General features: G+C 42.3%; 2 protein-coding genes across 5 annotated transcripts; both read right to left on the reverse strand.

Moving 5' to 3' along the window:
* Nucleotides 1–1,693: 1,693 nt before the first annotated feature.
* Nucleotides 1,694–34,457, reverse strand: nab1b (NGFI-A binding protein 1b (EGR1 binding protein 1)). Of its 3 annotated transcripts, XM_039792981.1 has the most exons (9): nt 34,340–34,457; nt 27,145–27,298; nt 17,173–17,981; nt 16,080–16,213; nt 15,496–15,547; nt 12,129–12,248; nt 9,540–9,702; nt 4,809–4,961; nt 1,694–3,979 (listed from the first exon to the last, which is right to left on the reverse strand). In XM_039792981.1, the coding sequence occupies exons 3-9, from the start codon at nt 17,977–17,979 to the stop codon at nt 3,903–3,905; spliced, it is 1,506 nt and encodes a 501-aa protein (XP_039648915.1). In that variant the 5' UTR covers nt 17,980–17,981; nt 27,145–27,298; nt 34,340–34,457; the 3' UTR covers nt 1,694–3,902. The 3 variants fall into 3 exon arrangements, with proteins under 3 accessions (XP_039648915.1, XP_039648914.1, XP_039648917.1); XM_039792980.1 differs by lacking the exon at nt 34,340–34,457 and having other exon boundaries at nt 27,145–27,704; XM_039792983.1 differs by lacking the exons at nt 12,129–12,248; nt 34,340–34,457 and having other exon boundaries at nt 27,145–27,700.
* An 18,007-nt stretch (nt 34,458–52,464) lies between these two features.
* Nucleotides 52,465–68,559, reverse strand: LOC120554203 (major facilitator superfamily domain-containing protein 6-like). 2 transcript variants are annotated; one of them, XM_039792938.1, is made up of 8 exons: nt 68,284–68,559; nt 64,010–65,555; nt 61,399–61,496; nt 57,522–57,683; nt 56,502–56,600; nt 55,324–55,616; nt 54,868–54,871; nt 54,085–54,220 (listed from the first exon to the last, which is right to left on the reverse strand). In XM_039792938.1, exons 2-8 carry the CDS (start codon nt 65,551–65,553, stop codon nt 54,213–54,215), a joined length of 2,208 nt encoding a protein of 735 aa, XP_039648872.1. In that variant the 5' UTR covers nt 65,554–65,555; nt 68,284–68,559; the 3' UTR covers nt 54,085–54,212. The 2 variants fall into 2 exon arrangements, with proteins under 2 accessions (XP_039648871.1, XP_039648872.1); XM_039792937.1 differs by lacking the exon at nt 54,868–54,871 and having other exon boundaries at nt 52,465–54,220; nt 68,284–68,558.
* Between the last annotated feature and the right edge of the window lie 3,530 nt (nt 68,560–72,089).

Raw genomic sequence — 72,089 nt, forward strand, 5'->3', positions numbered from 1 at the left:
GAAGGAAGGTCTGGCTTGTCCACACAGCATTCTGGGATAGGAGAAAAAAAATGGAAAAAAAACGCTCTGGGTTGTTTGGATTTTTTTAAACCAATCACAATTGTCTTTGGGCAGCGACGGCGGCTCTGGAAAAATAGTCTTGGGAAGGAACTTGTTTCGGGGGAACATTTGCACTTCACAAAAGAAAACGCCACCTCCAATATTAAATGAAGTTGTTGACACAATACAGTAATGTGAGCTATTTAAATTAACTGGAGACACGGTTGAACCTCATTGGTTCTTACCAGTATATCGCTGTGTGCAATCCCACCAATCGGTCCCAAAATGTCCCAGTTAGAGAGGTAATGCCCTAAACATATTTTTCGTAAATCTTAACAATCATTCCCCTGAACGAACCAAGCAGGCCCGCCTTGACGCACGATCCAAATTCTCCTTAAAACTTGCCATTTTCAGCGTGCACCGTTGCTCAGGGGTTCCGGTTAATGTTTCCTCGATGCGACCGGAGTTCAAAGTTAAGACTTGGAAAATAACGGGGCTTCCCTGCCTTGCTCAAAGGCCCCTGCAGAGTCTTCGCTGGAGGATGAGTGTGTGTGCCTAAACACAGCCAGGATTCCATTTTTTTTTTTCAAGCAAGCCATTGATCACAGAATGCACCACACAATAGAGTTCAAAAAAATAAAGTTTAATGTTTATGTGCTGTATAACAAATAAAATATATTAGTGTTTAAAAAACAGGTGCATAACTAGGTGAAGCCTAATCTATCACATTTTACAATAAACAGTGAGGAGATCGGTGATCAGTGAGACGGCAGGTCAGACGTGCGCTATTCTCTGAAACATCGTACAATTGTCACGCTTACGCTAACAATGCCAGTGTTTGAGCCAACCCGGCTGAGGGCGTTTTGTCCCCGGACCACATTGGACTTTAGCTCCCGGAATTCACCAGCTAGTTGAGCTTTAGCAAAACTAGATCAACGACAAATCCGTCGCTAGTACAATGTCTTGAAATACAAACACAGTGCCCTGGGGCACTAAAAATGAGACGACACAAATATTTCCCCAAGTTGCAGGTGAATTCCCACCCTGAAGTTCATGACGGACGTACAGTTACTGAGCACATGACAAAATAATGGATCCATATAGTATGCAGGACTTATTACTTACATAAATATTGCATTTGTCTGCCGTTACACTGAGTGAGACTAAACTATCTGCAGGGAGTGCGAGTGAAAGGAGAGTTAGACCAACTTGTCTGGAGGTTATTATCATCGTGGACCAAACCAGACGTATTTACAGTACACAGTGTGGCGAACACATAAAAACACAGTGGACACTTATTTTGCTATGTATCTACCTCTAAACAGCAACAACACATCTTTGAAATATGCACTGATGGCCATCACAGGTGGATTAAACACTGTTAAGAGCTAAGGCTAGTCAACACTATCATCATGTAAAGCGTGTTTTTATTTTTTATATACCAGACACATTCACGCGGTTGTGTTTTTTCCTCAACGACACTTAAGTTTTCTTTTTTTTCCTTTTTGCTCTACGCACATAAACACTGTATTGACACCGAAAAATCTACAGCAAAGTTACACAAAACCCTGGTTGAGAGATTAGGCTCGCACAATTTGTTATCACGGTACTATTTACAGGAATTTTTGCTTTTTGCTGCTGCTGTTGAAAAACCACACACCTGCAATACTTAATATTTGATTCTGTCTCCAGTTGAAGTTTTACGTGTTGGGTGGAATTTGACGACCCGCGGGGCCTGCTGAAAGCTTGTTGGATCGTTGCTTAAAAAACAACAAAAAAAAACCACGTCTCTATTCCTGAAATACTCCCTTGTATTTGCGTGGTGTCGCTTCAACAGCAGTGTTTTGCTAAATTACAAAGTGAAATGAAGCAATTAGCTCGGCCTCCGGCATGCCAGCCACCCAGCCATCCTACCGAGACGAATGACAGAGGTCCCCCGCTGTTACTCCACAACAGCTCCTATACATCCTCTTCTTAAATTACCTTCCATAAATATACACAAGACAAGAGCGAGGAAGGAAGGATTCATCCCACCTCTCCTGTTTTTTTCCTCATTTGAAGTGTATGGCAGAAAAACGAACCTGCTAAAGGGGCTGAATCCTAACTCAATCTCCCTACAGTACCTTTACACCTTTTGAGTTACAGTACAAACGCAGACGTCTATGTTAGATTCGGGAGAATGACGGAGGCCCAGAAGATGCGGGGCGACAGCCAGGGAAATGACAATAAGCCACCAGCTAAATGCTAAATCTTTGGCTATTGCTGGTAGTTTTTTTTAAGATCTTCTTATTGTATTCTTTTTACTTTCTTTGCCCATATCTGGAATCCTGCATCCAGCTTGCCTGGTTTAAATGAAACATTGCCCCACACTGGGCTGAATTGTGACAGAGAGTCCAATATGTTCATATATTCTTTTATCTCATTCCATACATTAACCATATTTTCATTTCTGGAAGCAATCGCAAACTACAGACAACCACCGTACATCTCAAAATTAGATAACGCTTTGTATATCTCCCGTTGTTATGACGTGCTGATGATCTTTGATATTTTTCCCCAATAAGTATTCATATGGGTTTGTGTATATAGTATTATGTATTACGATTAGACTAAAGGTCAAGCATCTCTGTGAGGCTGTACTTGCATTGCTTTCAAGCTAAATGTCAATGTTTAGCTAGTTATGTTTGCCATGGTCACCATCTTAGTTAGCACGCCAGCATTGGTAATTAGCACCACTGAGACTGATGGGAATGGCATTAGTCTCACAGGTATTTGGTCATTGACCAAAGTATTGGACAAATGCACATTGCCTTCATGACTGCACCGAATTTGTACAATTCACGTTGTGAATGACATGAATGGCTGTACCAAATTCTGTGCCGATTCCATAGTTGTGGAGATATTTCACTCTAAACCAAATATGTCAACCACATGGTGGCGCTATAGATGAAAAGGCAGAGGATCACCAAAGTTATAAGGTTACATCATCTGGATACTTTGTATGGCTGTACTAAACTTTGTGACAATCCATGGAGCGGATGTCGAGATATTTCACTAGTTATTTTATAAAAATGTTTACCTGCAGGTGGCGCTACATTAAAAGTCAGAGGATCACCACAGTCTTTAGGATTTATCCTCTGTGGGGCATGAATGCCTGCACCAAACTTCATGGCAATCTATCCAATGTTTTTTTAAAGATATTTCAGTCTCGATCAAAGTGGGTGATATTGCCTTCAAAGGGACAAACACTGGACACTGGAAATATTTTGAAATTGAAACTTTTAGATTGAATATTGGTCGCATCTGTAGCTTCAGTTTTAAGGTCCAAGTGAGTGAAGAAAAATATTGGCTAGTAGTGATAGTCACATAAAGTGTTACCAAGATGCTGAAGACGTGCAGTGAAAAAAGCCAACATTTCTGCTTTTTGTTCGTGAAAAGCGCTATATAAATTAAATTTATTATTATTATTATTATTTTATCTCATCTCTGAATCTACGTTTGAGTTAAGACTCAGCCCCCGGCATCACAGCCTGTAACCTGGCTGTGCAAAGAAAGCAACAAATATAACACCCATGGACACATAAAAAGTACACAAACAGATCACTCTTAAATTACATGTACATCTAACGTGTACGGCTTCTTGACATGCTCTCTAGATGCTTTGGCGAATACCGTCAAAACAGAAAGACAAAATCAAACAAAAAAAATGCTATTCATGAGGCAACATTGGTTGTTAAGGCTCTACTGTGGCTGTGCTTGCTTAGTATCTATTGATGGGTAATAACTGCATACTGTCAAGTGTGAGTAGAATGAATTGGGGGGGGGGGCAAGTGGGGGTTGGTGGTAGGGCGAGGCGGGAGGCACTATGTGGAGTCTTCCGGCTCTGACTTGATGGTTTTCTTCTCTGGGTTGCTGGACGTTCGCTGCGACGTTCCGTTTTCTGAAGACAAAGATAAAGGACGGTATCGTCAGCAAAGAGCCTAATAACGCAGCACAAAGCCTTGCAGAAACTCACAACACAATTCAATTCAATTGTATTGTCACTGACACAATGTGCAGGCACATATGTAACAAAATGTAGCTCATTGCTTTTACATACACAGTAGATAAAAAAAATATATATATATTTAAGGCTTTGACACACACCAACCCGCCAAATGTCGGTAAAAATAACTTTGGCGGGTATAACATTGTAAAGTTACGAGCCAATTTTGCAGGTGATGAATGAAGCGAAGAGTCTGTTTAAATCGTCCGGCAAGTCAGATTGATCTGTTTTCTGGCAAGAAATTTGGACGGTTTGGTGTGTGTTTGGCTTGGAAACGAATGCAACAGCGCAAAACAAACCAGAGGAAATGAAGTAGTAAAGTTAGGTTAAAAAAAAAGGAGATTTTTTTCTAGAGTAAAGTAAATGTAAATGTTTATATTTTATCTACCAACCATCAACCCAAACACATATTTTTAAAGAAAAATTTATGCTTAAATGTACTCAGTGGCAACTATAAGCTGTTAAAAAATTGGCTAGTGGAAAATCTGATTGGCTGGTAACTTTAAAAATGTACTAGCCATGTTGGCTGGTGATTACAATAGTTAATTTAAATCCCTGTGTGCAAATGTTGTAAATGTACTTGTGTAAATGGAAATATAAACATATAAAAATGTAGTACAAAGTAGTGTACTGTGGTGTAGTGTAATGAATGCCTTCAACCATCTACCAACCACTGTAAAACCCTGAATAATAACTCCAGCTATTTACGTTTAACGTCACTAACCTGTTGCTGATGTTTTGGTCTCTTCTGTGTTGCTGTTGTTGTTGTGGTTGTGGTTGTGATGGCGCTTCAGTTCATTGGCTAGCTGCTTGCCCAATGGGAGGTCGCCTTCCTGCATGTTCTGACTGACCACACGCAAGTTGATTGGTCGTTCATCTGAGAGGACAGACGTGGACAACACACACAAAAAACAGTTAGGCCTGTAACAATTATCACGATTGTTAATTTCTTTTACATAATCACCGTTTTATTTGTTTAACCACAGTTAATTGCTAACATTAAAGGTAAAGGTACTTTATTGTCACATACACATAGCAAAATTCATTCTCTGCATTTAACCCATTGGGCAGCCATTTACAGCCAGTGCCTTGATCAAGGGTACTGACTGGAGAACCTAGTACATGTTTTTGATGGTGGGGGAAACCGGTGCAAACCCACCATGCTGCCCTATTAGCTATTAGCTAAGGTCCTAAGGCGTATGACTGGTAATTTTAATTGTAGGTTGTTGGCACCTGACCCTAAACATGTTCATAGCAAAAGAAATGACAAGGGGGCTACAGTTAGAAAAAATAGAGAACAAAAGAGGTGTTGTTTACTTCATAGGCTGTGTATTTGTGTTATTACATTATCTGGGTCCATGACAGTGATATATAACTAAAAGACGTATCCTGGGATTCATTTATAACTTAGATTTTTTTTAAAGTAATAAATAAATAACTATTATTAAATTTGTCCGAAAGAGACAATTATATTGTTAATCGCAATTATTTGTGAGACAATTAGTTGTACAGCAAAATTTGGAATTGCTACAGCTCTTATTATTCTAATTATTAGTTATTCTCGTTGTGCTCAGCTCACGTTCCAGCTCTTCCTACAGTGTAGTTTTTTTTTATTTCTTTTCTTCTTTTTTTTTACCAAGTCACCATCATTAGACTGAAGGGAATCAGCCCAGCTGTTGATCTAACACTGGCTTTGTTTTACAGCACATGTTCAATATTCCCAGTGGTAACAAAGTAAGTCAAGCTGCTGATCCCTTGTGTTTGTCTTTTATTCCTTTTGAGAGCAAGAAAGCAAGAAAGAAATACAGAAAAAAAAGAAGAGAGAGAGAGAGAGAGAGAGAGAGAGAGAGAGAGAAAGAGAGAAAAAAAAGAAGAAAGGTTTTACTGTATTTCCTGTGTGCTTGGTAACGAAATACCGATATTCTTCATTTCACCTATTGTTATTAAAGTGACTATATGCAACGTTTTAATGTTTCTGAAAGTGTGTAATTTGTATGTGATGATCATAAATGACCAGTAACAGAAAATGAGACTAACAGTGAAAAGAACGCTATTATTATATAGTTTTTATTAATGCCTTTGCCCGGGTCCGATTTTTCACGCAAAGTCACAACATGATTTATGGCAGGTAGACAGAGTAACAGAGCACACATTCTGAAGGGTCACAGAATTCTCTGTAACACCGGAAAAAGCCTATACAGTCAGGTAAAAGGTAGCAGGAGATTTCTTTATGTTGGCCCGATTGTATTTTAATGTTATTTTAGAAGTTATCTGCTGTAGTTATGGCTGATACTGGGGCAGGGCCATCACAGAAAGAAAGGAAATTAATCAAAGAAGCTAAAATGGAAAGTGAAAGACAATGGGCGAAACCCGAGTCAATTTCGGTCGGGCTTACAACAAATGGAGACAATTACAGGATTCTAAATGATTTAAAACCAACACCGAATTGCCCTTGGGTATGTAATATGTCTATTTCATTCATAAAATAACTTTAGATTGCACGATGTGGTTGTATGTCAGTAGCCGACATTAAAGTACGTCTCACTTCGATTTAGTGAGGACGTTTTATTCCTTTTAGTCCGTGTTTGTGTTGGCCTACTATTTTCTTTTCCCTTGTCCTCCTGTACTTATGTAAAGTGTCCTTTGGTTTCATGAAATGCGCTATATTAATCTAAGTTATTATTAGGTTGGTTGCTACAATAAACTCCTATTGCTTTGGCTCGTGACACAGTGACAGTGATACCCGGTTTAGCTCATGATATATCCACAGTAGGCTAAGTTACCATATGCTACACTTGAAATGCAACGATGCATCTGTAACTTATTCTCTTATTGTAAATGAATGATTTTCTGTCAGAGCAAAATATTCATCGCAACTATATGACCTGCCCGTAACGCTAACTCAGTAATCTACAGTGGGTAATACAGCACCGTAAAGAAAAGACATTTACGACAGCAGGTGTGGTAAGAAAACTACCACTTTTGTCCAAAGTGGCCGCTAGAATCAACACAAACTGAAAGTTACAAATATCCACTTTAAGTTTACTATCCATGGTTTTAAATCATATTCATTCATACACATGGAACATGCATTTGCGTTCAGGTAAGTCTTTGACTCCTCCAAATCACAACCACTTTCGGCTTTTTCTGTATCACCCGAGTTACCTCAGCGGTGGAGGATGAACCAACTTTGGTTTTATGGCTTTTTACCAATAATGTCAGATTTGCTTTCCCTTTCATTTCAGTTTTAAGACTTCATTGTCTATCATTGTATTTTTTGTATCCCAAACTAGCTAATATGCAGCAGTTGAGGAAGTATTCAGATCCTTTACTCAAGTAAAAGTCCTAATACTTACTAATAGTTACTTTTAGTAAAAGTCTGTAAGTATCATCGGGAAAATGTACTTAAAGGGCAACTATTGTACAGCATTTTCAGGTTCATACTTGAATTTTGTGTTTCTACTACAACATCTTCACATGCTTGAATGTTCAAAAAACACTTTATGTTTCTCATACTGCCCATGGCTGCTGCTCCTGTATTCACCCTCCGTATGAGACGCTCTGTAGGAGCGCCTGTCTCTTTAAGCCCCCCTCTCGACAAAGCCCAGTCTGCTCTGATTGGCCAGAGTGTTTCCTGGAATCTGCGTTCCGCTCTGCAGCCTCCGCTGTTCTTTAATCTTTGGTGACTGTGAGTACTAGGGCTGCACAATTAATCGCAATCTTATCGAAATCGCAATATGGACTAGTGCAATATTTGTTAAAGGCAAAATATGTGTCAACCCATTCTGAATGAAGTATTGTGGTGCTGCCGAGACATCCTGGCCTACAAATTGTATTACAGACTAAAGAAAACAGATCCTTGTCAAAATCACACTATAACCATTTGAAGTTTTTTTTTATTTTAATATTTTTCAGTGAAAATGAGAATTATTATACAAAAATGATCATTCCGTCCAATATCGTGAATCATATCGCAATATCAGTCAAAAAATTTGCAATTAAGATAATTTCCCCATATTGTACTTGAGTGCATTTTATTTCATAAGTTAAGCTGCTCTGTTGAGACAATGTGCATGAAAAGCAAAGAATATGAAAAAAAAAAAAAAAAAAGAAAAAAAAAAGAGAGAGAAAAAAAAAAAAAAAACGAGAAAAAAAAAAAAAAAAAAAAAAAAAAAAAAAAAAAAAAAAAAGAAGAAAAAAAAAAAAAAAAAAGAGAGAAGGAAGAAAGGAAAAAAAGAGAGAGGCCCTCCAGGAAAAAAAAAAAAAAAAAAAAAAAAAAAAAAAAAAAAAAAGAAAAGAGAGAAAAAAAAAAAAAAAAAAAAAAAAAAAACAACTGGCTGGAGGTAAACAGGCGTGGGCGTGATAATTACAGGTGCATCGTGGGATTTGTGGGAACAGCTATATAATGAGCTGTCGGGAGTGGGTGAGGGAGGAAAAGGGATGAAAATAAGATGGGGCCCGGAGGAGAAGTAAGATCCTGAATAATGATGCATGCCTCTCTTCTTCTTTTGTGTTCTGAGATAAGACGTGACAGCTGCCACGGCTGGGTGTGACAAATCAGCACCTATAGGTGTTCTTTCCATCCACGCAGCCACGTACATGCACATCCTGCTGTGGCTTCCATCCTTTTTTTTGTTTCCTGCAGCCACAGCTGGCATCATATTTATTTGTAGATGCGCTTGGTCGGGACTCTTGGCATCTTTTTAACGCTCTGGGTCGGGACGTATGTTTAATTAATATGCGGCACAAGAACGGGACAGCTAGGCTTAGGAAAAGATGGTAAGGTGGGGTTACAAAATGTACATTTCAGTGACACGCGGGACAAGACCAGGGACATGAACCTCGCCCTCTTGGGTGAAAGTCCTGTGTTGTCAGTCTTTCATACTACTCTCTTCCGTTGTCTCTCTTAATACTACGTCATCTTACAGCGCTGCGGTCGAGCTGCTGCTCTGCCAGATGTGTTCCATACAGACGCTAAAGTAGATACAGACGTGAGGAATCAGTTAAGTTAAAAAAGTTAAGCTAAAGCATTTTGTTACCAAGTTAAATATCCAAATGTGAGTTTTAGGCTAACTATATGTCTGTAAGTTAAGCTAACACACGTAACGTCAGACATAACGTTAGCTTAATGCCTCCCCATTCTCTCTGCTGATTCCTCACATATGTATCCACTTTTTAACACGTTTTTTTTTTTTCGAGTTGGCAGCTTATGAAAACTTAAGTTCTGGGTTCTTTACATTGTTGGTAGTGAATATCACCACACAGCAGCTTTTAGGCATGTTTCTGTTGTTTGCTAGCAGACGGAATTGACGAGGAGGAAACCTTGAAGCAATACAAGTCAATGGAGAGCTGTTTTCCCCTCCGGTGGGGCAGGACTTAAATGGGCTCTATGTCTCTATGTTGGAAGTACATTTCAATCAATCCATCTCCTGTCCACCGTCCACTCGCGCCCTACCTTGGCTGTCTCTGCTGGCGTCGGCTCCGTTGGTGTTCTGGGCGTCGCTGAGGTACTTTAAGGCGGCGGGGGGAATCCTCCAGTCCAGAGCCTGGAGGCGCTCCTGGACGGCGGCGTCCTGCAGGATCTCCATCTGCCTGGCCAGCAGACGCTCCAGCTGCATCTGATGGACACAAACAATCTATGATAAGAATCACAGCAGTTACATGAGGGGTGGCATTCCCCGGGGAAAATCACAAGCAGACAGTGCTGGAAGAACTATTCAGATCCTTTAATTAAAAGGTGCAGCAGGTAAATCTTATAAAACTAACTTTCTGTCATATTTGCTGAAAGTGACCCTATGTTCCAGTAGAACTACATGAAGCAGGTCATTTACAAAAAATCCGGCTCCTCTGGCACCACCTACAGCCTGTAGTGCGATTTGCAAAAAGCCACCGCTCCCTGTTCAGATGCACCGATCAGGGCCGGGGGGTCTAACTGCGTGTCAACCACTGCTCATTCACATACATTCATTCTCCCCTGTGGGGGGAGGGTCTTAGGAGACCGTTTTGGGCATTAAAGGGGGGAAAGGGGAGAGGGACTGAGAAGTTGTTGATGTTCAATTTCATTTTTTGGCAGTCCTGGATCTTCACAATCCTACCTACAGCACCTTTAAGTAAAAAAGTACTAATACCACACCAGGGCTGCACGATATGAGCAAAATATCTAATTGCGATTGTTGACTGATACTGCGATTGCGATAAGATTCACGATATTGGACGGAATGATACATTTTTTATAATTATTCTCATTTTCAATGAAAAATATATAAAATTCAAAGTTTGGATATTGCACTAGTCCATATTGCGATCTCGATAAAATTGCGATTAATTGTGGAGCCCTATTCCACACTCCATACTCTGTTACAAGTAAAAGTCCTGCACTGAAAATGTTGCTTAGGTAAAAGTAATGGAAGCATCATCGGGAACATGTTCTTAAAAGTATTACCAACGCAAGAACACCCTTCAGCGTCTGTATGGAACGCACCGGGCAGAGCAGCAGCTCCACTGTAAGATGACGTAGTATTAAGAGAGACAACGGTAGAGAGTAGTATGAAAGACCAAAAATCTGCATAAGAAGGTTAGTTCGGGGGGGTGGATGGGTCAAACAACACCCAGGAGACCAGGGTTCATGTCCCGTTCTTGTCCTGCGTGTCACTGAAATGTACATTTTTTAACCCCACCAACGATCTTTTCCTAAACCTAACTCTCTTGTTCTTGTGACGCATGTCAGTTATACGTACGTCCTGACCCAGAGCGTCTAAATATGACGCTAAAGGAGACTTTTTGCATCAATAACAAAAGCTAAAGGCTCCTGAGCGCCGCTTTTTCAGCCATGACATCTCTTCTTCTTCTGCTGAGAAATCACATGTGTAGAGACGTATGTTCACACACTGGCGAAGTGAAGGAGCATGTGTTTTTCTCAGTAATGAGTTATCATAAAGTCTCTCCTCCTCCTACACTCCGGCTCTAATTAGGAACAAGCCGCAGCGGCGGAGGCACTGGAAACCAATAAAGAACATCACTGGGTTCAAACTGGATCCTGCTGCGGCCACAAACATCTGCTGATATGGAAATGTGTAGCTGTGTCTGTCGCAGGGAGAAAAGCCGGCAGATGGCGTATAATTGTGTCAGCATTAAGGGGGATTTATGGTTCCGCGTAGACGAGATGAGCTGCGCCTCACCTGTAAAGTGGACGAGAGCAGGCGGTGGCAGCAGCAGTGGGCGGAGACAAAAAGCTGCGGTCGAGTCGGACAGCTTCCAGCCGTTACGAGCCGCCTTCAGTTTGAACAGGAAGTCCCAGAAACACTCACATAGGTCCTATCCCGATTTAATGAAAGATTATCAGACCCATATATCAGCTGGTACACAGTCTCCAGTTGTTTTTATTAAGACAGAGTAGCTGTCAAAATGCTCTGCACCGTTCTGTTGCTGATGTTAACAAACAACAGACTGTAGATGATCGGTAATCACAACACATTTAGTCTTTCTGATTTCTACACTTTAACTATCAGCCACACAACATGTGTTCTGTACACATGAAGCCATTAAATCAGACAAATAGCAATTCAAATCCCCACCCAATTCAAAAACAGTAAGAAGTTGATTTAAACGTGATCACGTTGAGTCGCTTCTGAACCAATCGGGGATTCCCATCATGCCCCTGGGTCTTGCCGTTCGGTGGTGAGCACCTGCGCTGCCTGCGTCTCAAACCTGCGGCCGCCTTGATCTCGTGAGGTTATATTCCCCACGTGTCAGAGCGAGTCGGGATCAAGTCGGGCACAAATCGGACCGGCATGCGTTGGAGAAGAGAAGCATTGGGGTTTAACTGTAGGAGTGCCTGGAGTGGAAGGTGGATCCTAGCTTAATAAACAGGCCATTGTTCGGTAAAGTACTTGTAGAGACGATAGAATCTGTTGGTCGGGCAGCAAGACGCTCCGCTTCTGAGACTCCGGTGTGGTACGGCGCGTTGCGAACGGCCGGAACAAACCCGGAACGCAGACGGAAATGCAGCACAGACGCGCCCAGCGGAGAATCGGAGTCTGCCTACCTGCAGATTTCGTCCGACGGTTTCTTCCCCCTTGGACTTGGCGCAGGCCAGCTGCTCCCGCAGCATCTCCTGCCTCATGTGGATGGCCTGCAGCGCCTCCTGGATGTCGAAGAAATTCTCCTGAAGGTGTCGGAAAAGACGTTCCGATTAGTTTTTTCCCCCCGTGTTAAACACTTAATAAGAGAAACAGACAGAGGGCTTACACCCGGCGCAGCGCAAAGCCCAACGCAAGTGTCTTTGCTAGTTTAAGACCGACGCAGTTGTCAGTTTCCCGTCCAGCGCCTGCGTCGTTTAAATACCAAATGCACCTGCGCCCATCCGTGCACCCTTGGGCGTGCTGGTCTTACAGGGAGGTGTGTTCAGGTGCATTCTGGGCGTGTTGCTAGCTTGAGGCAGCGGGAAGTGATCGCGCCATTGACCAACAAAAACCTGGTCTAAAGTCAATACCGCAGCATTTCATTATTATTTTAAGAGAGCATTAGTGAAATGCTCCTAGGCTCGTGCACAGCGCGCGCACACTATGCAGCACACAAACATGCAAAAGATTACAAATAAAAATATTACGGTGCAAATCCTCCATCATAATAGCAATGCGCCAAGGTCCAAACGCGCCTGGCTGTTAAAGGGAACGGGAGATGACCCTCTGATTGGTTTATTGCATGTTACGTTCTCTTCATCATTTTAATCTTGATGTGCCTAGTTTTAACTCTATTATTATTAGTTGAATGTATTCATTTATGCATATATGTATGTACCAATATCACAATATACATCATTTTTGTCATTCTCTTTTTTCGCATCGGTTTGAAAAGCTTGTACAATTACTATTTTGAAAAAGGTATTGCGGAATGAATCAACTATGACCACTAGTATTACAAATACTACTACTATGAACGAGGATAATGTGAGGTTAGGAATAGATTTGCATTTCTTTTTGATAATAAAGCTGACAAAATAAACTGGAATTTCCGGGACTTTTTCCTGATTCTACAGACCGGCCTGAAAGTGAATTTTGGAAGGAATTCGACCCCCCCCCCCTTTGTGAGCTTTTTTTGTGAGCAGGTGTCGGCTCATCTGCGGCTCTTCGTCTTGTTTGAAAAAACAAATCCCTGCAGCCACCACATGTTTTCAATCATGGCTTTTTACAAACTGAGAGGAGCCATTCAGAGCTCAAAGAGAAACTCTCAGAGCCAAGTGTGTCAGCAGATGAGCACTGAGAGATCGCTTTGTACTCGGCTCAAGGCAGTTGCTGCTCTGTTACTTTTCGCATTGCCAGACCCTCCTCCACGGCGCTGCGGAGGAGGAAGGGTCTGGCTAGTCCACACAGCATTCCGGGATGGGAAAAAAATGTGCTCTGGTTTAATGGCTTATTTCTTTAAACCAATCACAATTTAGCGTAGCGCCTGACAGAAGGACGGTGCCTCTGCAAAACAGCTTCAGGAAGGAACTTGTTTTGGTGGAGCACATTTCTGTTCAAAAGTTGTTTTAGTCGCGCAATAGTCTATAATATCGACGACGTTACGTTTTCTGGGATTGCTCCGTTGCTGCCGGAAATTCTGCCGAATACTGGACAGATAGTCTAGCTAGCTGTCTGGATTTACCCAATCCACCGGAGTTTAGAAAGAGGAAAGTGACGGATATCCAGGCGAAAAGAGGGACATCCGGCGGATCTTCCGGCGGCACCGGAGCAATCCCGGAAAAGAGTCATTGTTGATATAGACCACTGCTGTGTCCGTTCTGTTCCTGTGCACAGACGAGCTCCGTCTGTCAACACTGTGTCTTTCACATTTTAACCAATGAGTGAGCCTCGACCCTTTGTTCGACATTATTTACTACAAGCGACCAAAAGTAAAGAGGTCAATTGTCTGTTGTTGGTATTTAAGAGATCCTCCATCAGTCACCCAGCACATGGATGAAGGAATGAATGGATGAAATCTTTATTTTGAACGATTCATTTTATATTTTTATATTAAATATCTAAAACTTCTCCTTTGCCGAGAAAGTCCATCCACCTCACAGGTGTGGCTTATCAAGATGCTGATTAGACAGCATGATCATTGCACAGGTGTGCCTTAGGCTGGCCACAATAAAAGGCCACTCTAAAATGTGCAGTTTTACTGTATTGGGGGGTGTCCGAAAACAATGTACTGTATAAACGAAAAAACTTCAACATAACCCACGATCTGTTGGAAAAGAGATCGGTAGAAGCCCCTGGGCTTATCAGTCAAACAAGATAAATCAAACTTAAAGAAAAAATACAGAAATACTACTCCCATTTACGTCTGACTTTATCTAGCTATTAAGATAAGGTTAGAACAAACAAAATCCAAAATCCAGCAGCAGTAACATCAGTGTTACTCTCTTTCCTCACTTCTGTACTCTGTTTGATCGATTCGTTCGGACTATTCCACAAAAGCAACCCCGCAATTCGAAATACACACACTTTTGAGCTTTGTCCGAGCCTACCATTGCTTCAAATTTAAAATCCCTCTCAAGTTATAAGCCCCCCCACCTCTCTCTATCTGTGAACAGTTATATGTTTCCAGGCAGCTGTCTTTTTTGAATGGAACTAGAAAACTCACAAAAATAACACTACACGTTATCTACAACGTTGAATTTTTGTTAGGTCTGCAACTGACAGTTATTTTCATTGCCGATTAATCGGTCGATTCTCGATTAATCGTTTAGTTGTTGGTTCTTTAAAATGTCAGGAAATCGTCCCCAAAAGATATACAGTTTACTGTCACAGAGGAGAGAAGAAACTACAACATATTCACATTTAAGAAGCTGCAAACAGAGCATTTTTACTTGTTTTTTCGTCACCAAATTTACCATAAGGAACTTGGATGGTTCCCTACAACGCTAAAATAAAAAACGATGATCACTACTTTCATGGTCAAAATGTGTGATAATCCATAAACATGTTCCTCTGATCTTTGCTATTAGTAAAAAAAATATTCATAATTCCTGCTTATATTACTCACAAATTAGGTATAATTTCATGTAAATTAAATTCCAAAAAGAAGTAAATTCCAAAAAGAGGTGTAAAACTAGTAATAAGCTGCAATGTAGTTGGCTAAGACGACATAACGCAGAACTGGGGGATCATTTATAAGCTACTGTGAACCAAACAACGAGATCAACAATCCATGGTATGGAAGACCATACGAGGGTTAATAGTAGACAACTAAACGATTAATCGATTAATCGTTAGCTTTCCCATCTGACAGAGATGTTATTCTCTGTTTCCTGCCCAGGGTCTACGGATGAAAATGAGCTTATAGCTAACTCTGGTACTTCTAAGGAGCTGTGCATTGTCCCAGTCAAATAAATAAATCAAATTGCAGTGAGCCACTGCTGACCTTACCTCTGTTTTAATCCTTTTAGGGGACGGCTCGTCTCGGTCTCCGCAGCGAGACCTGCACAGAAACATCAGGAAATGCACTTTAACACTTTATACGTACCAGCTAATGGATGGTTAATCTCAAATCAGCCCTCCTGTTCCGACACCACAGCTGGAAACATTTCTTGTGAAGTAAAAGTAAAAAGTAAAAAATCCTCCCATTTCAGAAAGGGCAAAGGATCCAACCAGTTGTGTGTTTAATGGTCTAATCATCTCAGGTGGACCTGTAGGCCGTTATATTGCTGGCTAGTTTACTTTAGAATTAAACATCAGATTTTATAAACTACATGTGTTCTGTGTGCAGGAACCCTAATGTGTAAAGTCGTACTGAACATAGTCATACTGAGAAATACAGAGAGAGAGTTGTGTGCAGCTGATAGTCTTAATTAGCTTTTGTAGCAACTCCTTTGGCAATGACTCGAATGTAACAGCCAAAAAAATATCAAAAAGGTTACACACTAAAGCTTTAGGTACAGTACTGGAGTAAATGTACTTGGTTCCATTCAACCAGCAGATATGAGCGATAAGGTGGAAGCAGTGTTACTCACTTGCTGGTGCGGTAGGTGTACTTGTAAGTGACCTCTCTGGAAATCTGGCGGGCGAGTCCGAACAGCTCGTCCCGGCGCGTCAGCAGAGCCATGTCCCTCATGCAGAGCTGTGCCGCCGCCTCGTTCACCGTCAGCTACACATCACACACACACACACAGGTAGACATAAATGCGTAAACCTCAAGCAAATCCATTGGGAGAAAATTCACTCATCAAGTACGTGACTAGGCCTGTAACAATTATCACATAATTGTCAATTCTTTTTTACATAATCGCAGTTTCTTTGTTAACTGTTACCCTCTGGTAGGCGTTATAGGTCCATGCAATCCATCTGATCATTGCTCTTTTACTGTTTTTTATTCTGTTGTTTAGATATGCCAAATTGTTAGAAAAGTTAGAAAAAATGTTTCAGATAATAAAGAGGCGCTGAATAAAGAGGGTTTCCTCCAGTGTATTGTAAGCCTGGTGGCCCACCGGGCCTAAGTTGCCCCCCCTCCCCACACCTCCACAAGGCCAAAGGAAATAATTTTGTATGTATTTTTAAGACGTTTTTTAAACTACAGTTAGAGTGGGGCGGCTCAGTTGTAAACTTAGATGTATTCATATTTTCAAATCTCAAGTTAGCTTTTAGCACTGACTTAAAGTGCGGCCCTACGGAATCTGTTTTATAGCTTTTTAAATTCTCAATTTCGGGATTCCGGCCATTTATTTTGTCATCCAGAAACTATTTGGCGCTACATTAATGCTGCCATCTTCGGAAAAAAAGACACTGGCCAAACGGGCTAAACCACTTTTCTGGGGGAATCCCTGGGCGTTGGTTACTACGTGTATTTGGGTTATAACATTATCTGGGTCACATAACAGTGATATATAACCAAAAGATGTATCCTGGGATTCATTTACAACTTTAATTTGTTTAAAAAAGTAATAAATGAATAGATGTTTGTTTTATTTATTTGACTGAAAGAGAAAATTGTATTGTTAATCGCAATTATTTCTGAGACAATTAATTGTACGACAAAATGTGGAATTGTTACAGCTCTAAGCCCGTGATAACCAGCAGCGGGGTGGCGATTAGTCTTTTGTGGACAACCTCGTGCAGCGTCAGGTGTTTTCCGTCCCTCCTCTTGGAGTCAAAGCGTCCGTAGATGGCGCTGTATTTTCGGATCTCCTCTTCCCGCCGCGGCTCGTCGTCGCTCATTTCGAAGATGTGTCCGATCATCTTCGCCAGCTTCTTGTTGTTCTTCAGCTGCTCTTTGACCTCGGCTAAGTCCGTCTTGGGAAGCCCCGGCGCCATCCGGTCCACGCACTCCAGGACCGACTGGACCGCCGCGGCGTCCAGAGCCTCCAGCGCGTCTCTCGGTGAGGACGGGGAGCCGAGGTCCGACGGCGACAGGCTGTGCTCGCTGTCGTTGCTGTGGCCCGACCAGAATCGAGCCTCGCTGCCGCCCTGCAGGGGCGACCCGGCCGACACTTTGTCCCGCGCCACGTCCAGCTTCCCTGGGTCGGAGCAGGCGGCGGTTGCGGCCACGGCTTTTGGCATCTTGACGCTGGCGGTGTTGGATCGGTCCTGGGCCCCGAGCAGCGTGGGCGAGCCCTCGGGCAGCTTGTAGACGGGGATGCTGCAGACAGGCAGCGAGGTGAGCGGCTGGTTGAAGACAGCCGGGTTGGTGACCCAGTCGCGCAGCGCCTTCTGCAGGCGCCGCACGTGCAGCGGCTTGCTGGCCATGCCGACGAGCGCCATGATCTCCAGGAACTCCTCCTCGCCGGCCTCGCACAGCTGCTGCACGTCGTCGCCGCCCTGCTGGATGAAGGCCTCGTAGTAGTAGAGCAGGTTGGCTCGCTGCAGGATGCGGTAGAGCTGCAGCTCACCCAGGGTTCTCGGCAACACCGCCGCCATACCTGAAGGGGGGGGGGGGACACACAACGGGTTAATACGTGTACAGATTTGCAGAGGATGCGTGTTGTGTGATTAGGCCTGTATCAATTATTACATGATTGTCTAATTGTCAATTTTTTGGACATAATCGTAGAGCTGTAACTATTCAAAATGTTGCTGTACAATAAACTGTCTCAGAAATAATTGCGATTAACAATACAATTGTCTCAGGTTCAGTCAAATTTAAGAATTTTTTTTATGTTTTACTTTTTTATACAAATTATAATTCTGAATGAATCCCAGGATACATCTTTTGGTTATATGTTGCGGTCATGTGACCCAGATGATGTAGTATATACGAAAAAAAAAAAAAAAAATATACAAATATATAGTCCGACCAGTAACCGCTTGTATAATTACTATTTGGCATATCTAAACACAATCAACGATTACCAGTCATACGCCTTAAGACCTTAAGTTAGAAAACATGTTTTATGATAATAAAGAGGCGTTGTTTACTTCGTAGGCTGTGTGTTTGTGTTACTACCTTATCTGGGTCACAAGATTTTGACTGAAGGAGACCATAATATTGTTAATCGCAATTATTTCCGAGACAATAAATTGTACGGCAAAATTTGGAATTTTTACAGCTCTGTGTGTGATATTTGACATTTTGGGGGAATACTTTTCTTTACTTTCTTGCAGATAGTTAGATGAGAAGTAGCCTAGGAATCTAGACGCACCCTAGCGGGAGGTCAGTCTGACAGGGTCAGTCTAGCAACTCTCCGTTGGCTTGCGAGCTGGAAAAACCAAATTCTGGTCAGGCCAATCACATCGTGTATAGAGTCGGTGGGCGGGGCTTAACATAAGGACGGCAGAGTTGCGACAGTTCAGCGTGAATTCCCTGCTACTTGAAACTAAAGATGGCTGCTGCTGGCGGATAGCGGTCTTTGGAATCAGCTTTGGCCGCGACTCTGGAAGACTTGGAGTTAAGCACTGAAGTCATTCTTAAAAAAAGGAAGATGTGTTTGCTGTTTTTTTGTTTCGGCATAAATAAACAACATTTCAAATCAAAATGATTGCTCCACTCACAACCGGATTCCGCGGCCCTCTAAACTGACACGGAGGCATGCTTCTATGAAGCGTGTACATGATTTATATTTGGACTGTACATATTCTTCTTGGCGGGCTTGTGACTGCAATTTATCAGGCTTCAGCAGGTGTGTGAATGTGTTCAATTTGATCAAGAATGCCAGGAGAGGCTTGCTTTTTTTTGTTGTTGGAATAAATGGTAAAAGGCAGGAATTTTCACATTTCTGCTTTAACTCTGTTTTGTTAATCTACATCCTTTCAGGTGTTTCACCTCGAAAATATTCCCGTTTCATGTGTGGGGATAAAGACACAAAACGACCCTCTGTAGGTGCACGGGTTAAAGATTACATAGCTGCCTGTTTACGACGCTCATTTTGTATTTCTTATACCTATCGTGACTGACATTCAACAACGTTATCGCATATTGCATATTTTCCTCATACCGTGCAGCCCTATGTTATTCTATGTCCTCGAAAATTTGGAAATTCCTTCATTTTGATAATGATTGCACATTTCCCGTTAACTCATGCTGTGGTCAATAACTTCTGTATTGCACAATGCCCAATTGCGTAATACCATATCAAATATAACATAACATATATATATATATAAAATATTGCACCAGTACCCTATCAGGCACTGCACATCCAGATTAGTATTTCTATTCGCTGTCGTCCACTCTCCAGCCCTACGAAGCACGGAAACACTCGGATCGGTGTCAAATACTTGTCGCTTGCCACCTTAATAATTCGAGGGAAAGTCCAAAGTGGAGGCTTTGTTTTTTGACTCTTCCTATGTGCATGCGAGGCCCCTGCGGAGGCCCAGCTAACAGAGGAGTGGCAGTCAGCCGGCCCTGGGTTGCTGGGAGGACCACATGCCTCTCTCCACCCCTGCAGGATGTGTAGGTGGCGGGCTCGCCTCGCCCAGAATAGGCCCGGAGAGCCAGGCAGGCAGGCAGAGTTGGGAAAATGACAACTGCTGCCTGAGAAAAGAAAAAAAAACTTCATACCTTGTAGGGCTGGGACCGTAGATGTAATTTACTCTCTGGCCTTTTTAACACACCAATCGCTCATTATCTGTGTTTTCCCTTGGTTTGTGGAAGACTTGGGTGCGCGTATTTCACATTATTTTGAATTAGTTAGCATTCACTAAACAACGGCTCCCATGATGTGGTTTTTTTCCAGCCTTTGTAACTTGTTCTCTCGTCCGTATCGATAACATCAACCGACGCTCTTTTCAAATGTCATTTAGCTTTTAAACTCTTCTGTTTAAAAGGTGCTAGGTGTATGAGAAAAGGGGTTTTGTTAAATGCCGCTAAATACATAAATATAGAATAACGACACAACATTTAGAATATGAATAGAGTAAAGCACCCAACGTACTGTTGAGCAGAGGGAACGGAAATGAACGTGTGACTCAGCGGACCTGTAAACACACCTGGAATACAGTATAGATGGCAACTTACTGAATATATATATATGCTCTTTTTCTTTTTTTTGCGATTCATTTCATCAATCCATTTCTTTTCGCTCCTTTCAGCTACAAACTGCAGACTCAAATCAACCAAATCTGCACTCCAAAATGGAAAATGAGCGCAAGAACAGCCGCTTCTGTGATACCGAGCGACTTCATGTACCGTCTTAAAACGAAGGCTGCGAGTCTGAGTTTTCCACACGGGTGCTTCGAGGTAAATAAAGCTAGACAGACAGCTGACGACGAAACGCAGACGCTGCAACATCAAATCCTTCGCTGCACTTTTCAGCTTATTTATCTCCGCTAAAATAGCGTCGCTTGCAGCTGGGGCCTTAGCACTAGTAACGATAGCCATGGGGCTAGCTATAGCAGCGCCAGCTCCTTGGCTGGCCCCTACACCTCTGAGTTGTCTCTGACAAAATCCTCTCCGAGTGGGCCTTTTTCAAGGTTCCCTTGCCTCTTCTTGTCATAGTGTTGATAATGCTACAGCTTCTTTCAAACTCGCCAAAAGTGAAATTTAAAGTGAGGTATAAAAGCAAAGTCAAGGTGGAGATTTCCCACAAACACGTCGGCTCCATAGCTGAACTCGCCGGAAGTCTCGAGTTTGAGTTTCCCCACATTGGTGCTCGAGGTAAACGAAGCTAGACAGACATCTGACGTTAAAACACGGATTGCTGCTACATCATATCCTTGCTTTAGTTCAAAATGTAACTCAAAAATAATAACTAGAACTCGGGGACAAAAATAAAATCAGACTAGGGCTGCAGCATAAGAGGAAAAAATGCGATAACGAACGATTTTACTTGCGATAAATCAACAGATGTTGAAGTGTTCTCAGTTCTGCTGCTTTCAGTGTTCTGCTACAATACAACAAAGTGCTCGTTGAATTTAAAACTAACGAGAGGAAAGCATTTCCAACGTTCTTTTATTGAACAAAATTACCACTGAGTTAAACATAAAAGGCAGCGCTGAAAAAATACGAATTTTAAAGTGTCTATCACGATATGTCGCAGCCTTTTGCGATGTGTTTATAACCCTGGTTAAAATCGCGATGACGATTAAAAAAAACAACAAAAAAAAGGTATATTGTGCAGCACTGAATCAGATCCACAAATCTGCTCTTTGTTTTAATGGAGAACAACTGTTTTTTCTGTGGCTCAACCTGCCGAAGTTCTATCTGCATCACCTGCGTCAACACACACACACACACACACACACACACACACACACACACACACACACACACAAACGTAACGTTTAAAACCAGAGTGAGTGCTGTAAAAGAAAAAGTCACGCGAGAGGAAGTTCACCGTGTGCAGCACAAGATATGCGAAAAGAAACGAGTGGAAAACGTGATTCAACTTATTTCATGATGTATGAGAGGAAAGGGTCATAATTTAACCCTCCTGTTGTCCTCAGGTCAAATTTGACCCGTTTTCAAATTTGAGTTTCTTTTAACCAAATTGCCCAAAAATAACACGCATGGTTGCCTACAATACTATTGGCAAGTTTAAAAAGTTTAAAGTAGGGATGGGCAATATAGACGATATGCAATATAAACGATACATAATTGCAAAATTATATTGCACTATCGCGATAAACAATCATGTTGACACAATCTACCTGCGAAGTTTAGAGCCACGAGCTGCAACGCGTCATCGTCATCTTGAGTGAACATGAGCTGGTGAAAAAGGAGCTGGTGAAAAAGACCGGTGCAACATCCATTATTTGGACTTGGTTTGGATTTAAGCCGCTTCAACGGAGCTGTGGTCGAGCCGTACCACGGAGCCTTTCACCAGCCTGACCGTTCACTATATAACGGACCGTTGGAATCTTGGCAGCCGGTGTTTGCAGACGTCGTACTTCCCCACTGAACATACAGCCGTGAGTGCATGTGCGCGTGTGTGCAGCGGCAGCGGCGCCAGGCCGCCGGATGGTGATGCTAACAACTTGCAATGTATAACTATTATCAGACCGGCCCACCGGGAAAAGTCCCGACTCTGTGTGTGTGTGTGTGTGTGTGTGTGTGTGTGTGTGTGTGTGTGTGTGTGTGTGTGTGTGTGTGTGTGTGTGTGTGTGTGCGTGCGCGCTCTCAAATGTGTTACATTAGGCTGCAGGTAAGAAACTTTGTTTGAAATATGTTTTTATTTAAAGTATCTGTGCATCTTTGCCTAATACTGAAAGTATTTCCAGTACAGTGTCTGTTCCTTAACTAAACAGACACCAGTTTTTCCTGTTCTCTGCATCTGGGGTGGCATTTAAGAACCAAGGACTTAAACTTACTAAGTGTAGTGCCTTTTAGAATGGTTTGCACTAAAGAGAAGACACCCAATACTTTAAGCTTTTTCTTTGTCAAAGTCTCTGCAACTAGTGTACTTGAATTTTATTCATCTGCAACATTATGTTGTATAATTACAGTTTTGAACAATAAATGTTCTCAAAACTACATACTCTGTTTCTTTCTCTTTAAAAAAAAATAAAAATACATTTAGCAGTTAGATTTTCCTTAGGGTCTTTGTAACCTGGTCTGAAATGGTTCTATTATAATTTATATATCGCAATATATATCGTTATCGCAAGAGGCTGCAATGTATGTTTTGCCGCTGACAGACTCAGATTATTATTCTAAGTGTCTGACAACAATATGGAAAGGATTTCTAAGGAGGTCCGCCTTTCTCTTAAAGAGTAAGATCCTTATTTTAAACATAATAACATCCGAGAAATTGCATTCGCTAAACTTACCAGACTCCATGTAAATAAACAGGAATTTTAGCATCATAAAACACACTTCATTTAAAGTCGAAAATCTATAAAAAGACGGTTTGGGTCGTCTTTCCACCCATCATAACTCTAGTTTGGGTTGAAATAAACACATAGTTTACAGATTTACATGTGAAAATATGTCTGGTGGGTTCAGGGATAGCGACTTTAAAGCTGTTTCTGGTTAAACAGAAAGGTATCTTAGAGGTTTTTAAGGTCTATCTCTGAAGGGATCCTTAATATATATATATATATATCTATAATGATATAATAATAATTTAAGCCTGTCAGTGGCTAGTAGTCGCTGAACATTTGCCCCATAGGGTTACATTGCAGCCTGGTCTGTGGCTGCCGGTTACAGCATTCACGCTTAACACTGGACCAGTGTCAAAGACTGTTGTTTCTGTCAGTCACTTACACACAAACACATAGGATAATAGGGTCCAGGTTGTCCAGGTAGTCAAAATAATATCATCATAGAATTTCACCTTTTTTTTAAATAAAAAATTAGATATAATTTCATATGAATGAGGTTTATTGAAAATGAATTCCAAGCATAGGTGTAAAACTAGTGGCGGTAGTGGAAAAAAAGCAACAAACATAAAAAAAGTGGTTTTCAATTTGGACCCGGGAGGACAACAAGTGCATGGTCGACAGAAAGACTGTTGTCTTATGCACTATATATATATATATATATAATAAACTATTTAAAACTTATTTGGAATTCAAATAAAGTGACAAAAGTTGGGACTATTCACCGGATAAGAAAAGGAATCAATAAGAAGAATCATATTTGGGAAAATCTAAATGATATCTGTCACTCTGAATAGGACGATAGTTAATATCTTTGGCGGGGTATTGGCGTTGATCCCCACGAATTTGGGTTAATTATGCCTTTAAAGTTCAGGATTTGAGTTAAAGAAAATACCAATTATTTATCTTGGGAATCTAACAAATATCACGGATGGTATACTAAGGTGTAAGAAGTATTCAGATCCTTTACTTAATTAAAGAGTATCGATACCACTCTGTAAAAATAGTCCGTTAAAAGTAAAAGTAATATCAGCAAAATGTATGTGGAAGTACAAATAATGCTGAATAATCTAACCATTATATATTGGATTATTAGTGATAAATTAATTGCTGTAAATGAGCATTTTACTGTTGTAGTTGTTGTTGGTGGTTGCGGTGGAGCTGATTTAAACTATTTTATCTACCGTTGGGTAGTTTCATAGATATATTAACATATAAAACAGGATGCATTGTTATCATGTTTTGTATGTAAAGTTTATTTTTTTTTACTTTATGAATGTCACATCCTAACCCCTAACCTCCGAAAACCTTCAGGAAGTAAAATAGCGTCTGATTTGAACTCAAAGCGCGTTCTTTTTCTAAACATAACCAAGTCGTTTTTGTGCATAAACCTAACCAAACTGCAACCATTTCACAACGTTAAAAGACAACACATTCTCACTCCCATCGTGCCAAAAAGCGATGCTTGGTCCAGGTGCCTTTGGCGTTTGTTATTAAGGCAAAAAGTATCCTTTGGCGTCATATTTAGACGTGCTTGGGTCGGGAGCTTTGGTGTCACTTTTTGACGCTCTGGGTCGGGACCTTTGGTGTCACTTTTTGACGCTCTGGGTCGGGACCTTTGGTGTCACTTTTTGATGCTCTGGGTCGGGACCTTTGGCATCATATTTAGACGCGCTTGGGTCGGGACCTTTGGTATCACTTTTTGACGCTCTAGGTCGGGACCTTTGGCGTAACTTTTTGATGCTCTAGGTCGGGAAAAAAAAAATATTTTTTTCTGCATTTTTCAATGCTTTTGACACTTTTTTCAAACGATTTGGTCACTTATATGCACCACTAACACCAACTTGTGTTGGTTTAATAATACATTGGTCAAAAAACCTCATTTATGTGAAATTATACCTAATTGTTTTGTTAAAAAAAGCTGAAATTATGAATTATCTTGCCTAATAGTTCTGATTAGAGGACAATGAGTGGAACACGGATGGCTAAATGTCAAAGTTTAGTCAGGATACTGTTATGAAACCATTTAAACTTTTTTATTTATTTTTTGAAAACAGGTCAAACTTGTCCTGAGGACAACACAAGGGTTCGAAATTAGGATTTGATGCTTTTCATTGACATAAATTACAGTAAATTTAATATTTTTGTGTTTTGGACTGTTGGTCAGTATACAATGAGATAGATAAATGTTTCACCTTGGGCTCTTTCAGAATATAATTCAACATTATTATTTTTTTTACGACAATTTATAGACAAAACAATAAAATATAAGTATAAATAAGCAGCTGTTAGATGCAGCCCTAAAATACAACAATGCAGCTAACAGAGGTTGCCACTCTTGTCACACTGTAAAAGGTGTTGTCTGCTGGTTTTTCACGGTAAAGCACAAATGTGTGAATTGAAGAACTATATTTGGCTGCAGTGTGTGAACTACTGCGTGTCTGTCCGAGACAAACGGTGTGTCTGGAGAATAAAGTAATCCCGCGGCACCGCCACGCTGTAGTTTTCTGCAAACAGGACCTGCGGACTCATCGACCATCTTGACAACGACCCAAACAGGGGTTTAGTTCATTTTAAATAGCTGGGTTTACCTACAGTTCAGTCAGAACTGAAGAAGAAGTCTCTCGGATGCACCTTTAACCCAAGCCCAGTTGCCTATGATTTCAACCTCTTCCTTAGATAACCTGGATTTATTTACTCCACTAAGAACATAGCTTTGATAAAGCTTTATCGCCAGTCTTTCTGTTCAACAGCCGTCTGCACAAACACTCTCAAGACTGATATCTTACTTCAGTTTTTTATCACAGCAGACGTGTGCGTGCGTGCGTATGTGTGTGTGTGTGTGTGTGTGTGGGAGTAATAGGCGGCTGTGAATGGCAGGCTCTAATTGAGTCCTGCTTCACAAAAAGCGAGTTTGGCGAGTTTGGCTTTTCACCTTGAGAAGTGAAGCGTGCGCCGGGCACAATGGCAATGGCACTCACACACACACACACACACACACACACACACGCACGCGCACACACGAGCTGCTGTGTAGTTTTCCAGGTGAAGTGCCACGCAGCAGACCAGGGCTTTCTAAAAGTGAGGGATACTTTGATTTCACTATGACTGGTGATTTATTGTGGAGTAATAACCATCAATGTCCCCCTGACTTCATACACGTGTCCCTTGAAATCATCTTAACATCATATTTAGTACAATTATGAGAGAGAAAAAAAAAAGCCCTACACAGCAGTTTAAAAAATAACAAAAGTGACGCACAAACTATTCACATCATAATCCCCTACAATATCCCTGTGATAACTAGTTCTCTGGCAATGCCACAGTCAACTTTAAAATCCTACAATATTCCACGTAAGATGTATTTTCATCTCTCAGTTTTCCAATAGACTTAAAGCATGTGCAGATTATGATGCTCAGTAATCTTGCAATGTGATGTTCCTACACAGCGTTCTACAGACAATCCCATATAAATACTATTTAAGTAGGCTAGTTGTACATTTGCATATGCGTTTGTACATTCTTTCCTTTGTATTTGAATAGTTGTTGTTGCATTCTATCCTATGTATTAGGTCCTGTATATTCTGTATGTGTGCTGTGTGTCTTGTATTTTGCTGCTGTAGCACTGATATTTCCCACTTTTTTGGGATCATTAAAGTCGACCTAATCTAATCTAATGATACTTGGAAGCGTCTTCTACAATATTCCTATAATGACTGGCAGTTATACGTGGCGCTGTCTTTTGCAAAATATAGAAATGAATTAAGGATAGTAAAAAATAAAAAAAATATAAAAAAGCAAAATAAGGATGAAAGGCGTTGTGCCTACCTGGTGAGTTTTTGGCCCCCTTTTGGTCCGGTTCTCCGTCTTCTTGTCACTGTTTATCAACACAGAGGCTGGCGTGTGGATTTGTGCAGCAAAGGAAAGCCCGCACAGACGGAATCCCCCCAGGACAGCAAGGCGCGTAACATTCAAAAATAATCTAAAAAAAAAAATATTAAAAATTAAAAAAATATTTCCAGGACAAGAGTCAAAGAGCGCGAGCTTGTCTCTGCGTGCTACGACCGAGCGACACTCCTCTCCTCTTCCTCTCTTTCTGGAAACTTTTTCTTTTTCCTGCCGTTGAGCGAGAGAGAGAGAGAGAGAGAGAGAGAGAGAGAGAGAAGAAAGAGAGATAGAGAAAGAAAGAGAGAAAGAGCAGAATATCAGTGAAAAAGAAAGCCCTTCTTGCGTCTTTTGGTGCGTCCTTTACCTCCAAGCGTGTGTCGAGTGTCTGTGCGTGCGCGTCTGTGTGTGTGTGAGTGTGTGTGAGTGAGTGTTTGAGTCCTCTCCCAGCGTCTCTCTCCACTCCCCTGCACTAATTCACCACCGTCAAAACCCACACGCAGTCACACGTACGCACACGCACTTCCGGCTAGCGTGACAAAATAAAAGCACTACTGATGCGCATTAAAACAGAGACTGTTAGATTGGGAAGTTTCTCTGTTACAGCAGCAAGTTACAAGGACACACACACATAAGTACTCACACACATACAGAAAATACAAGAAATTTACTATAAATAATAAGTAAGATTAAATAAGAGAGCAAAAATAAAAATACCAGAACTACCGAAGGAAAAAAGAAAATGTATAAATACACTTGTACATAGAGTATATACAAGTGTATAAAATAATAAAAAAGTTTTTGCAAAAGATTATAGCCTCAAAATAAAAATTTATAGAATGACAAATATACTCAAATACATATAACAATCCCCCATCTTTTCTCTCCCCCATGAAAAACATTCATTTGTACCGAAGTTTGATATTTTATTTTATGATGTATAATAAGTAGTTGAAGAAGTATTCACATCTTTTGAGTAAAAATAGCAATACATCAGGAAAAATGACTCAACATTTACTAAAGTACTGTTCTTAAGTGCAATTTTGAGGTGCTTCATTTTGTCAATTTTATGGATATGGAATTTAATTACATTTTTTATTTTTAAGTTTATTTTTGAACATGTTAAAAAAAATGTACATTTGAGTACAGGCAAGGAAAAACAAAAAACAAAATCCTCAGCAAACATATATATTTTTTTAATTACAGTAACTGATTCGAATAAGGATTCCCATTCAGAAAGGAGTAGGAAGATGTTAAAAAAAAATTAAAAAAAATAAGCGGCAGTATTGATGCATATTTACTTTAATACTTTAAGTACTGTTAATAGGCAACGTCTGTACTTTAATTTGAATGTAAGACTTGGTACTACTACAATAAACCTGTTATTTCAGATGCTTTTTATTTTGAAAGCGTTTCCTGTCTCTGTCGCGTTCTAACCGCGGGCAGCTTCACGCCGGGCAGCAGAATACAGTGGGATATTCCGCGCGGTTGCCACACAGCCTCTCTCTCTCTCTCTCTCTCTCTCTCTCTCTCTCTCGCCCACGCTGCTCCCTGCATGACGCAAATCCGCGCGTGGGCGGACACACGGGGCGTGGGAGGCTTTCTGCACGGAATACCAAACACAGGCAGGTTCAACACCCACAGAGACACAGAGAGACGCAGCAGTTTGCACACTTCATGTTCTCAAACTAAATTAATATGGTGAAGAATATTTCGTGATTTCCATCTTCCTGAACTGTAGGGCCCAAATATTGCCAGAACCGATAATCAATAGATAATAGAAATGATCACTGTGCAGTTTAACATCCTGCACTGGGTTTGAAAAACTGTTCTTTATAATAAAGTGCGCCTGTAAAATGGCTTTAAATTGAGTTTCTATGTATATTTTTAGCTTGACTTTTTCATTGGATTTTCAGTAAATCACTTAAATCAATTAAGTAGAGATCAAATAAAAACGAACCAAAAAGACAACAGAGACTGGGAGAAAACGTAATGTTAGCCAAAAAAATAAAAATAAATATGTGGCCGGGATTAGCTCAGGTGGTAGAGCAGGCGCACATAGAGGTTCACTCCTCGACGCAGCGGCCGCGGTTCGACTCTGACCTGCGGCCCTTTGCTGCATGTCATTCCCCCCTCTCTCTCCCCTTTCAAGTCTTCATCGGCCCTGTGGAAATAAAGGCCTAAAATTGCCACAAAAAAATAATAAATATATATATATGTCAACGCATACTCATGAACGGTGCGTACGAAAATGTACGCACCTCAACTCGTATGATATCCTACTATACGTGAGGTGACGGTCATTTCAGCGGTGGTGGTTGAGTTTAGCTGACAAAAAATGAGCGTCATAAGGCGACAACTGTTAAAGTTCCCATATTCTGCTCATTTTCAGGTTCATAATTGTATGTAGAGGTTGTACCAGAATAGGTTTACATGGTTTCATTTTCAAAAAACATAATATTTTTGTCGTACTGCACATTGCTGCAGCTCCTCTTTTCACCCTGTGTGTTCAGGTCTCTGTTTTAGCTACAGAGTGATACCTCTCAACTTCTGTAACATCTTTGTTGTCAGTCGCATAGGCGCCGTAGCTAGGTAAGGAGCACATAAGCTAGCTAGCTGTTTCTCCAACTTTGGCCTGTTCAAGACAGGATTAGCCGGGAGACTTCTTCTAAACGAGGGGCGCACTTCCAACTTTGCGTGGAATACCTGCAGAACAGGGACATGGAAGTAGTTCTATACAATTTATTTTGTAGATTAGGGTGAATTCGTGTGTGCTGTAGCAGTGTTTTACCATTGAGAACGAGCTAGCATGCTAACGGTTAGCCCCCTAGGCCCCTCGTCTCGGCTACCGACGTAGAAAGCCGTGCAGATTTTGAACAGCTCACCCGGAGACTGAAGGCAGGACACATTCAGAAACCGTATCTCACTCAAAACAGCATGGATGGTTTTTAAAAAGTTTGTATGCGTGTGAAAGCACCAGAGACACAAAATAACACCCCAAATCCCAGAAAAAGTGATTTTTTCATAATAATGGGAACTTTAAGTTTAGGCACCAAAACGACAAGTTTGGAAGGGTTAGTGTTAAGGGTAAGGGTTAGGGTTAAAGGACAATTCTGCCGCAAAATGAACCTAGGGGTTAAACACATGGGTACCGAGTCGACCGTTCTCCGGGATACGGTACTGTCTTCATAATCTATCTTTTTAATAAACTGTCTGTACACTTACAAAGTTCTCAATGCTTCAGTTTACATGTAGGGACCCTCATTATGCTACTGCGGGAGTGTGGTGCTATTTTGAGCCTTGTTAGTGGTGTAGAAATAGCGATTTTTTTACTTTAGCGTGCCCAGACGACTAGCCGTACAAGCTAATTACCGCTTTGCGCTAAAACTGGTCACATTCGATTAGGGTGAAAACCTATCCCAGAGAACGGTCGACTCGGTACACATGCGTTTTTAACTCCTAGGTTCATTTTGCGCCGGAATTGCCCTTTAAGTAACACTCCCGGGGAACGAACACGCGTTTCCTGGGTGAAAGTCTTGAAAGCTCTGTGTTTTCAACAGCAATAAATATGTTAAATATATACAAATTACAGGACCTTACTTTTCCGAATCTATATGTGCGAATGGTTTATGAGAACATCCTGAATATATATATATTACAAGTAGCTGCCTTATCCTCAAACGAGTGCAAGTTGTGAGCCAGGGTCCTTATGTGTTGTCCACGTAAAGCGTCGACTTCCGCCATTTTTTGCGGTACAAATCTCGCCCTCAAACCTAACACATGTACATGTTCTTTGTGTAAAATGTGTAAGTTTTATATATATATATATATATATATATATATATATATATATAGATCAGGCAGTCCGTGAATTGCATTCATTAAAGCCACCAGACTCCATGTGAATAAACAGTAATTTTAGCATCGTAAAATACACGTCCTTCAAAGTCGACAGAAATAAAAAACAACAACATGAAAAGCCGTTTTGGGTCGTCTTTCCACTTTTCCAACAACAACCACTCTGGTTTGGTTGAAATAAACACATAGTTTACAGATTTACATGTGAAAATATGTTGACTCTATACACGCTAAAAGTGCTGTTTTTTTAAACGGAGTCTGGTGGGTTTATCGCTATCGACCTCGGAGCCCTTTCTGGTTAAACGGAAAGGTCTCAAAGAGGTTTCAAAAAGGCCTATCTTTAGATTTCACTTCAGACGTCACTTCGTCTTCTTAGTTTATTAATTTAAAGAGATTTGTTTTCTACTTATTTCGTTATTTTGCTGAAAAAAAAAATCTTCATCTTATTTTTGTCATTCAAGATAAAGTACAATTACAGTTAAAGGACTATTTTGTCCTTTGTCTAGCGCTCTGTAAATTTGTATCGTGAACTTAAAATTGTGTACCGTTACATCCCTAATATGCAATGAGCTCAAAGATCTACTCATCAGCGTTTTCAGGCCTTTCAACGGCATCTCATGGTCTTCTTTGTGTGTCACATAGGGGATTACAAAAACAGCAGTACGTCACAGACTGATACCTATACGAGTAGGTTTGAGTCCTGTGTGAGTGAAGTTGAGTGCCACACAAGTGCGTCAATGAGACAGGGAAGCATGCAAATGTTCAATTGAGATTTCGGTGATGTGACGGGCCATGCAAATGGTTTCCAACGCAGAGGAGTGGGTAGCAGGAAGCCCTCTGTGCAGCGCGCGCGTGTGTGTGTGTGTCTGTTTCTCTCATTAAACTGTTAAGTGTTTATCATCGTGCGTACTACTGAAGAATAGGGCAGTGTAATTTATGGAATTTTGATGGCCATTTCTGCTCCTAACAATAAAAAATAAATAAATTTAAAAAAATTTGGATTATTTTCCACTTTAGATTTTTGCAGGTGAACTCTTATTGTGTCTTTGTGTTCTGAATGAATGAACGAACTGACGGAATAACTGGAAGGAAAAACAAAAGATATTGCGTAGTAACTGCGAGAAACTTTAGTATTTGCGCGTTAAAGTTAAAGCCCCAGCTCTCGAATCAAATCTCCACGCGATCGCTTTCGCTGCCTGATTCATTATCAATGAGCTATTTTGGGGAATTAGGCCAGCCCCCGACCCCCATCCTCCAAAAACCCTGCCCTCCCACCTCCTCTGCCATCACACCCCGAACACAGCAGCCCAAATATGAAATAAAACTATTTACACTCAACGCTGCAGCTCCTTTAACGTGTCTTCAAAAGCCCAAATGATGAGAAAACTAGTATTTGTACTGTGTGTGTGTGTGTGTGTGTGTGTGTGTGTGTGTGTGTGTGTGTGTGTGTGTGTGTGGGTGGACGGGGTGGGACTGCTTGCTTTTCAGATCCTCTAATTAATTTCATAAGGAAACTAAAACAAATATCAAAGCAAACTGCCGATTATGCTGGAATATAAAATCCTGCAGAAACTCACCGATAAACCAAAAATTTGGTATTGGTATGGTTTGTTTTTTTTTGGCACATTTTTATCTTGGTATAACACAGGGTATTATAGAATAAGGTGTAAAAATAATCAAAAGTGATACTAAGGTGACTTATAAAGTCACATAAATCCTTTTTACAGTACTACAGACACTATATGATATTAAACACTTTAAAGAAATAGTTAAACGTTATGGGAAATACACTTATTCCCTGTTTTGCTGAGAGTTGGATGAGTAGATAAATACCAATCTCATGTCTGTACGATGAATATGATGCTAGCGCCAGCAGCGGGTTAGCTTAGCTTAGCACAAAGACTGGAAACATACAGGGAAGCAGCTAGCATGGCCTGACACAACTTCGCTCAATGGCGTTTTAAGCCCCCAATGTCAACTTCAAGGCAGCGCTGCGACCGTCCATCCATCCTGGTGCCTTCCATGCAGCACTGACGTTGGGGGCTTAAAACACCAAACACCCACATCTTTAGTTTCTGTATAAATAAACCAAAACAAGATAAAACATGATGAAAACGTGACATTCAGGGGAGCCTGTAGGAAGATTGTGTAGCCTGTTAGACAGAGTCAGGCTAGCTGTTTTCAGTCTTTGTGCTAAGCTAGGCTAACCAGCTGCTGGCTGTAGCTTCGTATTTACCGTAACGGAGGCATCGAATGAACTTAAGAATGAATTTTCATGCTTAAAGAGCAACCTGCACGTTGGATTTCTTACTAAATTGACACTCGGGGTTTAATGAAAATTGTCATCATTGTATATGCTTTCTGATCCATAGTAACGAAAATGACATCTACACACCTTGCCGCGCCCACACCGTATGATAAAAAAACAAATGACAAGCTTCGCATATAGCTTTGGCAAGGTCTTTAGCGACCCTCATTATGCTACCGTGGGAGTCTGGTGCTATTTTGAGCCTTGTTAGTGGTGTAGAAATAGCCATTTCTTTTTACTTTAGTCGTGCCCCGGCGACTAGTGTTATAAGCTAATTAGAAGTTAGCGCTAAAACTGGTCACATTTGATTAGCATGAAAATATATCCCAGAGAATGGTCGACTCGGTACACGTGTTATTAACCCCTAGGTTCATTTTGCGCCGGATTTGTCCTTTAAATCTGTAGCATGAGTTCTTTAAAGTAGACCGCAAAATGGTGTAAACCTCCACAATTTGCACATTCATTTTAATAAAGCCGACGTCCTGATGGGTTTAGGGTGTGGCTCCAAGAGGCTTTTTTTGTTTTGGATGTGATACATATGCAATAACAAATCTTTCCAAATTCAAAGGAGGCGTTTTCCGAAAGTTGATGGAGGCGGTTTTCTTACAATAAGCTGTCCAGATGTCACGGTTAGTGTACACGTACAGTAGATATGTTTGCATGAGAATCCAGTTTCCATAGTACAACAGAGCATGTCATACGGCTGAAAGCTCAGGAAACAGTTGATAAGGGATGCCTGGGTTGAGATCATTTTCGTCACATCACGTGTTTCTCAAAGTCAAGAACACAGTTTCATGCTAATATCTATGATATGTTTTCCAAACGCAGGTAGGGCAGGGAGGATTCCAGGCCGCCCACCTTCAGCCTCTAAATCCACGTCTGGCTGGCCGCGCGCGGGTGTGTGTATGTATGTGTGTATGTGTATGTGTGTGTGTGTGTGTGTGTGTGTGTGTGAGATTATGCAGATATGACCTTCTAACGGCGTTCCCATGGATCAGCCTCCGAGCAGACGGGGATCAAATTAGATTCTGAAAGAAACAGAGAGGAGAAGAAATATCAGCTCCATATCTCTCTCTCTTACGACCTTCCTCCTCACCCGCTTCCCTCCTCCCTCACCTTTACACGCACACACACGCACACACACACACACACACTGCACTCAATATCTAACAACAACAACCAAACAAGAACAAATTAAAGCGAGAGCGCCGGCAGGAAATAGGATGTCCACCCACGCTGCGAGGTAGGTCGACACCCAGGCTGCCTGTTTCCACAAGTCCCAGTTTCCTACTTTGCCTAATTTTACGCCACTGCCCTGTCTCTTTAAAGCCTCTTCTCTTCATGGAAGGGTTTTATTGGCATGATTGTTTTTGCAGAAGACAAAAGTTACCGCAGGTTTCATCAGGCAAAGTTGTGCTAAAATGGACTCACCTTTTCTGCCTTAAAAGGACTGAATTGTAATCATTTTGGTGATCCGCCAGATGACTTTTCATCTAGCGCCGCCACCGGGTCAACTTGTTTTAATGTGTTCATTCACGTCAGCCTCAGCTGTACTTTGTGTTTACTGCTAATTCGCTAACGTTAGCATGCGGAGTGGACGGAAATGCGCGTTCGTCGACACTTTCTCGAGCAGATTTGGTTCAAATTTGCACTAAATCTGGATAGAAAGCGGAATAACTGGAAGGAAAAACAAAACACGCGCGTGAAAGAATTTCAATGTACTGACGTGAATGGACTCACTACCAACGTCGTAAAGTAATGATGTCTCTCAGCGTCAGATAACAACGCAAAAATCACCCTTGAGCGTCGGTATGGAACGCCAACACATTCTCACTCTCCCATCGCGTAAAATACAGACGCTTGGTTTGTTATTCACACTAAAAGTGCGTCCTTTGGCGTTTGTTATTCAAGTCTCCTTTAGCGTCGGGACGTACTGACTGACATGCGGGCAAGAACGGGACAGTTAGGTTTAGGAAAAGACGGTGGGTGGGGAACAGCAGCTCGGACGTGGTGCTGTACACTGTAGCGTACACGTACAGTAGATATGTTTGCATGAGAATCCAGTTTCCATAGTACAACAGATCATCATCGTCATACGGTTGAAAGCTAAAAGTTCTCCTTTAGCGTCGGGAAGCTTGACATCCCTTTTGACGCTCTGGGTCGGGACGTACTGACTGACACGCGGCACAAGAACGGGACAGGTTTAGGAAAAGATGGTGGGGGGGGTGGAGCAGCAGCTCGACCGCGGCGCTGTAAGATGACGTAGTATGATGAGAGACAACGGTAGAGAGTAGTATGGAAGAAAATCGGCGTAGGGAGGAAGGTTGGGGGGGTGGACGGGTCAAACAACACAGGACTTTCCCCCAAGAGGCCGGGGTTTGTGTCCCATTCTTGTCCCGCGTGTCACTGAAACGTACATTTTGTAACCCCCACCCACCATCTTTCCCTAAACCTAACTGTCCCGTTCTTGTGTCGCATGTCAGTTAAACGTACGTCCTGACCCAGAGCGTCAAAAAGTGACGCCAAACGTCCCAACTCAGAGCGTCTAAAAGTGAAGCTAAAGGAGACTTTTTGCGTCAAAAACAAACGCCAAAGGCACCTGACCAAGCGTCGCTTTTGTGAAGCGACGGGAGTGAGAACGTGTTGCGATGGACGGGACGACGACAAGATGGGCGACAACGAGATGAAGTGCCTTGAAAAGACCTTTTGTTTCAGCTCTGTTAGAAGATAAATTGTGGCAGCACCGGGCTGAAATGAACGGCTACCATTTGAAACTCTTTCATGGCGCGCACGTCTGCTCTACGTGTCGTCGAGATGTTTGTGGGTGTTACCCATGAACCAGCAGTGGAAGAAGTATTTAGATCCTTTACTTCAGTAAAAGAACTAATACCACACTGTAGAAAATTCTCTGTTACAAGTAAAAGTCCTGCACTGAAAATTTTACCTCAGCAAAAGTCTGTAATTATCATCAGGAAAATGTAGTTAAAGTATTAAAAGTAAAGAACTCTCCTCCCATTTTAGAAAGTGTAAAGCAGTAGTGTCAAACTCAACTTCACCAAGGGCCACACTGGAAAATGAGAATCGCATTAAGGGCCAGACATGTTTGACATGCTTTTATTCAACCGAAAAAGTCAAATACCTTTGACTGTATTATTCGTGTCGCATATAGCTTTCTTGCCAACAGTTTGGTTAGCAAGACTAGTCCTATTTAAAGTTCCTTAGCCATCATAGAGTTTAGCAAATCAAGCAGAACAATGAATTACTTTTTTCACAACCACCTGTTTCACAGCCTGTATATGTAAACTCTCTGGTTGTGGGTCTCAAAGTCGGCAAATCTGCCAAATTCTGCTTTGAGTGTCGCATAAGTGCAGTCTGAAAAACAGTTTCCCGTCTTTTTGATCTAGGCAGGCCAAAATTTATTGTGACCTAAACTGATATGCGGGCCGGATCAAAATTTGCAAGGGGCCGGCTTTGGCCCGCGGGCCTTGAGTTTGATACATGCGGTGTAAAGGATCCAACCAGTTGTGTGTTTAATGGTCTCTTCATCTCAGCTGGACTTGTAGCCGTTATATTGTCGGCTAGTTTACTTTAGAATCAAACATCAGATTTTATAAACTACATGTGTTTTGTGTGCAGGAATCTTAATGTGTAAAGTAACTAGTAACTAAAGCTGTAACAGATGAATGTAGTGGAGTAAAAAAGTACAATATTTCTCTCTGAAAAGTACCTCAACATTTGGACTGAAGTACAAGTGCTGGAGTAAATGTACTTAGTTACATTCCACCGCTGCCCATAACACCCTTCTCTGTGAAGTCTCGCAAAGTTGTATCTCTGCAAAAAAAAAATTAATAATTTTGAGATCTGAACCGGTTTTTAAAATGTACCCCCCCCCCCCAAAAAAAAAACTCCCTTCAATTTAATCCTAAAAATATTGAAAAACCGCCGAGAGCAAGAGGTACAAGGTTTTCACACGACAGCCGCAATCTGCTTTCAAGTCGTCCTGTCAATCATTTCCCAAAGAGTAGGCGTCACTTTTTTCTCTCTCTCTCTCTGCATGCCCCCCTCCCCTTACCTCCCCACAGAAACCTTCCAAACGGTGGAGATGTACTGTATCTCATTTGGCATGGAGCCGTTTCAGATTTCACTTTTCACGAGACGCCTGTTCGTTTAATTTCTGCGTCTCTCTCTCCCTCTCTCTCCTTCTCATTTTTCTTTTCTCCCCGCAACTTTTTTTTTTTTCCCTCCTCTCCCTTCTTCTTCCTTACCCGCCCTCCGGAGTAGAAACACATTTCAATGACACGCCCACGCCTGGGCCTGTCAGCCCCTTCGCCCTGTCAGAGCGCCCACGCTGCTCTGCTCCCCTTCTCCCTCCCTCCCTCCCTCCCTCCCTCCCTCCTCCCTCCCTCCCTCCCTCCATCTCCTCCCTCCCCTCCCCTCTCCTTCCCACCAACCCACATCCTCAACACTTTGCGTTTTCTAAAAAAGCAGCTCTTTTCATCCAAGTTCCTCTTTTGGAGGGGGAGAAGAAAAAGAGAGAGAGAGAGAGAGAGAGAGAGAGAGAGAGAGAGAGAGAGAGAGAGAGAGGGAGGAGGAACAACAGAGCGGCATGATTCAGTCTCCAGGCGGTGGTAGTGCTTGTCATGGAGTGTCCCTTTTCATTTGGAGGGAATATGGGTTACAGGATGACTGGGATGCCCAAAACGAAGGAGCGATATAAAAATGTGAAGTGTTTTGTCGTTTCCGCCCCGGTGTTGTGGTTGTGGCAGACACATTTTAGACAGGCGGTGGATGTGAGGAAGAACGAAAGAAAAAGAAAAGAAAAAATGTTGTGAAATCAAAATATCTGGTTAAAAAGTAGTTGAAGCAGGTTTTTTTGTTAGAGTTTACGATGCCGTAAGAGGCCACGGCTTGTGTGTATTGAGTAAGAATGTGTGTGTGTGTGTGTGTGTGTGTGTGTGCGTGCGTGTGTGAATAAAAGCCGGTGTGTTTGCACAGGCTCCCTGGTTAGCAGAGTCTTACTTTGTGTCTGTTGAGAAAGTGTGGGATGGTATGAGCGGCTTATGTCTGACTGAACACGTGTGTGCCTGCGTGGGTGGTTAGTGTGTATAGGGGCGATGTGTGTGTGTGTGTGTGTGTGTGTGTGTGTGTGTGTGTGTGTGTGTGTGTGGTGTGTGTCTTTGCACACAGATTACACTCGCGTGGGCGTTTTGGGCAAGGATGTGTGTGGGCGTAGTGAGCGTAGGCGGAGGTTATGTGACATACAGATAGAGACTGCAGTGTTCCTGCAGTGTTTGTGTGTGTGTGAAAACTTTGCTGCAGAAACAGCTATAGGAGCCCTGCTGCCTGCAAATGTGCCAGCGTGGAAATCCGCTGCCTTCACACTCAGCGACTCTGCAACCAAAAGTCGAAAAGAAAAAAAGAAATAATAAATCACCTCGGTGAAGAAACACGGACACAAGAAAGTTATGTAGATATAGAGCCAACATATTTTTACACGGAAATCTGTAAACTATGTGTTTATTTCAACCAAAACCAGAGTGGCGATGGTTTTTAGGTTTAAAAAAAAAAAAAAGGATCTTACTCTTTAACAGAAAGGTCATCCTAATTAGAAATCCTTTCCATAATGTTGTCAGACACTTAGAATATTAATCTGAGCCTGTCAGCGGCAAAACGAGCACTTTTGTCAACGTAAATAAAAGCTGTCGACCAATTGGGCCCGTTTCACACCGGCTGCGTGGCGTGAGCGTGGCGTTTTCTACGTCTTTCCACACCAGAAAGGTGTCTGACGCGGCGCTGCTGCTGCTAGCCTCGTCTGTACACATGGATGTTTCCCATTGATAAAATGAAATACCATGTTAAACATAAAAATATACTGATCTGATTAGAGCAAAGACAACGTCGGCAGTATTGGCGGCAAAATAGGCTCCAGAATATTTCGTTACAATGTCTCAAAATCGATAAATATAATTTTTTTTAATGACATTTATATCTGCATTTATATCAAAACCTAGATACTTACAAACATCAAAATGTCATTTATTAAATATATTAGAGGTTAAAGAAGTGAGCTTGGGACCGGGAGGTCGCCGGTTCAATCCCCAGACCGACAGGATACAAATCTGGGTGGGGGAAGTGAAAGAGCAGCGCTTGTCCCTCCCTCATCACCACCACTGAGGTGCCCTTGAGCAAGGCCCTTAACCCCAACCGCTCCAGTGAAAAAAAAAAAAAAAAAAGTATCAAAATGACATAAACATCTTTTCGTATTCTTGCCTGGAAACGCTTCCAACGTGCTTGTCGCTTGAAAAATAGGCGTCAGTTCTATTTCTAGCAGGCACGCGTTTTCGGCGCGGCTCGCGCCTGAGACGTGCGTGTCACGCAGACAGTGTGCAAGCTCTAACCTGTTACCGTGGGAGCCGAAATAAAAAACGGACACGCCACGCAGCTGACACGCTCACGCCACGCAGCCAGTGTGAAAGGGGCCTTACATTGTAGCTTGTTTCGCCGACTGCAGCGATCTCACTTAATACTAGACCGATGTCAGAGATTGTTGTTCCCATCAGTCACTTAGACACAAAAACATAGGAAAATAGAATCCAGGTTGAACCAAAAACAGTAGTTACCCTTTAACTATAAATGATTTGCATTCATTCAAGGTTTTTTCCCCCACTACAAATTAGCTTAAAAGTCACTTTGAGTTCAAATATGCATCGTTTGCTGTGCACTGAAAGTAGTGGGTTTCAGAAAACAAATGTGCCAGGCGTCATTAATGTGGTGGAGTGCTTTTTAAACTGGTCTTACTATGCTGCGCGCTGCACCTTCAGTGGGAAGCCCTGTGGCTCCCTGCTGACAGACCGTGGGCTGACCGTGGAGGGGATTTGCCGGCTTTGGGCCACGTACGGGGCCTCAGCGACCCCTCGCCGCCCACGGCCTCCTCGCCCTGAGAGTGCTGCTGACGTCTGACATGTCTGCTATCTCAGGCGGAGGCAGACGCTCCCTCCGCCACGACCACACATACTGCAGTCAGAGGGAAACCGGCCGGGCCTTGGATGTGGTGCGTGACAAAAAAAACAAAAAAACGCCTTGACTTTGAGCTTATCTGAAGGTGTGATTAATCTGTGTTTAAAGTGTATTAATTAGCGCAGAAAGGTCATGAGTGACGATCAGATCGCCTTCAAAACTCCCCGGCATAAATGTGCAAAGATGTGACTAAAGATGAACACTAGAAGAGGTGGTGGTGTTGGGGGGGGGGGGGGGGGATCCCTCGCATGAGAGGAAGGAGAAGTGAAGAAAAAGTGGTAGAAATGATGAAACAATGTGAGCTACATGGGTGTGAGCAAAGTTGAGGCAGGCTTTGAAGTGAAGCCACACATTTTTGCATGATTATTGCCGTTAAGTTTTTGATCTCGAGCCAGCAGGCACGGAAAAAAACAACAGCAGCTTGGGATTAGTCTCCTTCACCCCCCCTACTCACACGCCTACCTTTGCCAGCATAAGTCCCTGACTCAATTAGAAGAAGAAGAAGAAGAAGAAAAAAAAAAAACCTCTGCAACTTAGGGCTCCTCACGCACAAGTACCCACATCGCCCTGCCCACGTCCCTGCAGCACATCACAACCGGCGTTGATTTAAATCGCAGGGTACGATGAATGCACTGGGAATTTGTCTTGGCGACATTAATGCAGAGACAGGCTGACAGCTCATATACACACCGATGAGACGGAGTGGAGAGACAACAGGGCCGAAACACGCGGAGGGAATAAAGATTTACTAGCCTTTAATTAAATATCAGATAGCATCCGTGGAGGTTACTGCCTGCATACAGTAGAGCGGCACAAAAGCTGATTGGAAACGTGACAACTGATTGGCTTTGATTTATTTATTTCACTTTTTTTAGAAGCATCAAGTACTCAATATTTTAATACACGTAGCTAACCTGGCCCTGGCTCTGTAGTTTTACCTGCTGAATCAAGGAATTGAACCGTCAACACTGCAGGTGTGACAACAAATCCCTCTTCCCCTTTTTTTTATTTCTGCCACAACCTGTCTCAGATCTGTGTGTTTTTTTTTTCACTCGACAGCATCGAACCCCTAGCCTGGCTCCGCCCTCTAATGTACTTCTATGATCAATTTTCATTTTCCTTCAGTACGCCGTCTGTGTTGGCGGTAATATTCTTGGGTTTTCTCCGGCCAAATCTTTGGCGGTCCAATCAGTGAACAGAGGGAGTGGCTGAGAACGATGACGTCGAGGTCGTGCGCTACTTTGAGTCGTAGTTCCGTAATGGCGGCGGAGAAAGATGCGAGCGAAGCCATTCGTTCCGTTGTGGCAACGCTGCCGAATATCCGGAAGTTAAAGCCCGAGCAAGACCAGTCTTTGCTGAGTTGAGCAAAGGGAGGGAGGAGGGCCACGACATCATGGCCCTCCTCCCCCACGGGGTTCGGGAAAAGTTTGATTTTCCAGCTCGCTCCGTTAGTGGTGAAGGAGTTGGCTATGGCGCACGCTAGCGATGCTAAGCCGACGTCACGACCAAACGTTAGCGATTGGTCATGGCAGATCCAATAGTATTAAACTTTCACAGAGGAAGTTAACACTTTGTACAAATGAAATGGACCAGAGTCTGGTAGGACCAGGCTATCAAACCCCTCCACCAGCAGAACTAGAATTTGTGTCATGATTTCCACAAATTCACTGTCAGTCGCTGCTTCCTCGGAGCTAAGGGAGTAAAATGCAAATGTAAAATGTGAGCATCCCGACGGTGAGCAATCAGTGAATTTAATCTGCACTCTGCTCTGGACAACACGGCGGATAAATAGAAAAAATGTAAATGTGCTCAGTGTTTGTGATGTGGGTGATCCAGGAGCTCGCTGTAATGTTCCAGTGTATTTGAGGTCACCTTAGATCAGAGAGTCAGCTGCAAGCAAACGCCTAAATTACAAATTTTTGAAGTCCTATTTGCTGTTTAAACTGTAACAGAACTGAGGCCCGCTCTGCATGAAAACCTCGGCTAAATGTCTGCACTGCGTCATCAAAAATATGTACTTAAATGTACACGGGTTTGATGATTAACAGCTGTTCTTCTGTCTTCTTACAAATCAGATTATTGCAAACATTTTAGCTGTTCTGGCATTTTTCAATCTGTGTAATCTGTTATTTTTTTTTTGGGCCACTTGTGTCCAAAAATCACCCTCCGTTTTGGTCTCCAACCGGTAGGAATCGGACCGGATTAGAACGCAAATTTCGGTTCCTCATTTCGGTTCCATTCAATGTGTCGACTGAAATATTTTCCCTCTGTCACTCTGAAATGGACATAAATATTTCACCTGTTCTCTGGTAGTCTACCGTTAGCTAGCTACCTAGCATTTTAAAAGTAGCTAGTAGGCTACTTTTAAAATGCCATATTTTCCCTCTGGGCTCACCAAAAACGGACTTTCCGTAAAAGCATATTCACCATTCACTGCACGTGATCGCTAGTAAACACATTACACTTGCTCTGCTAGTCTATCGTTAGCTAGCTAGCTTTTAGTGCATTTAAAATACCTAAAGCGAAGTGGTTGAAAGTGTGGCTGTATTTCACAGCCAAGGAGGTGAATTAGGTTTACTTATTATATATTTAAGTACTTTCAAATGTTAATATATTGTTACATTTAAATCATTTTCAATAAAAAATAAAAAAAACTCTAAAAGAGCCTTTCTTTGATGTCATTTTTCAGTTTTTCAAGAATCGTTTTAGGAATCGGAATCGTTCCAAGAATCCAAGATCCAATATTTGAATCTGGTACCACTGTCTGGATTCGTACCACCATTTTCTGATCTGCCGTCTCTATGTTTAAGGTCCGGCACAAAGACTACTTGGTTAAGGTCAGGAAAAGATCCACCGCGACTTCATCTGTAAGCAGGACTGAGTATCCGTACTCAGTAACTAACCCAGTACTGAGTAGTATTCAAACTTCTCCAGTCAAACGATACCTGCTTTTCGATCCTTTTTGTACCCAGAGCTAGAACAAAATGACTTGCATGTTTTTTTGTGCAGTTAATCAATGCAAGCGCTGTTCGACTTAATGCGACGTGTGATTGGCCCGCTACAACCGCAGCTACAACCTGTTCAGTCGGACGGAGTTGGCGGTTCAGCGTACCGATTTGCCACCAAAACGGTTGACGCTATGGCAATACAAACGCGCCTGTGGCGTCTGATCAACATAAAACGCGTGAAATGCAGAAGGATAAACTCAAACATTGTTCAGTTTGTAAATTAAAGGCCTGTATTTTGAATTTGAGAAATTTAGGTTTCACGTCCAAATCAAATTGCCTTTCTTTCTCTCACGGACATCCCATTGGTTGGTTGTGTGGATGGATGAACAGTTAAATTTGTATAATTTATTAATATTTTATTTTGCTAACGTTAGAGCATCATGGAGATTAGTTTTGTTAGGGCGTTCACGAACGTTAGCTGACGTTAGCTTATCTGTTGTGCCAGATCTCGCAAGAGTTTGTTCCTGAGACAGAAACAGGTCTCAAACTAAGACCTCCTGATGTGTCCGTCTGAAAAATGATATTTCAGTGTCAGAATGTTCTGGAGATAGGTGACTATGGGGCAAAATAATTGCGCACGTTCACTAGTCCCATTGTAATCAATACATTCAGGACTTGCCGCTAGTCTCCTGAAGAGGTGTGGCGGAGCCCATGTGACACAGATACAGGAAACTACTTTGAGTTGGGACTTCTCGGTACTAAACTGTCTCTGGTTTTGCGTGATCCCTCCTTCAGCAGGAAGTAGATCACCCTATGAAAGCTCAGTGACTTTAAAGTTCACTGGAGTGTCAGCTGAAAGCTTTCAGATGTAAAGTGCAGCTCTCCTGTTGTGTTGGCCCCTGCAGGCTGCGGGGGCCGGAGGAGGGCCCAGGCGGGGCCGGACCGGGCCGGCCTGCTGGGCTACCGGCCGCCCACAGAGAGGCCTGGCTAGGTGGGCGTCATCTATGGAGCGATTGATCCCAGCCAGGACAAAAAGTCTCCCTGTTGTCCCACTCGACCAGCAGCGGCAGACAAAAGTGCTCAGAGTCACTGCAACATATACTCTTGTACCACACCACTAGTACTACTACTACGACTTAAAAATACTCAACATTACTGCAGTAACAGCACTACTGCCTCTATGCCAGATAGCTTTAGACACTGCTCATTTTTACATTAATAATACAACTTCCATAAGAGTACTTCTACATAATAATAATACCTTAAATCTAATTGTTTTGGTGGGACATTTGCACCCAGCAAAAGAAAACACCACATTATTAAATTACACGCCTATTAAAATTAAATGAAGTTAACTGTTGACACGATACAGTAACGTGAGCTATTTAAATTAGCTGATACCTGGTTTAACCTCATTGGCTCTTACCAGTGTATCTCCGTGTGTACTTCGTCCACAGCAATCCCACCAATCGGTCCAAAACGTCCCAGTCAGAGAGGAAACGCCTTAAACATATTCTTTGCAAATCTTTACAATCATTCCCTGAAAGAACCAAGCAAGCCTGCCTTGTTGCACTATCTACATTTTCTTCAAAACTTGACATTTTCAGCGTGTAGTTCGCTGGCTCAAAGTTTGTTGAGGTTTCTCGAAGCGATCAGAGTTTGAAAACGGCGACACAAAGATCGGAAGGCGAGGGACGATTTCGATTGATTTTTACTTATCAAATGAAGATTTTACATTAAAAACACATGATCAATTAATTAAATGTTTTTTGGTGCTGGTTTCTGGTGCTTTTCTCAACGTTTTTGTCACTTGTCCCGACATTCTTGGTACATTTGACTTTTTAGCATGTCAATAAACTACACGTCTGGCCCTTGTTGAAATCTCTCTTTTTCCAATGTGGCCCTCAGAGAAGTTGAATTTGACACTCCTGACTTACAAAAAATAAAAGTAAAAAAGCACCTAAAACTATCTGTGCATGTTCTTAGAGCGGCTGTGAGATGACAAGGAGTTCTGTAAGGCTCCTCCATGAAACCAGCTCCTACAAAATGAATGATTTTTCCCACAAAACACAGAAAAGTCTTTTCAGACAAAACCAGCTGGGAGGCCTAAAACCAAACGATTTTTTCTTAGGTCTGTTTTAGGCCATCATTTCTATCAGTTATGATGACCTTGTATACATGATACCACTTGAATCACTAGATAGAAGTCAAAATGGACCAGAAACACAGGTCATGATATAATCAAGATAGCCAAAGCTACTAACATAGGATGCAAGTTGAAATAAACCAGAGTAATATATATGTTTAAGTGTTTCATTGATAACAGAATAAAATGCTTTACAATGCAGTTCGTGGAACACAAAAGACATCAATATAATGTACATAATATGTATATGTAATATATCAGCAGTCATAGATGAAATATACAATCCTACTTTTTCACAGATGCAGTCCGTCCCCTTGTTGGATTTTTTTCCGTAATTAGTCCGGTTAGTGACACTTCACTCTGTAGTGCTGCATCCACGGCTTTCTCATCTCACGGTAATTATCATCATAATCCATCATTAACCACATCATGGACCTACACTACTGCTCGCAGCCTCTCATTGATTTTTAATGGTTAATAATGCACGTCCATTATAAGCACACTGCCTGTGCTCTCCAATCTGCATTGTGAGGGTGTAAATGATACAAGCACTGCGCTGAAAAATTAATACATTCTTAATGTTGTGAAAAGGATTCCTTTTTTCTGTCCCTCTCATCTTTTCCTGATCAGTTGATGGATCGATATATAAAATAAAAAGCAGCTACACTAATCGCAGAAAAACACCACCAGCCTGCAGCTAAACGCTGGTAATCTCCCAACCCGCTGACACTCTTTTTTTTTTTTTTTTTTTTTAACAAAATCATATTTGGCTGGTGAGACAGTGTAAAGCTCTGGCAAAAATTTGGAAAGCACCAACCATTGTGACCGGTAGATGAAAATGTTAATTTCTTCCCTTGATAATGATGCATGTTGTTTCCAAATGTGATTATACAAACAGAATGGTGTGTAACACGCTTGTAATGTGCTTAAGATGTTTTAAAAATACATTACCATGCATGCACACTGTGAAATGTAAAAGACCCTGAAGGAAACCTTTATGGGTTTTTTTCAGATTAAAACCAAGGGGGGACCCGGGACGGTTCCCTGAGGAACCCCAGGATTAAGGATTTACTGTTAAATAAAGGTAATTTGTGACATTTAAAAGCTCTTGTGGGAGTTGTTTCCTGGTGAGGAGAAGATTCTTAGCGGTGTTTGGTTATTAGAGGACGGAATAAACATCCATTGTTATATTTTGCACTAGTCTTAACCTACATTTAAACACAAGAGCAAAACAATTGTAGTCCTTACAATATTTTGACTGATTCTGAATAAAACTGTCCCTACATGGTAGGCTGTTAATGGTTTCCTAATTACTGGGGATAAAAACTAAGTGGTAAAAGCTAGGGGTGTAACGATACATTTATCTGGATCAATATGCTGATTAAATGATCAAAGATACAATATCTTTTTGTGAGTTGATGTAAATGGAACTGATTTTGTGTTAAAAGGGCATATGATATCATTTAATGGTTTCATATCGATTGCAGGCCCCTGAACAGAATTTGCATTGTGGCAAATATCGTATTGTTGTCCAAAGAATCAACATAATATTGTATCATTATAAAACTTGATTTAACACCCCAAGTAAAGGCCATGTGCAGACACAACTTCACCTACTTCCAAGGTATGCGGAGAAGGAAAAACAGAGAAAGGAAAAACAATCTGAAGCGGTCAGTTCAATGATTTGATTACCTGAACAACAGCCTCTGACGTGCAGTGGATCCAAACACTTCCCCTCCACTGGGTCCAGCTGTGGCCGTGGATATGATGAACTGCTTGAATGCCGAGCCGTCCCCTCAACCCCTCCCTGCATTGAATTAAACATCAGTTGATTAAATAAGCCAGGGTTCTTCAACGTCTTTTAGGCCAGGGACCCCTAAGCTGAAAGAGAGACCGAGTAGGGACCCCCTACCGCATCTATTGCATACAATTGAGTTGCATATTAAACTGGGCAGAATGGATGAAAAGAAATGGATAATTTTTATGCATCGTGTTTTAATATTAAACATACATCTGGAAGGCACAAGGGACTCCTTAAGCTTAACTGTATGGTTACCATAGTTACCTATAGGAAGCTTATCTTGAACATGTAAATTTTTTTTTTCTCCACAAATAGGCCAATTTATCTTTGCTATTAAAATTTTGCATTCATATTAATGTATATTCCCCCCTGCACCCTCAATTCTGAGGACCCCCCCTACGGGTCCTGGACCCCCTGTTGAAGATCTCCGAAATAAGCAAGTCAAATGAGGTCAATGCCCAGTAAAACAGTCCTGTGCTGTATGTGGACAGGTAGCATTGCAGCGCCCTGACTTTGCTGTGTAAACAGAGGCGAGGCTGTTTGAACACAGCCAGTGGGGTGATGCCAGAGCCACCATGACAGCTGTCTGCTCTTGTATATATCTTAGTCTGCTGCTGCAGCTGCCGCCTCACACTGCAGCGCTCAGCCTGCTCTGCACACAGATACTGCTAACATTACTGTGAAACCGAACCGCAAACAATGTTAGGGTTTTGGGGGCAAATCTCCCATCAATACGATACAACTTTCAGAAGAAGATATGCTGTTAGCAAGCCTGAGCATGCTATTCTTGTGGACTGTTTGTGGATAGAGACTTCCGCGACCAGTGTTAACATAAATATAAATCAACAATTACAAGTCATACACCTCAAGACCTTAGCTAAAAAACCCTGATTACGTAAAAAAAATAATTTGATAATTATGTGCTAATTGCTATAGGCCTAGTGTTCGGGCCTTTGTATGCTGTTTGAAAAATAAAAATGGTTAATCATAAAAAAAAGGCACAAATTTCTCAATCCAAAAAGAGAGTAAGAGGCATGCAGCCATGTTAGCATCCTGCCAATAACATGACTCGCTGTGGTCTTTAGTCTGACTCAGGTGGTCCTGAACGCAGCGCTGCCATAAGGTCTAACCAAGGTTTCTGTTTGGGGTTTTTTTCTCAGCAGTGGCTCATCAAGTAAACACTGAAGCAGCTAGTTTCACTTCCTTATAAACACAGAAAGGCCCAAAAAACATGACCTGGGGCTTCAGCTCAGCATGTTTGCTGTTATTTATTAAAGGTTTAAGCACTATTTTTACCACTTTTCAGTCAATGGATAGATAGATAGATAGATAGACAGGCTTTATTAATCCCAAATTGGGAACTTTATTAATACTTAGAGGGATGAAAAAGAATGTACATGTACAGTATATAGTGAAGAATAAGATAAGAATAAGAATAAAAGTATATATAACAAAATAAAACGTGTATAATATTAAATATGAAGAGACCAGTGTGCAAGTAGCAATATATTTGTAGCGTACTACAGGTACTGTGTGTTGTTTCAGGGCAGCGGTGGAAGAAGTATTCAGATCCTTTACCTAAGTAAAAGTACTAACACCACAGTGTAAAAAAACAACAACTCTGTTACAAGTATAAATTCTGCATTGAAAATGTTAGTTATATGTACACATTTGTTTCTGTGTTTATTGTTTGTTTATTTCCTAATAATGTTGAATACAGTATGTCTATGTGGGCACCAACAACCAAGGTCTCACATTGCCAGACCTTCCTCCGCAGCGCTGTGGAGGAAGGTCCAGTCCACACAGCCCTCCTGGATGGGAGCTAGTACTAGTACTAGTCTTTAGGGAGTTGGGTTAGGAACCGGAGGGTTGCAGGTTCAAGTCCCCGTACGGACCGAAGTATGGCATGTGGACTGGTAGCTGGAGAGGTGCCAGTTCACCAGTGCCAAGGTGCTCTTGAGCAAGGCACCGAACCCCCAACAGCTCACTCTGACATCTCTCCATTAGTGTGTTTAGCATGTATAGGTCCTTTTTTTTTTTTTTAAAGTGTCCCTGTTGTCTCCAGAGAGTCCAGGAAACAGGCATCATCACCTTGATCCAAGTCGCCTCCTCGGGGGCGTCTGGCTCAAGGTGGCACAGCAAGAAGAAATGAGCTAAAAATTGCTGCAGGTTGTATCTGGGCAGCAGTTGGCTGAGAGCAACTAATTGGAATAATAGTCATGGTTTTTTATTATCGATGGTAATTAGTTGAAGTAAAAAAAAAAAGAAAAAAAAAAGGGATACTATATTGCGATCACGCTATTTATCGAAACATTAGCTTCAGATTGGGATCCTTTGAACGCCCACATATACGTGGAGGTTGTGGATAAACACAACACACATTAGTTTTGGTGTTTCGGGTCAAAGGAAGTGAAACCGCAAGAGAGAGAAAAAAAAAAAACAGGATGCTAAGAAGCTGAGACAGTGAAAAAATGACCCTAATATCCTATTTTTGTCCCATTTGTCGTTTCAAATCGCAGATTCCAAGTAGTCTATATTTCATTTATGGATTGATGGAAAGAGTGACATTTCCATATACAGTGCCATACTGTTTTACTGCCGCATCTCGCCCAATGGGAGACCTGCTAACATTTTACTGGCCACACAGAGGCGGTGCCAATGAACCAAGTATGTGGTATTAGGGTCACCTGCAAAACATCAACTATATTGTAGGAGGGGGGGGGGTATATATATATATATATATATATATATATATATATATATATATATGTGTGTGTGTGTGTGTGTGTGTGTGTGTGTGTGTGTGTGTGTGTGTGTGTGCGAGTCGTAATAGCCCAAATGTGGTGGCCTCTGGTACATTCTAATGCCACTACTCCATCATATACACTGATCCTAAAGGGATACGCCACTGTTTGTTGAAATAGGGCTTATCACGGTCTCCCCTAGCTGTAGATAGGTGGGCCAACGCATTTTTTGTGCATGCATTGTTTTAGTCTGGTGCAACACCGGAAGCGCTGACGCTAGTTAGCTTAGCGTAGTGAATGGAATCCTATGTTGCCGGTTAGCATGTTGTGAGTAAAAGTGAGCCAACAAAAGACAAAAAAACAACCTAATTACTTGCACTGAGACAAAAAAATGTGTTGGCCCACCTATCTACAGCTAGGGTAGACCGTGATAAGCCCTATTTCAACAAACGGTGGCGTATCCCTTTAATTATTGCCTATTTTAAGGAGTTTTCCTATATTCTTTATTACATACTGTATTATTAGTGCTTACATCTATATGAGTCTGTCAATCAACTTACGCAACCTGAGTAACGAGCATACTCGTCTACTTATGGCGTGTTCAAATCAACTCAGACGTGTTGGAAGTGCGGGGTGGGGGGGAAGACGGAGGGCACAGACATGGAAAGTGCGGGGGGAGGTCCCCCCACGTACCCCCCCCACGTCTGCTACGCCCTTGACTGAAACCAATAACAACACTATTGGTTCCAGTAACATCTGTAGGTCAACGAGGCAGAGAATAAAATTTTAAAAAAGCCCGTCTTGCCTCGACCCTCATGTCATTTCAATTTCAAACGTGTACGTAGCAGCTCGCGGCCACGACGCCCTCAAATCAACAAGACTATTATACTGATCATTGTTAAGCAAAGCCAAAACAACAACAACAACAACAACAACAACAACAGCAGCAGCAGCAGCAGCAGAGGCAGAGGGGCTGGTGAAATTTCTCCACGGATATCAGACAGGGCTGAGAGTGCCAAGACGTTGATGATTTCATTTTTTTTTTTTTTTTTTACAACGGCACAGTCTAGTTTTTGAGGAAGCCTATTACTGTCCTCCCACACACACCCATCAGCAGCAGGCGCACCACGACCTCAATAACCCTCCACACACTCGTGAATATAGAGCCAGTCCATCTAAGAACTCGGTGAATTTAGAAACGCTACTGCCATCAAGTGGCCGATTTCACAAACTGCCCCTGAAAAGCGTCCAGCAGCATCCAAACACTGCTGCGTTTTCAAACTTGTACTGTTACTTTACTGCAAGTACAATTTCAAATGCATTTGCCATTGTATGCTACTTCATTCTACTTCTACTCCATTTCAAGATGTCTGAATTTTACAGTCCATATCTTACAAGGTTGTTCTCAGACTGAGCCCGAAATCTCCACTTCAGTTGCACTTTATGCTTTTGACTTCTACAATCTGACAGCTGTAGATGTTAAGTTTACAAATTTGCATCTTCCATTTAAGCCCTCCTGTTGTCCTCGACCCATTTTCAAAAAGTTTCTCTATCAGAAAATTGGGTTTCCTTCAACCAAATTGTAGTGGAAGTGAAATAACTGATCAGTTCACTATTTTCATTGAATTTTCTATTTATTTTTTAGCATTTGAAGAAAAGAAATTGATTAAAAGAACACTGAAAAAAGTGACAGAAATGTAGGGGGAAAAAACCCAACAAAAACTTGACAAAGACATTGGAAAAAGTGACAAAGAACTTCGGAAAAAGGTTCAAAAACATTGTCAAAAAACAACAAAAATGTCCCAAAAAAAAGAGAAGAAATCGACAAAGAACTTCGGGAAAAGTGACAAAAATGTCTGGAGGTTTTAACTTTAAATTTTGACGCAGAAAAACTAAATGTTGCATTGGTCTACGGGAAGACAACACGAGGGTTAAGAGAATACGACAAGCTTTTTAAAATACTATTCATTGTTGACAGTTGTGGAAGAAGCATTCAGGAACTTAAGACTCCGTAAACTTGAATGCTACTAAGTATTGTCAGTAAAATGCACTTAAACGTACTCATTGTGCAGCATATTGCCCTCCGTTCATTCATTTTCACAATGAGTAGTTCTTGTTCTGCGGACAAATGTCCCCCCGTGACTTTTATATTATTCTACATTAGATTGTCAATACTTACATAAGTTTATATAGACTATGAGAAGATGACTCACTACTTACACTTCTCACGCCTTTGCAGTGCAGCTTCAGCTTTTCAGCATTCACACGCACTTTCTGCAGGAAATGCATTTTCTAGTTATATGTTAGATTGTCAATGCTGACATAAGTTTATATAGATGATGGGAAGATGAGAAGCCATTAAAGGGCTAAAAGTCTCAAACTGGTCCTTACAAGGCTATTACAACAAACACGCACACAGTCATTAAAAACCCAATCGGGAGTCTTATTTATGAGATTAACATTTTTTTTTTTTTTTATACCAATAACATTGAGATACATTGATACTGTAATCACTCAAGTTACAGAAGAAAAAAAATCTTCATCTTCCTCCGGGAAGACAACAGGAAGAAGAACACAGAATACAGGGAATTGTTTGGCATGAAAATGGGAAACAAAGACGGTAAATATAGCTAATTGGCTATTGGCAGCTTCTATACAAAATTATTGGAAGCGGGCTTGAGAAAGACCCAGAGTACGACAGCTCGTTCTGTAGGAGTGGAGCACGGCAAAGGGATCCTCGCTAGACTTCTCACGGTACAAAGTTAGAACAGTAATGACGATTAAGAGGCTTACGGTGGGTTTAAAAGAGGCACATCTTCATCACCGCTCCTCCCGTTAATTATACAAATACATCTCAACCAACAGTCCGTTCCCGTACGGAGTACAAAAGTGGGTTTGGGTTTTTGAAAGAAGTGATCAAAATGTGAAATAAAAAGGTCAACTTGTTTTTCCCTTCTTTCTTTTTTTCCCCTGTCATCTGAGCCGGCGTTTGGAAACAAATTCAACATTGATTAATTCAAGATTTTGCAACTACTGTTCTTTTTTTTTAAATTAAATGATTACATTGGTTCCCAAATCCTAAGGCCACAGACGGTTTGCTGCAGAGCTTGCAGGGAAATGATGCAAGTCGGGCAAAAGAAGCTCAACAATTAAATTCTTTTAGAGGATAACAGAGCAGGGTTTGGGAAGGATTTAACGAGCTAGATGTTTTAAGACTTTTTAACAGCTCAGAGAATATGATTTAATACCCGTTTCACGATCACACCGGCCAAAGTATGTCCCAGTATTTCCCCCGCAGCATACACAGAACACCAATTCCTGCCAGTAAAGTTCCATTTTGGTCTCTGTTCATTAAAATATTATCCCTGTCAACTCATTTGTGTGTCGGGATGATAGAGTGGAAAATTATGGGGTATGTAAAAACCAGCATTTTTATTGTGAATTTATTTGTGTGCAAAGTGATGGTGTAAACAATATGCAATTAGGACCCCGTTAAAAATGCATTTTAATGGGTTACGTTTTGTGTCGGCATAAAGTTGACACTTCTTTTAAGAGCTGTTTGTGTTCTTGCGGAATCAAAAATGCTGAATTAAACAACCACATTGTCAAATTGCATCACTTTTTTTTTTTTTAAAGTAGATTAAGTTAATAAATAACACTCCACCGGTAGAGGGCAGAAAATAAATAGTGCACAGCGCCGCGAGGTGCGTTAGATTCGACCATATCTGAAGGGGGGGGGGGAGAAAGCCACCTAGCGCACCTCCAACATTCATCCAAACATTCAACCCAAACTCCCCTTTGCAAAAAAAAACACAATCTATTAACAACAAAGTCATGTCTGAGTTGCAGTATTTCCAACTTTTCAAAGCGATTTGTACAATACATGTATATAAATACAGTGTTTTGTCAAGATACTGACTCATTTTTAAGGACGTACTGTGACATGAGCGAAAAGCAGCGTGTGTAAAGGTAAAACTGCTTGGGACTGAACAGTCAGTGTGTGTTTTCAGCTGGGAAGGCTGGGTTGTCTTCCCCACCGTCTGAGGACGGGCGTGTTTGGTCTTTGTCCTCGTTAGAGTCTGTGGGCGCTGGACGGGCGGCATTTATTTGCGTGGGCGCTTCCGTGCCGTCATCACCGGGGTTTCTGTGTGACGTCGCCACCGCCTTGTACTCGGCCGACGCCTGCTCATTAGGTACCTGGCAACAGGGGGAAACAAACAGTGATGGCGCTTGACAGGCAGCAGCAGCAGTGCGGAGGATCATCTTTATTTGCAACTGTTGTTTTATTTAACTAGTTATCCACAAACTATGAAAGAGCTAGCTGAAACAACTTGCTATTAAATGCAACATTAATGCAGTGATGTTAACGCTACACATGTTAGCTTCTACTGGTTAGGTTATCTTGGGTGCTACAACTAGACAAACTCTTGCTATGACTAGGATTAAAAAAAAAAAAAAAAAAAACAGCCAAACTTTCCTTACGGTCTACATCTGCAGCACTAAGCACTCAGGAGCTGAGGACCTCCAACATGGGGGTGGAGTCAGGGGGACACACGCACACACACACACACACATCACCGAGGTAGTGATTACGGCTTGCATGCAACTCACACAAAGCGTTGAGACACGGAAGGGAGGAGGTTCGCAAACACGTATGCATGCATGTACACGCCCACATACCACACAGGTATAGATGAGTCACTGTAATCACCACATGCGTCAAAACACACACACACACACACAACACAAAAAAACCACAAAAAAAACCCTGGATGCCCCCCCGCTCAGACAAACACACGCACAGAGTAGTTTTCCACCGACCTTTGCACACAAAAATGTCTCACCTTTCTTCAGAATGTATGTATGTGTGTGTATGTATGTGTGTGTGTGTGTGTGTGTGTGTGTGTGTGTGTGTGTGTGTGGGCAGCCGGTTAGAGGAGGAAGTGTCAGAAAGTTCAGGTTAGTGAAGGTTAAAGAAAAATGTTTCAACACAGACATTAAAGATGATCTATCTATCTATCTATCTATCTATCTATCTATCTATCTATCGTGTGTATCTTTTAAAAACAATAACTTTTTTTGAAAGATCTTTGTATTTATTTAATACCAATTCTAATTTCAGCCATATATTTTTTTTGTTTTGTGGTAAACTTGTTTTTATTATTCTGTCAGTCTGTACACTGAGTTTCTCTGTCAGTCAGTCAGTCAGTCAGTCAGTCCACTGAGTTTCTCTGTCTGCCTGGTACTTTGACAGTCTGGATTAGTGTACTGAACAGGTTATAAATTGGGATTTTGTTCACCTGCAGGGGCTGAGTCTCTGTGGGCGGCGCGCGGCTCTTCACCATGTTCATCATCTCCTTGATCTGGACGATAGCGAAGGCGATGGTGACCCAGGGGGCGCCTGAGAGCACCCAGGCGGGTCTGCTCACGTCCTCCTGCTCCTCCTGGTGTTTGGTCTTAATGATGGGCAGCGGGGCGGCCAGGCGTGCCGAGGTGGGGCTCCCGGGGACGGTCTGGCTCTGCACCAGGTCGATGGTAGCGATGGGAACCGGGCTGGAGGGAACCGGGATGTTCTCGGCCAGCATTCTGTCCTCTGAGAGAAGACGAGAGACAGAAAGCGACCTTATAAAATGAACCCTCATGTTGTCTTCCTGTCGACCATGAACTCAAAATTCAAAATGAACTTTTTTTGATGATTTTTAAAAACTTTTTGTCTTTTTATTTCAGCACTTTTGTTTTTAAATTCATGGTCAATAAACCTAATTTAAATTACATTATGCCTAATTTCCTACAAATACATGTATTGGTGTGTATATTTTGTTCTGTTATTTGATTGTTCTTCTGTCCTTTACTTTGTTGTTTCATATTAAACTGTAATCAAAAGGGAGACACTTTATATGGGGGTTCTTGTCTTCCTTGCACATGTTTTTATGATGGATTGATTACCATGTACAAATTATTTTGATGCTGAAAAAAAAATAGGTTAGTCTGGAGACTTTATAACAGTTGACTTTTTTCTTTTTTTTCCTTTTTCAAAAACATCACATTGAATAAAACACGCAGAATTCAATGGTAGTTGTATGGGTTCTATACAACGTACATGCATGCATCCACATTATTTTGGGGCAATTTGGTTGCAAGAAACCCATATTTTTATATTTGAAAAGGGGTCAAATTTAACCCCTTTTCGTACAGTAAACAGAAAATCACTACCGACTGCAGCAGAAGCAACAAAAACAACATTGGCAGACAAGCGCAAACATGATCTACACGAGCCAAAATGAATAACAGAGGAAGGTAAAACACAATTGTGATTATGTAATGATGGTGAGAGCATACTAAACGCTGAATAAATACAATGCAGATTCTGTAATCTGCACCAAAAGGAAAAAGAAGGCTAACTTCGGATCAGAAGGTGGATGGAAAGATTAGGGGAGAGAGCTGGAGGAGGTGGACTTTAGTTGAGAGTTGTTCCCACCTTTCTCCTCTGTCTCTCCAAACAGACACTGGATGAAGGAGAAGATTAGGAGGATGACGAGGGAGGCCATGCCGATTCCTCGGAACGTGTCTGCAGCACCTGCAAAGCAAACGGGAGGAGAACTGTAAGGGGGGGGTGTGAAATACTCACACCTTAAAAAGGATCTCAGCTTAACTGGAAACCTTTCATTCAGGCTACATTTACATTGCAACGTTTTGGTTTAAAAACCAATATCTTCTGCTACGTGTCCCCCTCTCATTCCCCCTGCTCTGGCGTTTCCCCCTCTCATTCCCCCTGCTCTGGCGTTTCCCCCTCTCATTCCCCCTGCTCTGGCGTTTCCCCCTCTCATTCCCCCTGCTCTGGCGTTTCCCCCTCTCATTCCCCCTGCTCTGGCGTTTCCGAGCCCCTAAACCGGAGACATTTGGAAACACTTCTAACCCGTTTTGGTTTGGAATCTACGGGGTTGTGTTGCAGTCTCAACGGCCGCAAAAGGAGACCCCACCCGGTTACAACCCCACCCATTAAAAAAAATGGACTCGTTATTTTTTTTTGGGGGCTTTTCCGCCTTTAAATTTGAAAGGACAGCTAGGTGAGAAAGGGGAGAGAGAGAGAGAGGGGGAAGACATGCAGGAAATCGTCACAGGTCGGATTCGAACCCTGGACCTCTGTGTCGAGGCATAAACCTCTCAGTATATGTGCGCCTGCTCTACCCACCGAGCCAACCCAGCCACCCTTTTCAATGTTTTTGCTGCTTTTTTTTTTGAGTTTTAGAGAGACTTAAACATAGCTTGTTTGTTTGTTTGGCTCGAGGTCATGGAGGCCATGGTCAAGGACCCTAGGGTGAAATTACTCCAGACCATCACTTTAAATTTCATATACGCATATCTTTTTGGTTGCTCCTTCTCCAACTTATCCTTTCTTGTGTTTTGTTTAATTGTTTCACAAGATGCTGTTGATGGTTTGAGATTAATAAAATAAAAATGAATGGATAAAAAACGTCCACCTCCATCGTGTTCGTACCAAAGTAGTTGACAAACACTCCCCCCACCATGGCTCCGCAGCCGCGGCCCAGGCCGAGGTGGAGGCCCTGCAGGATGCCCTGCGCCGATGTCCTCAGGGCCGGCGGGACCGCGGCACTCAGATAGGAGATACAGGCAGCCCAAACTGAGGCGTGAGTCACACCTGGAGGACACAAAACGACAGACAAGGGTCACAGCTGAAAGGAAAGCAAATGACATCTGGAACTACTCGAATGGAAAATGCAGGTACATTGGCCTGTGACATCATAGTTGCAATTCATTTTATGGTCACTATAATTGCCACTGTTCATCACACCAACTGCTATAATTATTATACATCATATTTCTCTTTATATCTGTATCTCACTTTGTTTCGAGTGAGATGTCACGTCTCTGAGGGAACAGCTTAGAGTCTGAGTTTCCACACTTGTCTTCGAGCGTTGTTGGCACAGGTTTCGGTGGTAAAAATCACACTTTATTTCTCAGGGTTACTGCAACTGTGATCACAACATGCCGCAAAAATGAAATAGGATTCAACAGTGGTAGCTTTATTAACAGGGCCTCGGCACAGCTTTGTTGAAATCTCCTTTATAGCAGATTTCTTCTTTACTTGTTTTCAAACAAGGATTGTTCTGTGGCTTTTAGACCCCACAGATTTTAAGGAGTTATATTGAAGGCACTACTTCATCACGTTATTACAGTAACTCAACACAATTATATACTGCATGTGCAGTGGTGTAGTCTAGTTTATTGTAGTGGGTATACCGCAACAGTTGTTCTGCAGCGTTCGTTCAGTTTGCCGTCACATTGCTCGACCCGTATCGGCCAAAACAAATGCAGTGAAAGTTCTGTCACAAAATTATTTTGTGACGTTATCATTGCACATTTTTAAGTGGGTATATGGAAATTCTGGAGCTTTCTTAATGAGTATACGGTGTATACCTGCTTATCACGTAGACCACACCACTGTGTATGTCTCTATTTGGATCATTGCAGGAACTCAACATCACTCAGCAAAATAAATAAAAATAAGCACATATGTGCGGTCGTGGTTGCTGTAACTCAAGCGAGAAGTATCTGTATTACAATAACTCAATTAGAACAATATTTATGAATAATTAGTGTCAGTAAAGTAACTCTACGTTTCCACCATGGCAGCAATTCAAGATTGCTAATTGGGTTTATTTCAGTAAATCAAAATAAGTGTAATTGCAAGTGGTTAAAAGACAGAAATATCAGTTTTAATTTCATTATTTTGCTTCTGTTTGACTGTAGTTATCTGATGTCTTTATTGTAGTGGAGTTAAATCACGTTAACATTGTCAACAACTAATGGGTGCGTTCCCTCCAGCACCAAACAGGAAGCAGCAAACGGCTAGAGACCATACCTGCCAACACTCCCTTTTTTTCCCGGCTTTCTCCAGTTTTTTTTTTAGCCCCATCTCCCGGACCCCTCCCGGTTTGTTATTTCTCCCGGGAAACTCCCGTCATTTGCATGGCCCAAACTCCTTTACCAATATGTTTGTCTAATGTTGACCAGTTTCCAGATCTTGTATGAAACGCATCCTGTTCACACAGTCCACACACCATGTACAATTTTCAACCCATTTGTCACCTCAACCTGGCAACCTAAAAGTCCCTTAAAGTCACCAGCTAACGCTGGCGGCAGCGGTTACAGTTTTTTCAAAACAAATTTAGTTGTAGTCTTGCAATGTGTGACCCTGCAGGCTCCCCAGTCTTTACATATTATGGTGTCAGATTTTAGTCTTTTCAAAGTCTGTTCAAAGTCTGCTAGTGTACGGTAGGCATTAGCCACTATTTAATTCACAAATATTAACACGGATATCTTGCTTACAAAATGCAGTATTTGTCGGTCTGTGTGATTGTGATCACTTTTATTTTGTTTATCTTCCTGTCTGAAGTCACCACACCTTCGGTCGCGAGCTTATCACGCGTTACGTGCTCGAGGTCAACAGTTAAAATGTAATCTCTCTCTTCCTGATGTTTTCTGTTCAGCTCTGAATGAATGTTGGAAAACGTTCAATGTACTTTTTCAAATTGTCTTACTTGCCGGGAGTCAAAACAGGTAGTGAACTTGTAAAAGTTGCAAACGTATGGAACTAGTTTTCACTTGTTTATTCTGCGAGGCGTCAGTGTTTTCTCAGGGTGGACTTCTCAAACAAACCACCCAGACTCTCAACAGTAGTTGCTCCCCGCGGAGCTCTTAACTATTAGTTTACCAACTATCTTACTTTACCTACAAAAGATTTAGCTTGTCAGGATGTAACAACCTTTGCCTGAAGATGGTCTAGTACCAAAACATTGCCTATTATTAAAACATTATATTTTTTGCAAGCAATAATACAACTTTGTTTTAGAGGTCCAATAGTTTCCTGTAGTTTTGAATAAAGATGCTGCAACTTCATAGGAAGGTTCCCTTTAAAAGGTTGGCGTACTACAGTTCCCAAAATGCCTTGGGGGAAGTAAACAGGAAGTAAAATGCTGCCGTTGTGTGACGATTCTCCAGCAAGTTCCAGCATCTCGGGCGCATCTCCACAGTACGGAGAGGATTGCTGCAGCCATGGAGAGTGGGCCTCCAAACGCACCACCTGCTCCTGTTGTGCCCCTTCCTCCTCCCCCCAACTCCATCTCCGTCCACCCGCTCCACCAGGAGCGCATTTCCACTACCGGACCAGATCCCGCCGGAGTGTCCAATCCCGTCGTAGTTCAACATCACATCTCCTTAAGTCCTCTAATATTTCCTCATTTATGTCATCGACACATTCATGATTCATGGAAAGGTTGTGTAAAACACAACAAGCCTCAAAGAATGCTGGGACTTTTTGAGGACTGTACTGTAAAGTGCCTCCTGACCTATCCACCACCTGAAGCGCATTTCCAGTAATATTTTTCCTTGTAATTATGTATGGTTTGCAAAAATGGGAACTGCTGCGTCCGTTTAGATGAGAGAAGCAAAGTGGATGCGCGTTGTGCACACGCTACATTATGGCCAAGCATGCGCTCCGAAAATAGCCTCTGAATAACGCGCCACTGACTTTAGACTAGTACCACTGACTTTAGACTAGCGCCACTGACTTTAGACTAGCGCCACTGACTTTAGACTAGCGCCACTGACTTTAGACTAGCGCCACTGACTTTAGACTAGCGCCACTGACTTTAGACTAGCGCCACTGACTTTAGACTAGCACCACTGACTTTAGACCAGGTTTTTCCTGGTCTGTAGCGGAATTGTTTTCTGAAACTGCAAAGTAGCACCAGGGACCGTTTGCGCCTGAACACGCCTCCTCTTTTCGCTGAACCGCCCCCGGGAGCGCAAATACATTCCCTAATTTACCGACGTGCGTCTGTGGAGGGAAAAGTCTGCTGTGCGTCGGGTGCAAAACAGGAATGATACATGCGTCGGTGTACAAAGGCAAATGCGCTGAGTGCAAGATAGGGCCCTTAATGTGTAAAGTAACTAGTAACTAAAGCTGTAACAGATGAATGTAGTGGAGTAAAAAGTCCAATATTTCTCTCTGAAATGTAGTGGAGTAGAAGTAGAAAGTGGCATGAAAAGAAAAAAAGACTCAAGTAAAGTACAAGTACCTCAACATTTGGACGTAAGTACAATACTGGAGTAAATGTACTTAGTTACATTGCACCACTGTTCAGGCGTCAGATGGTGTTTTTCGGGTGAGCTGGGGTGCTGGCAGAAACCCTGGTATTACCATTAATGACTGTTGATAATAATAAAACGAAAGGCTGAACTGTCGGGAGGGAAACGGCCATTTGATAAGCGTCCTGTTAGACAAACACAGCTGCTTCCTGTCCCGACCGCAGGGTCCTAGCTTCCACACGCAGGGCGAACAGAAACGTTACCTTGGAGGACCTCCATGGGCAGGACGGTCCAGGCGTTCTTCAGGTAGGAGATGTACAGGTAGCGAGCTGTGTTGCAGGCCAGGCCGATGTACAGAACCCTGGAAGGAAAACACGGGAGGAAAAAAAGAAGGGTGTAAATATCTGACTTTCTCGACTTCATGTAAAACCCTACCTTACAGTCAGCGGTGGAAGAAGTATTCAGAGCCTTTACTTCAGTAAAGGTACTAATACCACACTGTGAAAAGACTCTGTTACAAGTAAAAGTCCTGCATTGAAAATGTTACTTCAGTAAAAGTCTGTAAGTAGCAGTTATATTGTTGGCTAGTTTACTTTAGAATCAAACATCAGATTTTATAAACTACATGTGTTTTGTGTGCAGAAATCTTAACATGTAAAGTAACTAGTAACTAAAGCTGTAACAGATGAATGTAGTGGAATAACTAAAGTAACTAGTAACTAAAGCTGTAACAGATGAATGTAGTGGAGTAACTAAAGTAACTAGTAACTAAAGCTGTAACAGATGAATGTAATGGAGTAACTAAAGTAACTAGTAACTAAAGCTGGAACAGATGAATGTAGTGGAGTAAAAAGTCCAATATTTCTCTCTGAAATGTAGCGGAGTAGAAGTAGAAAGTGGCATGAAAAGAAAAAGACTCAAGTAAAGTACAAGTACCTCAACATTTGGACTTAAGTACAGTACTTGAGCAAATCTACTTAGTTACATTCCACCGCTGCCTACAGTGTAGGGCTCCTCAATTATGGGGGATCATAAGATGTTAAACAGTGACAGTTCAACAAATCCACAGTGAAAACACCTTGAACTGTTCACTTCATACTTTTCCTGTTGAACTTGTTTTGAATTCCCCTTCAAATAAATAATATAAAAGACATATTCAAATTTTTAAATAGCAGGACAAGACAAAATGAGAGTAAATGTAACGTGCAAACATTTTTTTTTCCTCGAGGACTTTTTTGGGATTGTTGTACAGATCTTTGTAGTGTAGAAAACGTCTTAAAGTGCCCATATTATGCTCATTTTCAGGTTCATAATTGTATTTTTATTCATGGTTTAATTTTCAAAAAACACCATGTTTTTGTTGTACTGCACAGCTCTCTCTCACTGCTGCAGATCCTCTTTTCGCCTGCAGCCTGCGGGTGACATATTGACGCGCTCCAACCTATAAACGGGTGCACGACCACCAGAGTGAGATGGTGACAAAACAACAAGCTGCAGCCCCTTTTCGGTTTCGGCTCTGGCTCCGACCTTCCAGTAAAGCAGGAAGTGTGTTTTGCAGCAGAGTGTCACATCATCTGAAGACTGAACAACGTGAAGAAAACAGTGCAGTGCCCCCCCCCCCCAACAGAAACGTTTTTAGGCCCTTTTTAGGGGGGCTCAAGCATATCTGAGGGATTGGGAGATAATGGATAGAAACGAAAACACAACATTTTTCATCTTTTGGAAACAATAAAGACTCACAGCCTGGCACAATCTTTTCATTTGGGATTCAAATGAGGCTCATACTATTCACCAGCAGCAGCAGGGCAGGTGCATTTAGTTAATAATAAATGAATTACAATCAATTTACAAACACTCCCTACCCTTCAACTCCGCCTTTCTGTTGACTCAGGAGACGTTTTCAGTCAACAGCAGAGACGCTGTGTGTGTGTTTTCGGATGCAGACGGGGGCCGCAGCTGAAATCTAACACCGCGCTCTCGAATGTCCCTGCGGCCTGCGAAGTCCGACCCCGGACTTCACTCAGACAGGAAAAAAACGGCGAGCATCAAAGGCCACTTTGTCTCAAAACATTCACTCTCCACCGCTGCTGCTGCAGAGAGGAGGATGGATTTACCTGTTCAGTTAAAAAAAAAAGTTGTCCCTTTTTTCTTTTACTGTCCAATGTGTGGACAGTCAGGGCTGCTGGCTCAATATATCATTTTATTATTATTTTTTAAATTGTCATCGCAATATCAACTGGCACGTTGAACACATCGCGAAAAGCCTGCGACATAGCGCGACGTAGTGTAGAAAGAGTAAAGGATCCAACCAGGTGTGTGTTTAATGTAGGGCTGCAACTAACGATTATTTTAATATTCGATTAATCCGTCGATTATTTTTTCGATTAATCGATGAATCGGATAAAAAAAAAAAGCATTAATTTACATCAACTCAATACATACATACTTGTTGTTTTAGTTAATAGTTGTGTAAAGGTAAGTAAGTATGTAGCGGAGTAGAGGTTTACTCAAGTAAAGTACAAGTACCTCAACATTTGGACTTAATTACAGTACTGGAGTATATGTACTTAGTTACATTCCACCTCTGCATTTTATAAACGTGTGTTATGAGCGTTTCATTTCCATAACAAATAAGCTAACGATAATGTAATCGTCCAGGGGTGTGTGTGTGTCTGTCTGCACTTGTTGCCACTCTAATAAGAGAATGTGGCCCAGACAGCGCTCCACTCGTCAGCCACAGCTAACAGTAGAGTAACATATCTCTGGTGCATTGCTTCTTTTTCTAACAGCACCATGTATTCTTTACTCGGACTTGTTTGTACCTCTGAAACTTTCTGACATTCTCACTCCGCTCACTTTCACACCGTGTCTTACCTGACGTGTCCGACCAGCTCGATGAACTTGTGGCTGGTGAAGTAGGCGACGAGCTCCGAGATGTGGCTCAGGACCGAGCAGACCCCGAACAGCGTAGTGGTCCCGTGCAGGTCCTCCAGGTGCCAGTACAGGAAGGTGAAGACGAAGCCGTACCCGAAGCCCATGAACCAGGCGACGAACAGCACCGAGCTGTAGCGCACGCTGCAGAGCAGCTTCAGCAGATCGCTGTAGCGGAAATCCTGGGCGGCGTCCGGGCTGACGGGCGTCCGGCCCGAGGAGTCGGACTCTGACTCGGGCGACGCTCTTGGGCTGCTCCCGTCCTCGGCCACCCCCTCCGGAAGCTCCTGCCTGTAGTCGCCGCCGTTATCAAAGTAAAACTGAGTGGCGACGATGAACGCGGCGCCCATCAGCACGCCGAAGACAATGAAGGCGATCTGGTAATTGTGGAGACGGAAGTCGGGCACGACGCAGCCCACGCCGTCGATCACAACGGTCACGTGCGTGTGGTCGATCCAGATGCCCACCAGCAGCATGGCCAGACCCCAGCCCAGCGAGCCCCACATCCTCTGCAAGCCGTAGCGGTCGCGCGCCCTGCCGAGGTACTGCAGGGTGACGGTGTCCACGATGGTGACGGCCGGCGCGCTAAAGAACTCGCCGACGATGACAACGAGCAGGATGAGCAGGAAGATGCTCTCCACCTGGTCCTTGTTGTAGACAATCTGGTGCTTCTTGGCTTTGGTCGGAGCCGGGGGGGTCGCGGTGGTGGTGGTGGTGGGGAGGGTGTTGTTCGGTGCCAGCTGGGTAGTGCTGGCTGGCTCCAAGGGAGCGGAAGTGGCGTTGAGGTTTGCGCTTCGCTTTGGCCGGCGGAGCGCGCCGAAATGAGAGTCCAGGATGTCCGGAAGCCCGGTGAGCTCTAGAAAGCTCCGGCGACTTCTGGTGCGGTTGGTGGAGTTGCCCGTCTGTGTGGTGAAGTTGCCGTGCGGGAGAGTAGTTGTCGGGTGCGGCGCCGCCGCTGTCGGAGGAAGGTCGGCGCCTACCACCACGCACATCATCTCCGCCGGTTTGACAAAGCCGATGCCACAGTTGAACACCAGCCAGCACAGGACGGAAAACAGCAGCACCATCTTGCCCTTCTTGAAGCGGTCGGCCACCACGCCCCAGAAGGGGGCGCTGCAGAACTCGATGAAGTAGCGAATGCCGACGAGCAGCCCGCTGCGGCTGGCCGACATGCCGAGCTGCTTGTAGTACAGGGCCAGCAGCGGGTGCAGCGAGCCGTACGCGGCGTAGAAGAAGAGGTAGAAGACCTTGGAGATGAGGAGGCGGCTGTTGATGCGCAGGCACATCCCCTCGCAGCAGTCCGTTGAGGCGGCCCGCGGGGCCTCCAGCTGCTCGGGCGGCGTTCCCGCAGTTGGCGTCGCCGTGTCCGCGGGAACACCTGCCGGCTGACCCGACGACTGCGCGTCAAACGGCTCGGCCAACACATACTTCCTCTTCTGCTCCTCCTCGTCGTCCGTCAGGATGGCAACCTTGTCGTCAGCTGGCATATCTGGGAGATAGGGAAATGAGGGTGAGAGCGGCGCCGCCAATCAGTAACCAAATGATGCAGAGTTTACTCTGTCTGCTGGGTGAAACCCAAATTATGTTTGGCAGGACGCCAAGCATGATAATGGGCTTCTCTACTGTGGATATAGCATTAAATATGTATTTAACCCTTGGGGTGTCTTCCCATCGACCGTGCAACCTTGCGTTTTTCTGGGTCTTTTGCTACACTTTGACATTTTTGTCGATTTTATTTTTTGTCCCTTTTTGTCCATTTTTTTTTTACACGTTTTTTGTTGCTTTTTGTAATTTTTTCTGGTCACTTTTTTCAGCATTTAAAAAAAAAATAATGTTTTTGTTGATTCTTTTCCCTGCGTTTTTGTAGCTTTTTCCAACATTTGTCACTTTTTTCAACGTTTTTTCAACGTTCTGACATCGAAAGTTTTTGTAAACGGGTCAAATTTGATCACAAGTACCTTCTTCTTTATTTCCCCCCCTTTCTCCAGCATCATTACTTCTCTTATTCTCGCATTAATCAAACGGCCAAATCTCTCTTTAGAGGAACACTTGGCGAGCGTTAAACACCGCAGACACAGTCATTACATTGCTTTTGTGGGTAGTAATACTAATTAGAAGCGAGGGATGTTACAGAGATGTCCGCTGTCCGAAACAGAACAGCTAATTATGAAACAAGGCACACATAACAACAAGAAGTTCATCTTACTGCATGGGGTCAGCGACCTGCGGCTCTTTAGCTCCTCTCCAGTGGCTGCCTGTGGCTTTCATTTATCACTGTTGTAAGCCTAAAGTGATTCTTACATTCTCCATTTAGGCTACCAGAACATTTCGGTCAATTAAAATGTGTGTCATGTCATGCCCTATGCATGTCTACGGCCTGGCGCCTTATTGTTTAAACTTATAACATGTATACATTATAACATTAACATATACACTGTACGTATGTAGTGAGACGAAACAACGTTTCACCGTGGATCAAGTGGTGTTACACGCTGAGCATGCAGTGACATTTAAAATATATAAAAACGACATTTGAGACATTTAGTGCACACACATTATAGATTATAGCCTACATAAAGTGCAATTACCACTTAAACGCTCTTCACAAGCAATCAGTTTCCTACTTTCACTGAGTTTTATTCGAATTTTATTAGCCTGGAAATCCAGACCCAAATCCGAAAGATTAAGGGTCTGGCATTGAGTAATGAAAATGGCCCAACTCGAGGGGCGGCAACAAGCATGCATTTCAAAAATCTCACTGTGCGCATTTGGATAACACTACGACCGATCGCAACAATGGCGAGACCATAACCAGCAGTGGGTTTTCGCTAAGCCCCATACGCTTAGCTACCATCGGAGCTCACTGGTAGATTAAACTCTTGCCGTATCCGGTCGGCAAAACAGCAAAAACGTCCTTCTCGCAAAGGAACGATTCGAGCGCCGTCTTCCGTTCCTCTTTTAGATAAAAAGCCAAGTTTAACTCGTTCGTTGTAGCGGTGTTCATCCGTAGCCATCTTGCAATGTTTACTAATGACGTTGGCGTCGCAGCGCTGTCGTCATCTGTTCAGCTCGCCTCTGGCCCGCCTATATCAGATACACCGATGTGATTGGTGCGCATAGTTAATGAGCGTCATTACTGAATGCCAGAGTGACTCGCTGAGCAAATTCAAGTTGTGCTCTAGCGAGAACTCTGGGTTTCCACAATTTTATAGTATTTGAAAAAAATAATTGGTAAAAGAACGATGAAAGAATTGACAAAAATGTCTCAAAAAGTGACAAAACCGTCGGTATGAATTTCAATTTTGACCCACAAAAAACTAAAAGTTGCATGGTCGACAGGAAGACAACACAAGGATACAAGAATTGGATCAAATGGTTAAATGACAGGGTAATATTAAACCATATTAATGTAATGTTGATATGCTCATTTAGACTTAATAGACTGTGGTTCCCTTTTTTTTTTTTTCATTGTATGGCTCAAAAATGGCTCTTTTGATACTAAAGGTTGTCTTGTTTTATAAAGTATAAGACCTTATTTTAAAAGTATTTCTTTGTGAAAACAAAAAAGGCCATTTCACTGCTTTTTGCAATGCAGACCATGTGCTATTAAAAATATCATTACACTAGAATGATAGGTAAACTCCAGAGACTGTGTGACATGTTCAGCTCCTCTTTTTTTTGTATTTGTTAGTGTACATACATAAAATAAAGAGTTATACAAATCTGAACTGTATTTGAGAGCCAGGATTACGTCATGAGGATATTAAAACCTGATAATCACAGCAATAGAGATCAATACAGATTCTCCTAGAACATCAGTGAAGTCATCACGTCCGGTTTGGTGAGCCTGCAACGACCGCTTGAAGCCCTCGGACCCACCTTTTGAAAACCGTCCGCCCGTCACAGACTGTCACTGACTTGTCCTATGCGGAAGTAATTGGTATCTTCTATCAAAGCGGGCTTCTTTTATCCGTGAAACAAGCCAAATACAATACGTTTAAATGTAGAAAAATTAAGTAAATTAGCCAACATGGCGCTACCAATTTAAAAAAACTAAACAAAATAAACCCTGTTAAACGGGCTAGGAATGACTCATGTTGTAGCTACCTGCTTTTATTTCGCCGCTTGTAACCTCAAATAAACTCTTTAAACATATTTTTTTTAAAACAGCAAATGAAAAACACGAACTTTAAACACAAAGCACATTGTTTTCTTACCTGCTCAGGTCACGGCTCCCATTAAACTGCGCAGTTTCTGTTGGATTTGTCTCCCTTGTCGGACATTTCACGCAAAACGCGTCACAAACATTATTTTTTTTTTATTTAGCGGATAATGTTTGAATTTACCGTAACGTGTTCATGTTTTTTCCAATTGAATGTGAATTTGAAGTGTTTCTCCGGCTCTGCTCTTTGTGCTGAGAACAACAGCAGCTCGCCTAACCGGGGCTGCCACCTGTCCTTAGCACACACATAACCGTCAAGTCACGCGCCTTGCTAAGCTGTTACGGCTTCCGGCGATGAACAAAATAAAGAGCATGTAAGTCATAATCAGAGCCATAGAGATATTGTCTTTCTCTAGTATCTCAAAATGATGAGAAACTTTCTCAAAATAATGACTTAGTGTATTTTGAGAAAGCTTCCATAAACATACCCCTTCTGAACAAAAAAAAAAGTTAGCTATACCTTAAAGGTCCAGTGTGTAACGTTTGTAGTTGTTCATTATCAAAATCTGTGTTGCCCGTTCACTGACTTGTCCTTTTTCATGAATATTTACCACCACCATCAATTCCAAATATTCCTATTGGCTTGAAATTTTACATATGTGTTTGCATGAACTGGGGTAGAAGCTCCATATTCATGGTCAGACCCGTCGCTAGACCTCAGTCTTAAGGGGGGCACATGAAATACATGGGGGGGGGCACAATTATTATTGGCGTACAGTACGTATATGTATAATAATCATATACTCTTGTTATACTATTCGCACGTAATCATCACGTTAAACATAACCAACAGCAAAATATGACCAGGTAGCCTATATAGCCTACAACACATTACATAGAAGCAATGTTATGAATATCCATAAAACACTTGACTATACAACATATTAGATGTAACACCAGAAGCATCTCTCAAACATTGCATTTTAAAGCAGTCAACAGAAGGATATGCATTGCTATGCGATGTGCCATGAGAAACACCGCACGCCGCACACACACACACACACACACACACACACACACACACACACACACACACACACACACACAGAGACTTTGAACCTACCGGTACTTTGAGTGGAGGCAGCCTGTCCTCTCTCCAGTCCCTCCTGTCATTTGAAGCTGCATGCTTATTTAAGCCCTTGTCTGTAAATCTTAAACCCCTTAATGAAGAAGGTCGGTCCGATGATACAGATGTGAATTTCCTGCAGGCATAACAAAATGCGGGGTCCTTTTCCACCGAGTAGCCTCGCGCGCAGCGTCCCTGTTCAAATACCAGCTACAGCTACGTTTTTTTAACCAAACATTTTGACTGGATATTTCCTCAACACAACCTGTTTGGGTTTGTCCGTCACACCCCTGATTCAACAGTTAGCTAGTTGTGGCCCAAATGCTGCCCCAGTCACAGTTGCACTTGACCTGCAGGTCCTGCCAGGCCCAGGGTCGGGCTCCACGGAGCTACTAGCATCAGGCTCAGACTGTCGTCCAGGGACTCCTTCTCCAACGACAACATCAGGAGGCGTCGGTGCCGTATCCAATTTGGCAGAGGAGAATGTTGGTGGGCTTTTCAACCACTTACCATGAGGAACTGAAGCGAGTAACCCGGCGAAAACTCATCCAGCTTTAAAAATGTGCGGTAACTGTTGAGCGGCTACACTGATGTAGGCTACGTACGTCCGTAGCCTAACTTTCTTTTTAGTAAGGCCGTGATAGGCTGTTGCAGTGTAGATTCCCATCAATCAAACAAAAATCACACCATTGTTTATTTATATTTATAATGTTTTAATGATAAATAATGCAACATTAATGCAACACAAAATTAGCAACTATGATAATATAAAATTAAAGTAATTTTTTTAAGAGATCTGTGCCTCAAGTGGGGGGGCACAAGCATTTTTGGGGGCGGGCCCGGCCCCCTATGGCCCGCTGTCAGTACCCGATCCGTTCCACCTGCACAATCCGTTCTGCGCATGTGCAAGATGATACGTATGCCATGACGTAGGCGCAGATGATAATGCTGCGTTCATTCCACCACCACCTTGGAATAACGGCACCGCTTCCCTGCACGATCCGTTCTGCGCATGCGCAAGATGTTGCGCAAACGCCCCCGCCTCCAGCTAACGTTAGTTAGCTAATAGCTAATTCGGCAGACCGCTAGGTGATTATAGCGGTAGCTAACGGTTAATTCGGCGGACCACTAGGTGATTATAGCGGTCTGCCGTTAGCCTCCCCCGGGAAGCTAACGTTAGTTTAGCTAACGGTTAATTCGGCGGACCGCTAGGTGATTATAGCGGTCTGCCGTTAGCCTCCACCGGGAAGCTAACGTTAGTTTAGCTAACGGTTAATTTGGCTAACCGCTAGCTGATTGCAGCGGTCTGCCGTTAGCCTCCACAGTTAAGCTAACGTTAGTTTAGCTAACAGTTAATTCGGCTAACCGCTAGCTGAGACAGCATGTAAACTTTAAAAGACCCTCAAAATAAAACTTGAAAATAAACGTTAACATATATAACAGCTGTTACGTCAGTTCTACTTTACTTGTGCTCATTTAAAATACAATCACTCAATATTTGTCTTTATTGTTATTACTGTAAAGTCTTAATGTAACTGTAGCCTGCTTTTCCCATTAAGTTTGACTTAACGTTATTTTAGACTGAATCTAGCTGCAGAAACAACGTAACCAGTGGGGCGGGGCCTGTTATTTCGAGGTGGTATGAACGCAGCATTATCATCTGCGCCTACGTCATGGCATACGTGTCATCTTGCACATGCGCAGAACGGATTGTGCAGGTGGAACGGATCGGGTACTGACACCCGCCCATAGCGACGGGTATGTTCATGGTCCATCTTGAAATACGTTAGCCAGTAAGGGACAGAAAGGACATACTGCAAAATCCAAATTTCAGGAACAGGAATCTTCTTCTTCTTCGCCAAGAAAAAGAAAAAGGAGATTGAAAAGAGCAAGAGACTGGCTTTTTGAAGCGTGAAGGCTACCGTAGCCGTAATACGTACGTTGAACTGCGCGACGCCAGAGAGTTGATTGCGATATACGATCTCAACGCTAGATGGGAGAAATTCCCACACGTTGGAACTTTAAAGGAATCGATTCCAAAGTATGGCAACCATTCCTGGACTATTTGCCTATACCATTGTCTATACTATACACCACAGACCCCACACACACACACACACACACTAAAATGTCTTAACATGAATCCAACATATTATCAGCATATATTAATCATATATAAATCAGTTTCCCAGGGAGATGGGATTCCGAATATGTGAACACTGAAAAATAAAGGTGAAAATGAGTTGTCGAAAATTTGAAGAGTTCAATTTCAGAAGCAAAACATTCGCATTCATAATTCATTTTTGCCTTTGATCGATAGGACGGCTGTAGACAGGAACATGGGGAAGAGAGAGGGACGACGACGTGCAGCAAAGGGCCGTGGGTTGGAATCAAACCCCTGGGCCACTGCGGTAAGGACTGGGCCTTGGTACATGATGGGGCGCACGCTCTACCAGGTGAGCTAACAGGGTGCCCCGAATTTGATGTCTTCTTAATTCCAAAATCCGACGAAACAGATTAACTTCCATAGTAGATGTTACTACAGTGACATTATGGGGATATTACAGCAACATAATAATGAATATGAATACATTCAAAAACCAAAATCAAATGATTTTCAAAGCAATACGTCGGTTTTACCTGAAGGGGGCGCTGTACACTTCAATGTAACGTGGAAACAGTTGATGTGGACTTCCTGTGTTGTCAAATGTAGGCACAAAAATAAAAAATTTGAG

Source organism: Perca fluviatilis, chromosome 24 (assembly GCF_010015445.1).
Source record: "Perca fluviatilis chromosome 24, GENO_Pfluv_1.0, whole genome shotgun sequence".
In the NCBI taxonomy this organism is placed as follows: domain Eukaryota; kingdom Metazoa; phylum Chordata; class Actinopteri; order Perciformes; family Percidae; genus Perca; species Perca fluviatilis.

Coding starts and splice junctions, on each gene's coding strand:
- LOC120554203 (XM_039792937.1), bottom strand. CDS start 65,553: ATGCCAGCTGACGACAAGGTTGCCATCCTGACGGACGACGAGGAGGAG. Junction 61,497..64,009: donor GAGCTGGTCGGACACGTCAG/GTAAGACACGGT, acceptor TTTTCCTTCCAG/GGTTCTGTACATCGGCCTGG. Junction 56,601..57,521: donor AGTGTTTGTCAACTACTTTG/GTACGAACACGA, acceptor TTTGCTTTGCAG/GTGCTGCAGACACGTTCCGA.
- nab1b (XM_039792981.1), bottom strand. CDS start 17,979: ATGGCGGCGGTGTTGCCGAGAACCCTGGGTGAGCTGCAGCTCTACCGC. Junction 16,214..17,172: donor AACACCTGACGCTGCACGAG/GTTGTCCACAAA, acceptor TGTGATGTGTAG/CTGACGGTGAACGAGGCGGC. Junction 3,980..4,808: donor GACCAAAACATCAGCAACAG/GTTAGTGACGTT, acceptor CTTTGTCTTCAG/AAAACGGAACGTCGCAGCGA.